Below are 70305 nucleotides of genomic sequence, written 5' to 3'. Positions count from 1 at the left end.
GTATAGATTGGGTTCCAGGTTCTCCAGTTCAGTTAATGGTGGTTACTAACAGGTTTGTCAAGATATATGATCTTTCCCAGGATAATATCAGTCCTATGCACTACTTCACATTGCCAGATGACTTGATTGTGGATGCAACACTTGTAGTGGCTTCTCGGGGAAGGATGTTTCTTATTCTTCTTTCAGACTGTGGAAGCGTATACAGGTTAGAATTGTCTGTAGAAGGTAATGTGGGGGCTACACCATTGAAGGAAATCATTCAAATTCCGGACCGAGAAATTCATGCAAAAGGCTTGTCTTTATACTTTTCTTCAACCTATAAATTACTTTTTCTTTCTTATCAAGATGGTACAACTTGGGTTGGTCGGCTAAATCCAAATGCAACATCTCTAACTGAGATCTCTGGTATATACGAGGAACAAGATGGCAAACAGAGATCAGCTGGACTGCATCATTGGAAAGAATCGCTGGCTGGCAGTGGCTTATTTTTTTGTTTATCAAGTTTGAAATCAAATGCTGCACTTGCTGTTTCCATGGGAAGTGATGAGTTATTTGCACAGAACTTGCGCCATGCAGTGAACTCAACCTCACCTTTAGTCGGGATAACTGCTTACAAGCCATTATCCAAAGACAAGGCCCACTGTCTTGTTTTACATGATGATGGTAGCCTTCAGATATACTCTCATGTTCCCATGGGCATTGATGCTGCTACTAGTGTGACTGCAGAGAAAGTTAAAAAATTGGGTGCTAATATCCTGAACAATAAAGTATATGCTAGTACAAAGCCAGAATTCCCCCTTGATTTCTTTGAGAAAACAGTCTGCATTACAGCTGATGTGAAACTAAGTGGTGATGCCATTAGGAATGGTGATTCTGAAGGAGCTAAGCAGAGCTTGGCATCCGAAGATGGGTCTCTAGAAAGCCCAAGCCCTGCTGGATTCAAGGTATTTGTTGTTTTAGGTTCTAATTTCTGTTTTAGCTTCTTATTTTTAATGAACATTTTTCTTTAGGTATATAGAATAGTTCTCACATTTGGACTTCTGGGTTTTTTATGGTCAATATGTATTGTTAACTGTTGGATACATGACATTGCCTTATTGGATAGCTAGAAGTGACTGATTATTTGCAAAATCGTTGATGATACATTGTTGTATTGGCAGAAGTGTAAACTAGCTCATCCTTATCCTATTATATTCAAGTATTGTAAATGTCTAATAGTGTTTGTTTATTGGTCTGCTGTTTAGGATTTTCTTATTTATTTAATTTTGTGATGCTTTCTGCTTGGTCTCCAATCTTCTGTCCTGCTTCATATCATTTTGGTGGTTACATAATGATTTTTGGTTATTGTTGTTAATCTGATCCATATGGTATTGCTATGTATTAAGCTTCTTAATGTGTAAGAAATTTTTTTTTTTTTGGGTCTTATTCTCAGATATCAGTTTCCAATTCAAACCCTGATATCGTCATGGTTGGCTTTCGTGTGCACGTGGGTAATACTTCAGCAAATCATATACCTTCTGAAATTACCATTTTCCAGAGGGTGATTAAGTTAGATGAGGGCATGCGGTCCTGGTATGATATACCATTTACAGTTGCTGAATCACTCCTTTCTGACGAAGAATTCTCAATCTCCATTGGGCCAACCTCTAATGGCTCTGCTCTACCTAGAATAGACTCACTTGAAGTGTATGGTCGAGCTAAGGATGAATTTGGCTGGAAGGAAAAAATGGATGCAGTTTTGGATATGGAAGCTCGTGCCCTTGGTTCCAATTCATTGCTTGCAGGGTCTGGGAGAAAGTGCCGGACAATGCAGTCGGCTCCAGTTCAGGACCAGGTGGTAGCGGATGGTCTTAAACTTCTCGCTAGGTTTTATCCACTTTCTAGGTTACAAGAGGAGGAGGTGAAAGGGGTTCTGAGCAAGCTCAAGTGCAAGCAGCTTCTAGAAATAATATTTGAAAGTGACAGGGAACCTTTGATGCAATCTGCTGCTTGTCGTGTCTTGCAGGCTGTGTTCCCCCAAAAAGATATATATTACCAAGTATGTGCTGAATGATGATTCCTCATAATACATAAGGCAAATTTGGATCTGTCTAGTGAAGATATAATTTTCTCACGCCCCCACCCCCCGGGTGCAAACAACCAAAAAAAGAAAAAAAAACGAAAAACAAAAATACAATTATTACTAATATCTTTTGATCACTTATTGGAATTTTCTCCTGTAGGTTAAGGACACTATGCGCCTTCTTGGGGTTGTGAAATCGACATCTGCGCTTTCATCAAGGCTTGGAGTAGGCGGTTCTACAGGAGGGTGGATTATTGAAGAGTTTACTGCTCAGATGCGTGCTGTATCAAAGATTGCATTGCACCGTCGATCTAATTTGGCATCTTTTCTTGAGACTAATGGTACTTTCAGAGTCCTAGATGCTGTATCTCTGTATTGTGTGTTTGCTGTGTGCCTGTGGTTAGGTTGATTTGCAGTTTATTAATTTGACTCTGCCTGTTTACCACCTGGAACAAAGCTAAAATGTGTTAAAACATGAAGTGACTATATGAAAGCACAATTATCCACTGTTGATTAAGCCAAAATGGTTCCTTTTTTGCTTTTTGTACCATTTATATGACATTTGCATTTTCTACCATTTATCACAAGCGAGCTTCTTTCCTGAACATATTACATCATTTAATTACTTGCTTTGAAGTGTGACATGTTCCTTATATTCTAGTATGTTGCTCAAGATTGTTGTGGGGTTGCCCACGTATCATGTGTTTCTTTTATAAAATTTTAATTTAAAAAACTGATCATACAAGAAAAGGATGCTTTTTAATAATTGGTTTATGATATATATTAACCTTCTGCTCTTGTGGAAGTAATCCCTTTGCTTGCTAATTAGTTTCTTTGGTTTTGATATATTATGTTTAAATTTTCCTCCTTTTGCTAACCTTTAACAGCATTATGTCTTTATACATTGTCCGATGTTCTAGGACTTTGCTTGTTCTTGTTGAAGTTGCTGTGCTGTTGATTTTTTCTTTTCCAAAATCTTCTTCTTCAGCCTTTTGGTGGTCTTGATTGTTGTTCTATACATCTAGTTGTTGCTTATATGAGAATAAGAGAAATGTTGAACTTAAGGCAATGATTAAAATGTAGAAGCATTTTAAATTTGTGTTCTGGTGAATTTGTAAGAGTCCTCGTTTGGTAAGGATAGATTCTTTAAACTGTTTTGATGCTTGAGATGGATCTATCAGCTTAGTCATTGTAGTTTTTGTTGCTAACACAATATATGCATGCTGCTTATGTGAGAAATCTTTTTTTTCTTTTTTCTTTTGGGCGTTGGCCTATTTCTTTATGTTGTAAATATCCAATTGAGTTTCCATACCTAGGTGGATGGAGTTCCAATATACTTTTTTATTGGAATGATTGACTGGACATTCATTTGCTTTTAGAGGGCGTTGTTGAAAAGAATAATTGTGTATACTTCTGTACTTTGGTTTGTGCTATTTATCTTTTTCTTTGATATAGGTTCTGAAGTGATGGATGGGCTTATGCAAGTTCTCTGGGGAATTTTGGACTTAGAGCAGCCTGACACACAAACCATGAACAACATTGTTATTTCCTCTGTGGAGCTCATTTATAATTATGCTGAATGTCTGTCGTTACATGGAAAGGATACAACAGTGAGCTCTGTAGCACCTGCTGTTGAACTATTTAAGAAACTTCTGTTCTTCCCTAATGAGGCAGTTCAAGCTTCCAGCAGGTATTCTATAGTACTGTCCTCTGCTTTGCCTAATCATTATTTGGGTGTTAACTTCTAGTTCCTTCTTTTTCAGCTTGGCAATATCATCAAGATTGCTGCAGGTTCCATTTCCAAAGCAAACTATGTTAGGGGCAGATGATGTGACAGATAATGCAGTATCTACCTCAGTTCCTGCTATGACACCAAGTAGAAATACACAGGTTGTGATTGAAGAAGATTCTATTACCTCATCCGTTCAATACTGTTGTGATGGCTGCACCACTGTTCCTATACTTAGACGGAGATGGCATTGCACTATTTGCCCAGATTTTGATTTATGTGAGGCTTGTTATGAAGTGCTAGATGCAGACCGGCTTCCTCCTCCTCATTCTCGAGATCATCCTATGACAGCAATCCCAATTGAAGTTGAATCATTAGGAGGAGATGGCAATGAAATCCACTTTTCATCAGATGACGTGACTGATTCAAATTTGATGTCTGTGACAACTGATGTCAGCGTGCAGAGTTCTGTGCCCTCAATTCATGTCTTGGAGCCCAATGACTCTGGAGAATTTTCTGCTCCCATGACCGACCCTGTTTCAATCTCTGCTTCAAAACGAGCAGTGAATTCCTTGCTTCTCTCTGAGCTTCTTAGACAGTTGAAAGGTTGGATGGAGATGACCTCTGGGATTCAAGCTATCCCTGTTATGCAACTCTTCTATAGATTGTCATCTGCTGTTGGTGGTCCTTTTATAGATAGCTCAAAGCCAGAAAGTTTGGATTTAGAGAAATTAATTAAATGGTTTCTGGATGAAATAAACCTCAGCAAACCTTTTGTAGCCAGAACACGTTCTTCTTTCGGAGAAGTTGCAATCCTTGTCTTTATGTTCTTTACCTTGATGCTCCGAAACTGGCATCAACCTGGCACTGATGTTGTTTCCAAACCAAGTGGGAACACAGACACTCATGATAAAAGCAGTATTCAGATGTCGGGATCAGTTGCATCTCAGTCGTCCTTGGATGATCAAATGAAAAATGACTTTGCATCCCAGCTGCTTCGAGCATGTAGTTCCCTTAGAAATCAAGCTTTTGTGGATTATCTAATGGATATTCTGCAGCAACTGGTGCAAGTTTTCAAGTCCCCTGCTGCTAATTTTGAAGGCCAAGATATGAATGCTGCTTCTGGATGTGGGGCTCTGCTTACTGTCCGAAGAGATTTACCTGCAGGGAACTTCTCTCCTTTCTTTTCAGATTCATATGCAAAAGCCCATCGCACAGATATTTTTGTGGACTACCACAGGCTATTGTTAGAGAATGCTTTCCGATTGGTATACACCTTAGTTAGACCTGAAAAGCAAGACAAGAGTGGGGACAAAGAAAAGGTTTACAAGCTGTCTTCTGGTAAGGATTTGAAGCTAGATGCATATCAGGATGTCCTTTGCAGTTACATCAATAATCCTCATACAACATTTGTGAGAAGATATGCGAGGAGACTTTTTCTGCATATTTGTGGAAGCAAAACTCATTATTACAACATTCGAGACTCTTGGCAGTTTTCTAGTGAAGTGAAGAGACTCTACAAACGTGTAAATAAATCTGGCGGCTTCCAGAATTCTATCCCATATGAGAGAAGTGTTAAGATTGTTAAGTGCCTTTCTACTATGGCTGAAGTTGCTGCTGCACGGCCTCGGAACTGGCAGAAGTACTGCTTGAGGAATGGAGATGTTTTGCCATTTCTGATGAATGGAGTGTTTTACTTCAGTGAAGAGTCTGTCATCCAGACTCTTAAACTATTAAATTTGGCATTCTATTCAGGAAAGGATTTGGGTCACTCCTTACAGAAGGCTGATGCAGGGGATTCAGGAACAAGTTCAAATAAGTCAGGATCGCATTCTCTGGATTCCAAGAAGAAAAAGAAGGGTGAGGATGGAAGTGAATCTGGTTTAGAGAAATCCTATTTGGATATGGAAGCAGTTGTATCCATCTTCACTGACAAAGATGGTGAGGTCTTGAGGCAATTTATTGATTGCTTTTTACTTGAATGGAATTCAAGCTCTGTGCGTGCTGAGGCCAAGTGTGTTCTTTACGGTGCATGGCACCATGGAAAGCATGTATTCAAGGAAACAATTTTGATGAATCTCCTGCTGAAAGTGAAATACCTACCTATGTATGGCCAGAATATTGTGGAGTATACTGAACTTGTTACTTTGTTGTTGGGGAAGGTACCTGATAACAGTTCAAAGCAACAGAATGCTGAGCTTGTGGATCACTGTTTGACTCCGGATGTAGTTAAGTGCATCTTTGAGACACTTCATTTGCAAAATGAGCTTATAGCTAATCATCCAAATTCGCGCATATACAATACTTTGAGTGGTTTGGTGGAATTTGATGGTTACTATCTTGAGAGTGAGCCTTGTGTTGCCTGTAGCTCCCCTGAGGTACCCTATAGCAGGATGAAGCTAGAAAGTCTGAAATCTGAAACGAAGTTTACTGACAACCGTATCATTGTGAAATGTACAGGGAGTTACACCATACAAACTGTGACCATGAATGTTCATGATGCCCGTAAGTCAAAATCTGTGAAAGTTTTGAACCTGTACTACAACAATCGGCCCGTGGCTGACTTGTCAGAGTTGAAAAATAATTGGTCCTTGTGGAAGCGTGCAAAAAGTTGTCATCTTGCTTTCAATCAGACTGAGCTGAAAGTAGATTTTCCCATTCCAATCACTGCTTGTAACTTTATGATTGAGCTGGATTCTTTCTATGAAAACCTTCAGGCTTTGTCCCTTGAACCATTACAATGCCCACGTTGCAGTCGACCTGTCACTGATAAGCATGGGATTTGTGGTAATTGCCATGAAAATGCATATCAGTGCAGGCAATGCCGCAACATTAATTATGAGAATCTGGATTCTTTTCTGTGCAATGAGTGTGGGTATAGCAAATATGGACGCTTTGAGTTCAATTTCATGGCAAAGCCAAGTTTTACATTTGATAACATGGAGAATGATGAAGATATGAAGAAGGGGTTGGCAGCTATAGAATCGGAATCAGAAAATGCTCATAGGAGGTACCAGCAGCTTTTGGGCTTCAAGAAGCCCCTTCTTAAGATTGTTTCAAGCATTGGTGAAAATGAGTTGGATTCACAACAGAAGGACTCTGTCCAACAAATGATGGTTTCGTTGCCTGGGCCTTCATGTAAGATAAACCGTAAAATTGCTCTTCTTGGTGTCCTATATGGTGAGAAGTGTAAAGCTGCTTTCGATTCTGTCAGCAAAAGTGTTCAGACGTTGCAGGGACTTCGTCGAGTTTTGATGAATTATTTGCACCAGAAACATTCAAATAATGCTGTGGCTTCATCCCGATTTGTAGTTTCCAGGTCTCCAAATAACTGCTATGGCTGTGCAACTACTTTTGTGACACAGTGTCTGGAGATCCTACAAGTGCTATCAAAGCATCAGATTTCTAAGAAACAACTTGTTGCGGCAGGGATCTTATCTGAATTGTTTGAAAATAATATTCATCAGGGTCCAAAGTCAGCTTGTGTCCAAGCCAGGGCAGTACTTTGTGCTTTCTCCGAGGGGGATATAAATGCAGTAACTGAATTGAATAATTTAATACAGAGGAAGGTCATGTACTGCCTTGAACATCACCGCTCCATGGACATTGCTGTTGCCACTCGTGAGGAGTTGTTATTGCTATCGGAAGTGTGTTCATTGGCTGATGAATTCTGGGAATCAAGATTGCGTGTTGTTTTCCAGCTGTTGTTCTCTTCTATTAAGTTGGGTGCCAAGCATCCTGCCATATCTGAGCATATTATACTTCCTTGTCTGAGGATTGTATCTCAGGCCTGTACTCCTCCAAAGCCTGATACAGCAGATAAAGAGCAAGCTGTGGCAAAATCTTCTCCTGCTGTGCAACTGAAGGATGAAAATAGCTCAAATTTATCTGGATCTTTGAGTGGTGCTCTTACTGGTAGTAAATCTGCACCAGAAGAAAGAAATTGGGATGTTTCGAACAAGACTCAGGATATTCAGTTACTCAGTTATTCAGAGTGGGACAAGGGAGCATCATATCTTGATTTTGTTAGAAGGCAATACAAAGTGTCTCAGGCTGTCAGAAGTGTTGGCCAAAGATCTCGGCCTCAGAGACATGACTACCTGGCTCTCAAATATTCACTTAGGTGGAAGCGGCATGCTTCTAAGACAAAGAAAGGTGACTTATCATCATTTGAGCTGGGGTCTTGGGTCACTGAACTTGTCCTGAGTGCTTGTTCTCAGTCTATCAGGTCAGAAATGAGCATGCTGATAAGCTTACTATGTGGCCAAAGTCCATCCAGACGGTTTCGGTTGTTGAACTTACTGATGGGTTTATTTCCGGCAACTCTTGCTGCTGGTGAAAGTGCTTCAGAATACTTTGAATTGCTCTTTAAGATGATTGATTCAGAAGATTCTCGTCTATTCTTAACAGTACGGGGAGGTCTAACTACAATTTGTAAATTAATTACTCAAGAAGTTGGTAATATTCAATCTCTAGAAAGGAGTCTGCACATTGACATTTCACAAGGATTCATCCTTCACAAGCTTATAGAGCTTCTTGGCAAATTTTTAGAGGTTCCAAATATTCGATCGAGGTATCACTGCCACTGCACTAATCTTGTTATAATGTTGAGCTGTTTCCTTCATTTTTCTTATCTTCTAGAATTCATTGTGATGGCAGATTTATGCGAGAGAACTTGCTGTCTGAAATCCTTGAGGCTCTTATTGTCATTCGCGGCTTGATAGTGCAGAAAACAAAGCTGATTAGTGATTGCAATCGCCTTTTAAAAGATCTTCTTGACAGTCTTCTGCTTGAAAGCAGTGAAAATAAGCGTCAATTTATCCGGGCCTGTATTTGTGGTCTTCAAATCCATGGAGAGGAGAAAAAAGGACGAACTTGTTTGGTATAGTACCTTTCTCTTATTTATATTTTTTTTCTTGGCTAAGGAATTTTGTTTTTGACGGCTCTTAATTTTGTTTTACTTGGGTTTCTTATTGTTCTATTTATCTCAAGAATTGTTAGGCGTACGAAAAACATGGCTTTTATTATACCTCCACAGGTAACCTTGTGGAATAACTTGGTCCTGTTGGTCACAAAATATAAAAAAGATAAGAAGTGGAAAACTTAGTGATTAAGAACAACTCCTCATTTCCAAACTTTTGTGTATACATATTACCTATTGAGTTGGTTTACCAAGCTATGTATGATTCTATGTTTTCATTCTCCACTTTTTGCCTTATTTGTTGTCTCTGATGCTGTACTGTGGCTCATTTACTAGATGTAATTTTTGTTTTAAATTTCTCAAACAAATCTATATTTATAAACTTGAACTCTCTAATTATGAGCTATGCATATGTGTGTTGTGTTTGTTTACATTGTTCTGCTGTTTGTAATTAAATTTCTTTTTTGTATTCAGTTCATCTTAGAGCAGCTCTGCAATTTGATCTGCCCATCAAAACCGGAGTCGGTATATTTGTTGGTTCTAAACAAGGCTCACACTCAAGAAGAGTTTATCAGGGGATCAATGACTAAGAATCCTTATTCCAGTGCTGAGATTGGTCCACTTATGCGTGATGTAAAAAATAAAATTTGCCATCAGTTGGATTTGTTAGGCCTTCTTGAAGATGACTATGGCATGGAGTTGCTGGTAGCTGGGAATATTATCTCTCTTGATTTGAGCATTGCTCAAGTTTATGAGCAAGTCTGGAAGAAGTCAAGCAGTCAATCTTCAAGTACCATGGCAAACTCTACCTTGTTATCCTCTAGCGTTATGACATCAGCCAGAGATAGCCCACCTATGACAGTGACTTATCGGCTTCAGGTTTGTTGCTATTTGTTGAAAACTTGAGGTTCAAAATGACTTAAGAAATTTGCTTTTTGACTATTCACTTTTATAATTTGCCCGAATTTGACTTTTACTCATGTCTTGAGATTTTTTTCAATGTACATCGGTGTGTTTAATACTTAAAGTTTGTGCTCTTGGTCGCCATAATCGTGTTTTTTGTTTGTTTAGTAATGCACTCTTTCTAAGTTTGCGGTAATTTGCGATCATTGATGAAACTTCACTTTGAATTGTTTAAATTTGTGTTGACCAGAAGAGATGCATTACTTTGTTTTTTTATTTTTCTTTCTGTACAATGGTAGGGTTTGGATGGTGAAGCTACTGAACCTATGATTAAAGAATTGGAGGAAGATAGAGAAGAATCACAAGATCCAGAGGTCGAGTTTGCCATAGCTGGTGCGGTTCGTGAGTATGGTGGGCTGGAAATTTTATTGGGCATGATCCAGGTGCATAAATTAAATAATTAAAGATGTTGAAGCTATTTTTGATGGTTTTTATTACACTTTTACATATAGGTTACTCATATATTTGCTCTGTTTACTCTAGGTCAGCTATTCTGCATTTCAGATAGTTATATCAACTCTTGGTCTTTTGCATATTAAATTTCAGGCTTTACTAGTTCTATTATTTTATAGCAATGGATCTGGAGTTCACTATAGTTCTTCATTTTTCAAATTTACTACAAGATGTTTCTAAAGCATCTGACTTTAAAATTTACATGTTCAGCGTTTGCGTGATGATCTGAAGTCCAACCAAGAGCAATTGGTTGCTGCTCTCGATCTTCTCATGCACTGCTGCAAGATAAGAGAAAACAGACAAGCCTTGTTAAGTCTTGGAGCATTAGGTCTACTTCTTGAAACTGCAAGGCGTGCCTTCTCTGTGGATGCCATGGAACCAGCTGAAGGCATTCTTTTGATTGTGGAGAGTCTGACACTGGAGGCAAATGAAAGTGACAATATTAACATCTCTCATAGTGTCCTAACTGTCACTAGTGAGGAAAGTGGTGCAAGCGAACAGGCCAAGAAAATAGTTCTTATGTTCCTGGAAAGATTGTGCCATCCTTCTGGCCTTAAATCAAATAAACAACAGAGGAACACTGAGATGGTTGCAAGAATCTTGCCTTATTTGACATATGGTGAGCCTGCTGCAATGGAAGCGCTCATCCAGCATTTTAACCCTTACCTACAAGACTGGGGTGAATTTGACCAGTTGCAGAAACAACATGAAGACAACCCTAAAGATGAGAACATTGCTCAGCAAGCAACCAAGCAGATGTTTACAGTCGAAAATTTTGTTAGAGTTTCAGAGTCACTTAAGACAAGTTCATGTGGGGAGAGATTGAAGGACATCATTTTAGAGAAGGGTATAACGGGTGTTGCTGTTAAACATCTAAAAGAGAGTTTTGCTGTTGCAGGGCAGGCTGGCTATAAATCCTCTACAGAATGGGCAGTGGGTTTAAAACTGCCATCTGTCCCCCATATATTGTCTATGCTGAGGGGCTTGTCAATGGGGCACTTGGCCACTCAGAAGTGTATTGATGAGGGAGGCATCTTACCCTTGCTTCATGCTTTGGAAGGAGTCTCTGGAGAAAATGAGATTGGGGCCAGGGCTGAAAACTTACTAGACACACTTTCTGATAAAGAGGGTAAAGGAGATGGATTCTTGGAAGAAAAGGTTCGTAGGTTACGGCATGCCACTAGAGATGAAATGAGACGCCGTGCTTTAAGGAAGAGGGAGGAATTGCTTCAGGTAATATTCTAATTAAGTTCCTTGCTTCAAACATCTAACTGCTTCCCTACATGTTCTTTTTTTTTTTTTTTTTTTTTCTCATTATTTTTTTTAGAGAAAGAATTTTCAAATTTCCTGTAGTTTTAAACGTCCTTTTTTCACTTTTCTCTGTTATTTTTCTTTCTGGAATTATACTTGTCAATTATAAAAGAGTTTTGACCATACTTTTTCATTCTTATATTATCTTATAACCTGTTTGGTCTGAAAGTTTTCCTCTGCATTGGCTTGCTCATTATCAACGAAAAGTCTAAAAGAGACAAGGTTTTTGTAGAAGTTGTGTAGTTTTTTAATGAGAATATAACTCTTACATACTTTTAGGTGGTGACTTTCTCTTACCTTTACCCTCCCTCTCCTTCCCACTTTAAGCATGTTCTGTCCTCAATTCTTCTGTTAGTCCAATTATTGTTCGTTGGCTTGAAGCCACAAATATGTTGCCTTCTACCTGGAAGAAGAAATGGTGCAATCTGCTTATTGATGTTATAGCCAAAAAAAAAAAAAGCAACAGACATGGTATATATGTTAATTACATGGGTACTAGCTTAGTTCAGTTGGTCAAATACTTTGGGATTCTACAGTAGGTCTTGGATTCAAATCCCGCTTACACAAGAGTGGAGAGGGATTTGGTTTAAATTAGTTTGGAAAAAAAATTTAAAGGAAAATTATGGGCCTGTTACTGATTCTCTCTCTCTCTCTCTCTCTCTCTCTCTCTCCAAATGTTATAGGGACTTGGAATGCGTCAAGAACTAGCTTCGGATGGTGGTGAGCGAATTGTTGTTGCTAGGCCAATTTTGGAAGGGTTAGAAGATGTGGAGGAGGAAGAAGATGGTTTGGCATGCATGGTTTGTCGGGAAGGCTACAGTTTGAGGCCTGCTGACTTGCTGGGAGTTTACTCTTACAGCAAGCGGGTGAACCTTGGTGTTGGTACTTCAGGAAGTGCTCGTGGGGAGTGTGTATATACCACTGTCAGTTATTTCAATATCATTCATTTCCAATGTCATCAGGAGGCCAAAAAAGCAGATGCTGCTCTGAAGAATCCAAAGAAAGAATGGGAGGGGGCTACACTCAGGAACAATGAATCTCTTTGTAATTCCTTATTTCCAGTGAGAGGTCCATCTGTGCCAATAGCTCAGTATGTCCGATATGTTGACCAGTACTGGGATAACCTCAATGCTCTTGGTCGTGCCGATGGGAGTCGGCTTCGGCTATTGACTTACGACATTGTTCTGGTATGAAACTTTCTTCTATGTTATACCTTTTTCATCTAGATTTAGTATTTTTCCTGCCCATCAAAATTGGCAAGTTTCATAGTGAGTCGTTTACATTTAGTATTTGGAAAATAATAGAGACACCAGGAGTAGTGCACCAAATGACGTAGCTCAATCCTGACCGTCGATTAATTATAACTTAATATTAATCGACGGTCAGGATTGCGTCACATCATTCGGTGCACTACTCCCGGTGACCGTAGCATTACTCTTAGTATTTTGTACTAGACTTTAAATTAGAATGTTGATTTAAAAATTGCATACAACTGTTATGTCAAAAGAAATCTCGTATATTTCTACCAAGATAGAAAGTATTGGATGATGATTGTTCTGAATTATTTTGAAATATGTTTGAAATGCTTGTTATGAATGAAATTACATTAATCTGAACTTAGATGGTTCTGTATCATTTGATCATGAAAGAGATGCTATAAAATCTTCTAAACTTGAAGTTTGAACTATATCTTGTTTACAAAACCTGTTCCTCCTAAAAGAGGGAAAAATAAGGATTTTGTCAAGACACAGATGCTTTTTGTCCTACTTTCTCATAGATGTTCTGTTAATTAAAAAGAATTTTCTGTAATTTGTTTCAGAAATTAATGTTTATGTCTGATTCCATCCTTTGTGATGTAGATGCTAGCTCGATTTGCAACTGGGGCATCATTCAGTGCAGAGAGCAGAGGTGGTGGAAGAGAAAGCAACTCCAAATTTCTGCCTTTCATGATCCAAATGGCTCGTCACCTTCTTGAACATGGAAGCCCCTCCCAGCGCCGTAGCTTGGCAAAGACTGTGTCAACATACATAAACACTTCCATGTTAGAAGCTAGACCTTCCACTCCGGGAACACCTTCAGTGGGAACTGAAGAAACTGTTCAGTTTATGATGGTGAACTCACTTTTATCAGAGTCTTATGAGTCCTGGTTGCAACACCGTCACACCTTCTTGAACCGTGGGATATACCATACTTACATGCAGCACACCCATAGCCGGTCAATGGCTAGGGCATCATCCACTTCAACAAATGTTGTCGGGTTAGAATCAGGAAGTAGTAGCAAAAGCTCTACTGCAGAATCAGGTGGTACTGATGAGCTACTTTCTATTGTTCGACCAATTCTCGTCTACACTGGCTTGATTGAGCAGCTGCAGCGGTTTTTCAAGGTCAAAAAATCAGCAAATGTGACACCTATCAAAGTAGAAGGAACGTCAAAGGGGCCAGAGGGGGACGAGGAGAGTGGAAGCTTGGAAGGTTGGGAGGTGGTAATGAAAGATCGGTTATTTAACATGAAGGAAATGGTGGCTCTCTCCAAAGAGTTGCTGTCGTGGCTGGACGACATGGATTCTGCCAGTGATTTGCAGGAGGCCTTCGACATTATTGGCGTTTTAGCTGATGTATTAACTGGTGGATTTTCCCGTTGTGAGGACTTTGTGCAGCATGCAATTAATGCTGGTAAAGTCTGAGGATCAGGCCAATATAGGAGCTACTTTGTTGGTAGAGTTTTAATCAAGCTGCATTTTCCATGGTTATATGTATAATGTAGTCTTTTGTTCTTTTCCCCTGAACAAGTGGGTTTTGAATATCCAATTTAATACATATTGCTCCTTTTTCTTCGAAATAAAATCATTCTTATTTTCTTCCTGGTAAACTTACAGTGCAATGTTTTAAAACTCAACTCAAGGTGAAACCTAGCAAAGTGGTTAGGTCTTAGGTTGACTGGTTTAACTGGTTTGACCTGGGTCGATTAATGTCCAAAAGTTTGAAATTTAACAAAAATACTCTTGAAAATTACATATAAGTCTCTATAGGTTTGAAATCTTATAAAAACACTTCAAACACCACCACCAACATCGGCAAATACGGTTTGTTTATGGTGATGACAAGACTCCCATAACTATAAAAACACTTCCCTCAACCTCCTAATTAAAACCCATCTCACCCTTCTCTGGTTTGCCTCCCCAATCTTGGTGACAGCAAGCCCTTTCGATGACATTGTTTTGCGATTTCCAATCAATTCACTTATCAGAAATTGACATTGTTGTCACCATTGCACTCATCGATCATTTCTCTTCAAAAGCCCTAATATTCCAACCTTCAATTGTTCATGGATTTATGTTCTAATTTCTAGGGTTTTTATTGAATAAAAAAATTTGTAACCCGACAGGTGAAGGATCTAAGTCCCAATTGAGTTGGTTCAATCGGCCAAACTGGGTTTTAAAACAATGTTTCAATATCTCAGCCCCAATTACATGATATTGATATAAATGCTTGAACTTTAGCATGAATTTTGGGAGTTAAAAATGCGATTTGGAAAAAATTTCCAGGCTGAACCGGCTGTTCAAAGAGAATCATGTGACGGCAGAATAATAATATCAAACCAAGTTCATACATCCAACAGCAAAATTATACCTGCAACCATCTTGCTATATTATATTTATGCAAAACTATTTGATACAAAGAAACTGAGAAAACAAAATCTCATTCGCTCCTTTAATTCATTGCATCATAATCATCCAACTTATCATTATACTCCAGGACCTTCCTCTTTATCTTAGATGAATCTACCCATGTAACAAAGTCTTCCATATTCCTCGTTACAAGGAATGCTGGGTCTGTAACCGTGTCTGGACCAACTCGAATATGCCCCTGTTCAATGTACGTGACAGCTTCTTTCAAATGCTCAGCGAACTTTAACTTCACTAAAAGGGTTGAAAGCCTCCGTCTGCAAACAAGGAAATGCAACAGTCAAAATGGGAGCAAAAGGAGGAGCATCAAACTTCCTAACAACTACAATTAAAAATAAATTTAAACAGGAATAAGAAAGGCTTTCACAGTGATTTCAGTTCTACTTCTGGAGGCATTTGCTTACCTACAGAAAGATGAAACTGATAAGCGATCACACAATGCCAAGCTTTTCCTGCTTGGTATTACACCCATGTTATACCTGTTATCAACCACAAAAAAAGGGGTCAAGTTACGAATTACTAATCCCATTATAAATGGAAACAGTCACACGAAAACAAAAAAGAACAAGAATATTAAAGAGGATAGATATTGTCACAATTCAAAGCCAAACATAGCATCATAATTTAGAAAACATTTCATTTTCTGTCATTCAAACTTGATAACAATCAAATCTCTGAAATACAGGAACATATGTCAAGCTCAGACTGAAGTTGCAAAACGGACACGTCAATCAGAACAACATTTTCTTTTCTTGAAAACTATTAATTCAAGGGCAATAACTTTTGCTCCAGAACTCAAACTTGGAAGTGTGAAATCATCCCTATGAGAACAGGCATCAAATCCATGCCTTTTTTTTTTTTTTTTTTTTTTTTTTCAAATGATAAGACACCCCAAGCTATTCTGAGCTAAGCATTTCACAACTTTCTGTTTGAATAACGCAGCGGCTCTTGATCACCACCTACATTATCCATCAGCTTAGATAATTGCCCAAAATTAAAGGGCTTGAGCGGGCACTTCCCTAATGTTTTGTTCAAAACAAGAACAACCAAATTGAAGCCAAAAGATAAGTTATCAGACAAGGAATTTGCTCAAGTATGGCTTTATAAGTTTATATAGTTGTTAGCCTCATGCTTTAAAAACGTGTATTTGAGTCTGGATCACAAGCTGCATTACATGTTTAATATCATCCCGGCTCACTGATTATTACAAAACAAAATTTAAACTAACTCTGAAGCTAAACTTTGGAAGATCATCCTCCAAAATTAAAACTTGAGCTATAAGCTCACCCGTGTTCAGACTTATTTAACCAATATGATAACATCACAGCATATTAAAAATCTGATCCATGCATAATATCATACAAAACAAATACAAAGGAAAGCATAAAAATGTAACAACAGCATCATATAAGTAGAAATTAGAACAAAACTAAAAAAAAAAAAAAAAGGTTTAAGTTAAAGAAAACACACAGTTTCTCTAAAAGCATATCCGTCATCTCAATACGGAAAGGGTCTCTTGGGTCCATCTGCTTCAATATATTTACTAGCTTTTGTACCATCCGGCATAAACTCGAATACCTGTATATTTTTTTTGTTAATAAAAAAGGCACAAAATTCCACAAGAAAAAAGACCCAGTTAAAGCAAAAAAAAAAAAAAACAAATGAAGATCATTACTTCTTGTAATCGTCTCGGCCGGTGACGTGGTACCGGTGCATGACCTGGGCTTCTCTGTGCCCACCTTCTCTTTTCCATTCCAAGAAGTTGACCTTCTTTAAGAGCTTCTTCTCATGAAACTTCAGCTGCCTCATTATGCTTCTTCTTTTTCTTCGTTACCTAGATTTCTGAAAACAATTCAACTTAAACCCTAGAAGATAACCAGTTCAGTCAAGACTCTGAAACCCTAACATACATAAGAAGATAATATGTCCCGGGCCTTATTACCATGATTCCAATTATTGGCCCAAATAAAATAATCCGGTCCACTAAGTAAATAGAATAGGTCCGATCCATTACAACGACCCAGTACACTCAGGCCCTTTTCATAATCTACTATGTCCAGTCCAACATGGTCTGGTTAGCCCTTTCTTATTGGTTCATTCTTATGGTGGGTTCATTTCAGACCAATCTACGCGGAATAGGTGGTCTGCCCATCGGCTTAATTTTATTATACCCTAATCTACTAAGTAACAACAGATGGACCGGGTTCATACAACCGTGGGCTTTAATGGGCTTGACTTTTTTAGATGATGCCCATGTCGGGCCTGGCCTCATGGGTTTTAACAAATATTATGCAGTTATTATTTATAAGGGTGTTCAAAAAAATGCAAAAACTGAACTGAACTGAAAAACCGATTAATCAAAAAAATAGTTCAGTTACGGTTCGAAAAATTCAAAAAATTAAATTTCCGGTTCGGGAAAAAATAAAAAGCGGTTAACCAAAACCGGTTTTACAAATATATATAAAGTAATGCTACATTTACACCACTCTTTTACACCATTTTCATTACATCATAATGTGTCATATGTCACAACCACACAAATTATATTATAATATTAAAAATTCAAAATAATTACAAATTTGTGTGGTTGTGGCATATACACATCATGATGTAGTGAATATAGTGTAAAAGAGTGGTGTAAACATAGTATTACTCATATATATATATATATATATTAAATAAAAATAAAAATATTATTATATATTATATATTAAATAAAATAATAATATTTTTAATGTATTGTTAGTAATGGTAAATGGTATGTATGAATGTTTAATTTTTATTTAGATATGTATTATTTATATTCACAATTTAATTTAGGAAAAAATAAAAAAATAAGTTTTATAAAAAAAAGGGAAAACCTGTTAACCGCTTTTTTTAAAGCAGTTTACCGAAAAATCGATTTTCCCTCCAAACTGGTTCGGGAATTTTTCCGAACTGAAAAACTGGTTCGGTTAACCATTTTTTAACACCCCTAATTATTTATTGCATTCAGAGACACCCAAATTTTAATTTTTTTTTCCTTTTTTTTTTTTTAATCCCATGATTAAAAAGGTATTTTTTCACAATTTTAAAATTACAAAAGGTCTACTGCATACACCCATAGTACTAGTCAATCACTCGACCACCCAAGTGATAGGTCGACCTAAAGGATCATGTAAGGTACAAAAGTAAGTCATACTAGTGACAGATCCAATGAATGACGCCACTCAATTTTTAAAAAATTTCTGAGTTTTATATTTATTTAAATTTTGTTCCTATAAAACTTTGAGATTTTGGGAACAGAACCCCCCCACAGTAAGTTTAGATTTTGTTTTTGTAAAACCCCGTTTTTAATCCTAATATATATTTTTCATATTTTTGGTGATTTTTATTTTTATACAAGGGATCTGTTAGTTTTTAAAAATTTTATTATGAGTGAAAATGAAAGGAATAAGAGCTGCTGGGTTTGCATGTAACTGAGGGGAGAAATCTGGGTATTTTACAACAAAAAACTTATATGGTAAGGTCATGGTGAGAATAAGAGAATTTTGGGACAGTTTCATAATTCAAAGAAGTGTTTTAATATAAACTAGACTGTTCGTCCAAAATAATGAAGAAAAAGAGAAAAAACCCATAAAGAAGAATCAAAGAAGCATATACCATATCATGATGTAGTGAATATAGTGTAAAGAGTGGTGTAAACGTAGTATTACATATATATATATATATATTATATATATAATATAATATATTATATATATATATATATTATATATATATATTATATATAATAATAAAAATAAATATATATATTAATAAATAAATAATATTATATATTAAATATAAATAAAATATTTTTAATGTGTTGTAGTATGGTAAATGGATGTATGAATGTTAATTTTTATTTAGATATGTATTATTATATTTACAATTTAATTTAGGAAAAAATAAAAAAATAAGTTTTAAAAAAAAAAAGGAAAACCTGTTAACCGCTTTTTTAAAGCAGTTTACCAAAAAACCGGTTTCCCTCAAACTGGTTCGAAATTTTTCCGAACTGAAAAATTAGTTCGGTTAACCACTTTTGAACACCCCTAATTATTTATTGCATTTAGAGACACCCAAATTTTAATTTTTTTTTTCCTTTTTTTTTCTAAATCCCATGATTAAAAAGGTATTTTTTCACAATTTTAAAATTACAAAAGGTCTACTGCATACACCCCATAGTACTAGTCAATCACTCGACCACCCAAGTGATAGGTCGACCTAAAGGATCATGTAAGGTACAAAAGTAAGTCATACTAGTGATAGATCCAATGAATGACGCCACTCAATTTTTAAAAAATTTCTGAGTTTTATATTTATTTAAATTTTGTTCCTATAAAACTTTGAGATTTTGGGAACAGAACCCCCCCACAGTAAGTTTAGATTTTGTTTTTGTAAAACCCCGTTTTTAATCCTAATATATATTTTTCATATTTTTGGTGATTTTTATTTTTATACAAGGGATCTGTTAGTTTTTAAAAATTTTATTATGAGCGAAAATGAAAGGAATAAGAGCTGCTGGGTTTGCATGTAACTGAGGGGAGAAATCTGGGCATTTTACAACAAAAAGCTTATATGGTAAGGTCATGGTGAGAATAAGAGAATTTTGGGGCAGTTTCATAATTCAAAGAAGTTGTTTTATATATAAACTAGACTGTTCGTCCAAAATGATGAAGAAGAAGAGAGAAAAACCCATAAAGAAGAAAGGAAGAAGAATCAAAGAAAATGGAAAAAGAGAAGAGAGGGGAGAATGGGTTTGACCAGTTTTATCTATCTGATTTTTCTACACTTGAGTTGATGGTACTTGAGAACCAAGCTGATACTTATGTTATTGACATGTGAAATTTGCTGAATTATAAGGAATTGATGATTTGGCTAAGAATTTAGTTTAGTTTAGAAAAAAAAAAACATTTTGTATTCGTTGGTGTATAAACTTGTGAAAGTTGCATTGGTTTTACCATTTGCGACTATGACCGTTAAAAGAGTTTTTTCTGCAATGAATCTTGTGAAAAGTCGGTTATGCGTTACGCAATTGAATGAGAGATCAATAGATAAATGATTGTTTGATCACCTATATTGAGAAAGATATATTTGATACAATTGACGGTGAGATGATTATACACGTTTTCAAAATACGAAAACTTGTCGAGAACAATTGTAGAAAAATTGTGTGTTTTTTGAAGATATTTATTTATATTATGTAACTTTTTGTTGAAGCTCATCATGATTAAAAAAAAAAAAAAAAAAAAAAAACATGGTCATGAATGGTTTTAATTTGTTTATTTTTTGTCCACATTGAGTGAAATTCTTGGATCTACCACTATATGATAGATTGTACTTGGTAAGATTCGACCACAAAATCAATCACACCTAAGTGGTTCACTTTACATACCTTTCTATTGTTTTTTCTATAATTGGTTTTGATTTGATTCTCACAAATGCAAAAAAGAAGAAGAAGAAGAAGAAGAAGAAGAAGAATGAAAACCTAAATCGTGAAAAATGAGGTATCAGTGTTTTCATTCCCCCCATTGAGGATGAATTTGTTTGGATGGTTTTTTGGGATGAAGAATTCCACCTGGGTAGTTGAGAAATTAAAAGGGGTCATTGATTCAAAAATTAAAGATGACAGCTATCAATGGCATGAGGTTTCCCTATCCTGCTGCTGCAGCTGCAGTGCCACCTGATACGCCTAATCCTCATACCACCCCATCTGGGTCCAACTCTGGACCTCATACCCACATCGTTTTGTCCGTCTACAACTCTAGATCTGAATGATGTAAATATTGTCCATTTTAAGTCTAAACTCATCCGGATCTTTTTTGGGTTTTATGTAAATATCTTTAGCTGAAAATGCGTCTACTTAGGCATTAGAATCCAATGCATATAAATGAATTTAATGTGATTGTAACAATACAATTCAAGTGGGTCCAATAAAGGATTTTTAGTACTCTTTAGCATAGGATTATCCATCTTAACCTCAAAGAATTTTACAACCCATAAAGGAATTTGGGATACTTTGCGGTATAGTAAAGGCTAGTTATGTTTTCATGATTGGATTGGATATTATTATTATTGTGCCCAATCTACTAGTGTCACTTATTATTATTACCATCATTAGTACGATGGGGCTATATCTAATTTAACGACCTTTCTTCTTCAACCACCGACGGTCTAAATTTTGTTTTGGCACCCGAAAAAAGCTGTTCACATGAGGCCTTTTAAATGTGATTTGGCCTAAAGCATAATATTAGAATAGTACTATACAACCGACAAGCTTTTCACAGGTTGCAGAAACTTTGCTTGTTTTTTAGATTAATACGCAAAATAATTTAATCACGGGACGGGCATTTTGTCTCAATTATATCCTTTTCGGATCACAGACATCTAATCCGGATTAATTAAGTGACCTCATGCCTTTAGTATTTTCTCTAATTAAAATTATTATTTATTATTTTTGCTTCCACTAATTGACATTTTCTACATTCCAATTATTTGATATTTCACCTCTTATTGCTTTTGACACATCTCCTTGCTAATTTGATTAATTTTTTTTTTTTTAAAGAATTTTCTATTATCAGAGAATATCAATTTTATGTGACATTATAATCATAAATTATCGTATTACCTAACGATTTGATTTGGTATTATCGTTTAAAACGATAAATAACTTGAGATTGCTAATTTTATATTGTATTTAGGAAGTATCGTGTAATTAAAAAAAAAAAGATTTGTTTATGAATCAAATAATCTATTTTATATATATATATATATTTTTAAACAATTTTGTACAAAGGGCAGAGATAATGGGATCAAATCACAAGCAATTTTCTCGCTAGAAAAAGATATGCAATAATTGTTGTTGTGAAAGAAGATTTCATTTTGGGAAAAGTGTATAACATAATTCCAAAGGGTTGTCCCCGACATTTAAGAATGTTCGATCTCTTTATTGATTTTTTAGGTTCGAATCTTGGGATACCTATTATATTTGTAATTTATCTCAAAATATTGATTCGAATCTTGAGGCCATCTATTATATTTGTAACTTATCTCGAAACATTGGTTCGAATCTTAGGGTCACTTATCACATTTGTGACTTACCTTAGAATATTATATTTGTAAGGTATTCAATATTCCTTAGGGATTTTAATAGAAGTGTGCGTAAATTGGTCCGAACACCCTAAAAAAAGAGAAAAAAGTATATAACATTCTCTACATGTAACCCAATAATATTAATCCATCACAATCAAAAGTCATTAGTAGACATGACTAAACAATAATTAACAGTAGATTACCAACCATAATTTAATTTAACCCATATTAATCCCCCTTAATTATATAATCCTTATCTTATCTTTATGTTAGTGGTGATAGTGAAAACTTTAATCTCAATTTCCTCTTAGTCTATACTTAATTTCATGGACACATCATATACTTCCTAGAAAATATAATTAGATTTGTGTAGAAAATTCATTAATTAATGTTCTAATTGTGACATTCATTATTTTATTATTAGGGTTTTTTTTTTTTTTTTTTGGCATTAATCCGTATACCAAATTCAGTTGGGAAGTATATAGTTATTGGAGGGTACCTTGTCAATATTAGTAGCTCTTAATCTTATGGTATTAATTAAATGTTGTTTATAATATAAACAAGGACATTGTAACCATACACATTTAAATAACTATTTTTGACATAAAAACAAATTAAAATTATTAAATATCATATCTTTAATAATTAAGATAATATCTTAAAATAATACATATTTTAAAAGTAGTCTCTACTAACCATCCAAAAACAATAAAAACATACATCATTTAATGACCCATAAATATATATATATAGAGAGAGAGAGAGATGTTTCTCTATAAATAGAGGGTTCATAATTAATCTTAACTACCCAATTATCGTTATTATTAAGAGTAGCCAAAATTTTCTCATCTAAATAATGATTTAATGACACTTTTTCCCCCAAAAAATTTTAAAATACAATTTTACTATCCACAACACAAATCCGTTAGTAAATAACGTTGTGAAGAAGGATAAGATAGTTAAAAGTTTATTATAAGTAAGGACATGATGGTCAATTAACATTTAGACTAGACTAGATGGAGGTGGTATTAGTGACGGATGGAGGAGTAAGAGGAGGTGGAGTTGGTGGTGGGTCACGATAGAGGCTAAGAAGAGAAAAAAAGAAAAAAGTTATTTTCGTCTACATAATAAATATCACTGTATTTAACAAAAATTATTAACAGAATATAAGGTATAAATAGTAAAATTGTTTTTTTGGAAAATCGTTTACCCTATTATTAATTATAATATTAGAAATACCAATCTATATTCGTTCCATATTCTATTATTATTTTTGTCTAATACAATAATAATAATAGAATTAAGATCATAAAGAAGTAACATCATATCATTACGTCAAATCATAATGTAAAAGTTTATGGTATACAATTCATTTTTTGTAGCTAAATGATTTGACCCTTTTATAATACGACTACTTGACATTGTATCTTAAAAACCTCATATTACCGTTAATTAATAATTATAATAAAGTTAATTAATTAATATTACATATCTTTTGAACTAAAATCAAGCTAATTACATATTAATTATACAAAATTATTGGCGGATTTTGCTCTATTCATCTTTCTGGTAGGACCCCCCCTTTTTTTTTACTAATTATTTGTTGATTTAAAGACATTTGTCATTACCAATTAAAACATATAGTCTAAGTTTATACATTATATATATATATTTAAAAGAAAATTTAATTACCTATTAATTATATAAAATTATTGGGGGATTTTTCTCTCTTCATCTTTCTTGTAGGACCTTTTTTTTTTTTTTTTACTAATTATTTATTAATTTAAAGACATATTTGTCATTACTAGTTAAAACATATAGTAAGCCAAGCCTATGGAATTTTTTTTAAAGAATATATATATATAAAAGGGAATCTTTGTACTAAAAAGGAAAAAAATAATAAAAATAATTGGGTTGAGACCCCAAGAATAGGTTGGCGAATTGTTTTGTTTGATCTTAACAAATCACATAATACAATAATATAAAACTTCCTATAAATCACTCATTTTTAATATGTTATATATCAACAAATCCTCAACAATTTTAATTTTAATTATATAAATAATTAATCACGGATTAAAAAAGGGTAATTAATATTTTTTAATGGTAATTAATTAATATGTAATATTACACTTACAACTCAATCTCACAAATTTTCTTTCACAACCCCAACATGACAGCTCGCAATTGATCAGCTCGTAAATGGGTCATGCCTGTTAGTTATGGATCTCGTTTACCAAATTACGACCTGTCATATTGAAGTTATGAGTTAATCTTTGTCCTTAATTAATTTATTAATAATGGGTAATTAAAATAACTACCATTTACAGAGAGAAACAAAGCTTTCAAGATCCTCACCTACTCTAATGAGTCATGTCTTCAACTTTTTTTTTTTTTTGGGAGGTCAATACTCGATCAAGTATAAAACTAAAAATTAGAGAGAAAACAACAAAAACGTCGCCGTTTACTTTCTGTTTTTTTTTTTTTACTTTTTACGTACCGAAACTCTGTAGTAAAATGGCAACACTTACGCCTTAATTAGTGGCTTTCTCAACTTCACTCCACTACTTCACTTCCCACACATTCAATAGTTTGTAATAACGTTAAGTCTCTTCTTCATCTCTCTCTTCTTCTTCCTCTTGTCCTTCTCCTCTCAGTTTTCCGACGACATTCGATCCAGTTCTCAACTGGATCTGGTCGGAAAGTATAAAGATAATGGCGGACGATTGTTGATGACAAAGATTGGTTCTTGGTCTAGTTTTGGAGATTTTAGTGAAGTTTTAATGGTTAATGTACGTGGTGTGGAGGTGAGTAAGGTGACAGGGTTAGTTGTTAAGAGAATATGAAGCCGGGTTTATGATTATTTAATGCGACGTTTATGAGAAAATCGATGGAGGTTTAGAGTTTCAAGGAGTGCCTAGTCATTTTGTTAAGTTTTCCTGGAGAGTCGCCTTGTCTTTTGTGTGGAGATCAGATAACATTTATTTCTTTCTGGTGTTTATTAGAATAATCAAGACTCTCTGAATCTTGCCTTTTCATAATCTCAAGTACTTGTACTTCAGATTTAAAGATCAACAAGAAGATTCACTAAATTCAAGGCTTGTTATTAACTAAGCGAATTGGAGAGAATGTGTAAAGTGGAGAAGAGTAATGAAAAGTGTGAGTACAGGAAAAAGCAGTGGCAAATAATGGGGTTTAAGTACTTTCTGGGTGAAAATAATAAGGGTGAGAAGATGAAGAGTTCTGCAAATGCAATGGGGGCTTCAAAGTCTCGGATTAAGTTGTGGATGATTAGAGCAATCACAACAGTTTTGCTATGGACTTGCGTTGTTCAGTTGGTGACACTGGGGGAGTTGTGGAGGCCAAGATTATTGAAGGGTTGGCCTTCTTGTTTCACTCATTCTGATTTGTCTTTTTCTGTTGAATTGTCTTCTCTTCCCACCAAAATTGTTCTTCCACCAAAGAGTAAGTTCAAGATTGTCTTTCTTTTCTTTATCATTTGAATGGAAATTATTCTTTAGAAACTCTTTCATCAAATTCAATCTTTTTCTTAAGATTCTCCTTCACAAAGCTTAGTGTTTGTTCATTTGCTTTTTTGATCTAGTTGTCACTCTTCTTTTAGGTTCATGGCCCATTTTAACTTTACTTTTATTAATGAAAAGTCGGGAATCCTAAAACTAATCTTATTCTAAATCTGTCAACTGTTGTTTTACAGGGGTTTATAAGAATAATGGCTATTTGATGGTTTCTTGCAATGGAGGACTCAATCAAATGCGAGCAGCAGTGAGTTGATATTGAATTTGATTGAAATTTCTGTCCTTTCCCACAGGAGCTCTCTTGTTTTATGCTACTGTGTTGTAACCATTTGTTTAATGCCTGTACTACAGATTTGCGACATGGTCGCTATTGCCAGATACTTAAATGTCACCCTTATTGTCCCAGAGCTCGATAAAACTTCATTCTGGAATGATCCAAGGTTTGTTGATTACTTTCTACTTTCTCAATTTGACATATTCAAAACAAGAATTCTTAATTTCTCTGATTGATTCTTCCTGAACAGTGAGTTCCAAGACATTTTTGATGTTGATCATTTCATAACTTCCTTGAGAGATGAGGTTCGTATATTGAAAGAATTACCACCGAGGCTTAAAAGAAGAGTTGAACTGGGAATGTTTTACTCATTGCCTCCCATTAGTTGGTCTGACATTTCTTACTACCATAATCAGGTTAGGTTCTCATAAATATAAAGCTGGAATTAGCCTTCTTCTTCTTATATTTGTGTTTAATGGCAGTTAACTTAATCGTTGAGGTACTGTGACATTGCAAACAGATTCTTCCCCTGCTGCAAAAATACAAGGTTGTACATCTAAACAAAACTGATGCAAGGCTTGCTAACAATGGACTGCCTATTGAGATTCAGAAGTTGCGGTGCCGAGTAAATTTCAGTGCTCTGAGATTTACTTCTCAGTTGGAGGAATTGGGAAGAAGGGTTGTGAGGATTTTGAGGGAAAAAGGTCCATTTCTGGTCCTTCATCTCAGATATGAAATGGACATGTTAGCTTTTTCTGGATGCACTCATGGTTGCAATAGTGAGGAGGTTGAAGAACTCACTAGAATGAGGTAATCATTTATGAATACTTTGATGATATATACTTTCAACCCACTTAACTTTTTAATAATGGTATGCAAATAACATGTGTTTAGATATGCTTATCCATGGTGGAAGGAAAAAGTCATAAACTCTGACATGAAAAGGAAAGAAGGTTTGTGCCCTTTGACACCAGAAGAAACAGGTCTAGTTTTAAGTGCACTAGGCATTGATCGTAATGTTCAAATTTATATTGCTGCTGGGGAAATATATGGTGGAGAAAGAAGGATGGCAACTTTGGCAGAGGCTTTTCCTAATTTGGTCAGTTGAATAAAGTAAAAGCAACTTTCTTATAAAGTTTTTCATGTAAATAATAAGCTTATGATATATGTGAATTTTCTTTGGTATTATCAAACAGGTTAGAAAAGAAACTCTGCTTGAACCATCAGATTTGAAGTTTTTCCAAAACCATTCTTCACAAATGGCAGCACTAGATTATCTTGTATCCCTAGAGAGTGATATATTTGTTCCGACGTATGATGGAAACATGGCGAAAGTTGTTGAAGGCCATCGCAGGTAATGAGAAGGGTCTAATTCAACTGTATTTTTTTTTCCTTATTTTACATTGTCAATTAGCATTGTCTAAAACATGAGGCTTTGTTTCATTCAACACTTATTTCAGATTCTTGGGGTTCAAGAAGACAATTTTATTGGACAGACGGCTTCTGGTTGATTTAATTGACAGATACAAGAATGGTTCATTGAGCTGGGATGAGTTCTCCTCAACTGTGAAGGAAGTTCATGCTGATTTGATGGGCAACCCGAAGCAACGAGTTGTCATGCTGGATAAACCAAAGGAAGAGGACTATTTCTATTCAAATCCGCATGAGTGTTTGCAGTTGTTAGATGAACCATTAACAAACACATGAATTTGGTCATGCCAGTGAGATGATTGCCTCATTTTATACATAATTTATCAAACACAGTGGCCTAATTCTCTTCTTGAAATTAAGTTCTAGAACTTAGGCTCAAGCCGGACATTCTTCAGAAAAGGGCCACTGCAAAAATATTTATAATAATTCATACATTGAACCAGCAGATTCATGTATAGAGTGAAGGGCCAATAAGACTACAAGTGATCATCTGCTTTGTAAATAAGGGAAGAAAACACAGTTTTTTTTTTTCTTATACTTTCTTCAGCATGAAATATATATAAAAAAAAAAAAAGAAATAAAAAAGAAGTTTGACATGTGATCTCTCCTAAGAAGTTTGAATGTGAGGTGTGAATGTGTGATTATCATACAAGTTACATGATACTAATCGTGAAAAGAAAGTGATCTTTCTGAACCAAGTGGCAAGAATTGAAGATAAGCAGCTGTAATAGTAATAGAGCCAGAAGGGCTTATATTTGCTGCAAGATCATAAGATTATATCAGATATTTTATTTGTGTCTAAGCATGTGCTAAACATAAAGAATAAGAGATTTGGTCAACTTACTTCTTTCACTTCCTTTAGACAGCATCTATTTGTATATGGAAACATAAATATTTGAATCAGCAGAAAAATCTCTTCTTGATCTTTTGTCTTCAATGCCTCTGGGGCCAGCTGGTCAGTTCTAGCTGGCAATATATAATTCTTGTCTAAGCTACTTTAAGGCATAATATATTTCATCCCTGAGGTTTGGTTTAAGTAACACTTTAGTCCAAGGGTGTCAGTCGAGCCGAGCGACTCGAGTTTTGTCAAACTCGAGTTCGAGCTCGGCTTGGCTACAGTTTGAGTTGAGTTAGAACAGGCCTGATTTTAACTCGACTCGAGCTCTAGTTCGAAAAGCTCAATTAAAAAAGCGAAAAAATAAAGAATTAGAGAGTTTTTTTTTTTTTTTTTTTTTTTTTGTGAGCTCAATTAGGCTTGAGCTCGAACTAGAATTTTCAAACTTGTCAAGCTTGAGCTCAAACTCGGCACTATAACAAACGAACCGAGCTCAATTAGCCCAAAACTTGATTCGGCCCAGCTCGTTTACACCCAAACCAACCCAGTTTAGTCTTGAGATTGTTGTAAACCCCCTGCGTATTCCCATTAGTAAGCAGCCAACACCAAGTTTTTTTATTCACTATTTGGTTGTTCTTATTTTATTTCTCTGAATAAATCGTGGGTATGGCAATGTATGATTGCCCACAATGCACGCATGGCAAACCAACATTTATTTTCCATAAACCATTCAAGATCCAAGAATGGTCCTGGCTTTATCCTTCTTGGTTGAATCTGAGTGATAGAGAGAGAGAGAGAGAGAGAGAGGTCAAATCAAATCAAATAAACAAGCAATTGGGTTTGTTAAAAATGCAGTGTAACTGTAGAAATAGAAGCAGTGAGTGATCCAATAAGGGGATTTTATTGATCCAAGAAAATTTTGTTTGTGGATGATCCAAGAAGTCAAGGGTTCCATTAAAGACATTAAGTTGAATTGGTTAAAAAAAAAGGATGGCTACCCAATTTTCCAAATTGCATTAGTGCTAATGTGTGACGATTGAGGCACTCAAACATACCTTTCGCAGCACACAATCATTCCCAGAAGAAGTGGCTTACTTTTTTTATTTTTATTTTATTTTCAAAAGCCCAATGAAAACTAATAAAAAGCAAAGTTGAAGTGCTGAGGCCGGTGAGTACTCTAGAGAAGTATTTTATTTTTTTCTGTGGGTAGGAAATTAAAGACTTGAAGCAAAAAAAAGTGTTCTTGTTTCCTTTGTTTCACCTACTTTCTACACGGTTAGAAGAAGACTAAAGTTGCAGGTATAGCAGCATTTGGGACTCGAGAGTTGGAACATTTGCATAGTTAATAGTCCAAAAAAGTGTCTCTTTCGCTTTGATAATATTGCCACATCTATTGACTTAAATTCCTAGAAAGGAATTAAGGTTTTATTTTGAGTTCATCCCCTTGCGCCAGCTACTTGGTTGGATAATTGAATTGGGTTGAAACATGAAACACGTTGTAGGAAGAGATAACAAAATATACCAAAGATAGGTTAAGGCCCATTTCATTTTCATGTTAAACCCTCTGTTTTAAAAACCGGACAGGTCCAACTAGGACCCAACAGCTTCTCCAGTCCGATTCAGGTCTTAAAGAGTTTTTGTAATATTTCAAAATTATAAGGGTTAATTTATAATTTTATAAGGGTGTTTTGGAGATATGTCAAAAGTTTAGGGATTAATTGGTTATTTTTTGGGGCATTTTTGAAATAAATAAAAATTTTAGGGACTAATCGAACTTCTTTAGGGGAATTTTTGTAATATATTAAAATTTGAGGGATTCATAATAATTTTTAAAAAATAAAATTATCGCTGATGTCATCGATCCAACCGGTCCAACCGATTGACCTGTAGCCCAGGCAGTAAAACAGGTTGCCCTTCGGTCCAGGTTTTAAAACAATGATTAAACCTAAGAAAATGCTCTCAACCAAGGTTATAAAACCCAACCTAGGGTGTCACTTGGCCAAGAGGCCAAGTCCCGGTTTGCCTGTTCAACCAATTAAACTGGCAGTCTAACCAACTGTCCAAAAAGTTTGAAATCTTGCAAACACACCCTTAAAAAATATGAAACAATCTCTACAGGTTTGAAATCTATCAAATACACCCCTACAATCTGAACCGAAATTGATTTTTTGGGCCAAATTCTGACAACCATAATTCAATCTGTCACCACCGCCTGAACCACCGTCCTCCACTCTATAAAACCCCTCTAAATCTGAAACTTGGTAACCCCCCATTCGCTAGATGTGACTCGCGAACAACACTGCGATTGGGTTGATTTTTCTGACCAAATTTCGACTGATTCCAACATAAAAAATTCAACTTGACACCACCACCTGAACTACCGGCCTCAACTCTACAAGACCCATCTAACCTCAACACTTGATAGCCCCCCGTTTGTCGGCTGTGACTCGTGTATTGGGTTGATTTTCTGACCAAATTCCGACTAATTCTGGCGTCCAAAATTCAATCCGACACCACCCCTTGAACCATCAACCTCCACTCTACAAAAACCTTCTAACCCTGGCACTTAATAACCTCTCATTCGCCAGCGATCAGATTAGAGATTTGGTGAACAATTAAAAATGGTAAACCAAACCAGAGAGGGCGTCGATCACCGGTTGGACAGGTCCGATCCGGCTTTCAGAACACTGCTCTCAACTCACATTCCGTAACATAGACTACACCACACAGAATCAAAGAAATACAAAAAAAACTCGAACAACAATAGAGAAACAAACATCATGCAAAAATTCGCAACAAAAGTTGAAACAATGGCAAAAAGTTTCACATTGGAAATGGATACCTCTTAAATGATGGGAGCAGCTTTCTCATTATACATATGGAAGCCTCTATCTGACAGAACAAGTATAATAAATGAATTACATATAATATGATTTTATCCAGGAGAATCAATGAAATCCAGCAAACCAAAGAGAAAGCATGTACAATTGGTCTGCGCTGAGTTATCGAACCATGGCCATGGAAAAAATTAACCAAACTCCTGAAGATAGAACAAGATGATGATGCAAGCAACACAGTTTGACCAGATCAACAGACTTCTTTTATTCTGTTCTAAGCCTCTTGTGGACCTGATCAGAATCCTCGTCAAAGCTCTGCATTCCAGTTTGTGCCATCACTAGATTGTCTCGATATTGCTTCTCATGATCCTGGATGAACAATGATAAAAAAATTCAAAGGAAAGTTATTGCTAGCAAAAGTTGTAGCCCAACAAATGTTAGTCATCTGAAAACATATGCATTAAAGGAACAAACGTCTCAGTAGTACCACTAAGAGAAGGCTTAAAAAACTTAAAAGCACAAGAAGTTTTATGAGGGTTCGGTTGAAGATTAGAAAATGAACCTTTGAACAGGACGCCATGGCAGTTTGTCCACTGATTATCCGTTTTCCAACATCAATTTGCACTGAGATGTTGGCTTGTGACGGGTCCACACCCGATGATTGCAGTGCTTGGCTCAGAGTATTCAATAACCTGTTTTATGCAAAAGTCTCAGATAAGGCCATTCTATGTCAAGATTATTTACTGATCACCCAAGCCTTCTAATAAAGATGGCCATCTAAACGAAACTTTACCAAGAGAACAACATAATAAACAACCAGATTTGGCATTCTTAACACAAATATATCACGTTCTCACCCTTGAGAGTAAGCACTTGAAATGCTAGATGACCCACTTTCAATCGAAAGGTCCTGCTCATTCAGTGAACCATTTAGAATAGCACAGTCAGTTGCACATGCTCTGCCTGGCCAGAATTCTGATTGGTGCTGGTAACTCATGTTCTCAGCATCAGAAATTGATTCCTGTAATGATTGGGTAGGCATGCTGCCCCTCCCCACAGGAGCATACATGTTCGGCTGGGCATGTACATTAAGGGGAACCATTGGAGACGCTGACCCAGGAGCAAGATCACTAGTTTTGTATACTGCAGCTGTGCCCATATCAGATTCAATTGAGTTCTGTGCATTTGTGAGCATGGCAGGAGTAACATCATTGTTCTCATGACTAGAACCATTCTTTAAAACTTGAGAATGTTCCATATAACTTTCTGCAGGGCCATTCTGGTTTCTCTGTTTAAACAGATAAATTCCATGAGAAATTGTCATCTAGAATAAAAAGCAAGAAAATCAACATGTTTCCCCATCATACAAACAAGTATACACTTGAAAATCATGGCCAGAAAGCCTTCCAACAACAGAAAATGAAAATTTAAGGATGCACACAAGCACTGACACAGCATCAGTGACCATGCTTAAAATTTTGATTAGGAAAAGCAATAAGATGGTCCACATCATCACATGTAGCCACACACACAGACACACTCTTCCAGCACTAAAAGTCTACCCATGGCATCAGTTTGGTTGGCTCTTGACTCCACCCTTGATATGATCCCTCATACATATTTAACTTGTCTCGTAAAAACTGAATGTACTCTATAACCTGCATATAAACATAAAACTTCTTCAATTCACCACAAAGAAAGAAACTTTCAGAACTTAAATGACAATAACCATAACATCCTTCAACTGTTTAGTGAGTAAACAAAATTATTATCGGGTGTACCTCTAAAAGAAATGAAGCCTTATCTCTTTTCTGATCATTTTGAGGTATAAGATCTCTCAATATCTGAAATCTGCCACACAACAATATAAGTTTTTGCTCAGGTGAAGAAGAATAATAGTCAAGCTATTCACTTCATAGAGAAATTAGAGTGCTTTATGAAAGCAGTATAGAAGTTTATAATAATCACAAAAACCAAAATTCTTGCACAAGCCAGTAAAAGACAAATGATTGACTTCAGAGACTAAAAAATGCGAATGCATGCAATTATAATGCACTGAAATGACACCTAAATAACATCCTACACTCTATCAAAGTCATTGGCAGAAACTCTAGTCTGTTTGTTATCAGTCTCAGTCTTGCATTTGGTAGCCATCCATGTAAAAAAATGCAAATTTCAGATAGAAAAGTATCTGTTAATTTTGGAAATATTTGTGCTTAATATTAAAACAACGATTTAGTCAGTCAATCAGTGGCAACAATTAAATTCCGGCTGCTCTAAGAAAGTACTGTAATTGTTTCTTTCATAACCTAAATAATACTAGACATTAGTCAGAAACATAACTATGTTGGTTTGTTCTGTAAAATTAAACAAAAAAAAAAAAGTAGGAATTTTCTTAAGTCCAACAATATCTTGTATTCGCCAGTCTTCAATACTTAACAAACTTACAGCCAAAACCAAAATCAAAAACCTTAATTTTATCAATAAAACGACAAACATTCCTTAACATGATTCACATTTCAAATTTCATTCTTTCCAACGCCAAACTGACAGTAAACTAAAATCAAAAATCATGAAAACAAAGCTTACCTCTCATTAATTTTGCTTCTCCTTCGCTGCTCGGTCTCCGAATGCTTCGACCGATACGCGTTGGTCTTCTGTTCACTGCCCTTCCCCTCCACCTTCATTTCTTCACCTACAGAAACACACCAAAAAAAAAAAAAAATTCCACGTCATAACACGCATAACACGAATACGTATATCTCCACACGTATGCAAGCGTACATACACAAACCTTTGTAGGCAGAGGAGGAAGTGTTTCTGTGAAGGAGCTCGTCGTAGTCGTCGGTCTCTTCGTCTTCTTCCAGGTGAGTCTTGGAAGATTTCACCATTCTGCAGTTGTTATGTTGAATATAACAACTCCGATTGTTCGGAACTGAAACGGCGACGTAACTGAAGGAGTAGGAGGAGGTGGTGGTGGTGGTGAGAATTGGGCACGAGGGAGAAAATGAGAAATTTTATATTGTTTAAGAGAGTCCAGGGTACTGAGACTGATTGATGAAGCCCTAGGCGAGTGTTACAGTCTTACAGACAATAATATTTAATTATTCATTATTTTATTGTAACCGAATTATTTTAGTTTCGAAGTGGCGGCTTCTAACTTGCGCACCGTGGGTTAACGTTTAGGATTGAGTTGGTGTACTGTTGATGATATATTTAGCAATACAATTAAACATCTTTATGGTGATACTCTATATAGAAATAAACTCTACATAATTATAAAAAATTTTATTCCTAATTTAGAATAGTTATAAATAAGAATAAATTCTATATTGTAATAAGATATAATTTTTCTAATTTCCGTCTTAAAAAAAGTTGCTCCACATAGTAATAATTATATGTATATTATAAAAAAAATATGTTATATTACATTCAAGGTTTAAAATAAAATAAAATATGTACCTAAAGTTGTTTGGAATAATAAGTTATGCTTTAGAGTTGTTACCACATCTTTCAACTTGCGGGTACATTACTCGCTAGCGTAGATATTTTCTTGTTGAAGCCAAAATATTTTTAGCTTCTCAAGCATGTTTAGAGCTTCTTAGTACGAAACTTTTTGTATTTCCGTACTATCATCTTCATAATTATTTCATTTCTTTTCTTGTTTAATTGTAGCAATGATTTATTCTTCTGTTAAAGCATACATGACTTGCTGCTTATTTCGATGATTAAGGAAGACATTAATATCCATTTGATTAATATAGTGAAACTGTCGAATCTGATCACTCAATTTTACAAGGACTCTTTTATTCTCCTCATCCACTTCAATTGTAACTTGCAATTCATCAACATCGGGAGTCTTAATTTTGTAATGCTTAAAACACTTGACAATTATCTATGGCTTCACATCAATTGACTATGCAACAACTACATTTACAATTCCATCAAAGACAATTATCTTTATTGGTTCTAAGACACGATCTTCTATCCGTTTCAAAAATAGATAATTGAAGCGCTGAATTAAAACCCTAATACTATTAAAACATGAATTGAAATCTTAATATTGTATTATTAAAACATGAATTATGAAATAAGAAATTTTTGTAACTACACCTCTATTAAGTTATAACCTCCTCATAATAATAAAATTAATTAGTTCCACCATTATGACTATAAAGAGGTTTTACTGTACTTTTATTTATTTATTTATTAAAAAAATTAATATTAAAAAGGATGAGGGGAATGGTAATTTAAAAATAATTTTAAAAATTATAATTTAGAGTTTCATCTCATTTTTATCAATTAATTAACTAACCAACTTGTTAAATAAAGGAATTAAATAGACGTATCACATGAAAAACAACGTCTCAGTAGTACCACTAAGAGAAGGCTTAAAAACTTAAAAGCACAAGAAGTTTTATGAGAGTTCGGTTGAAGATTAGAAAATGAACCTTTGAACAGGACCATGGCAGTTTGTCCACTGATTATCCGTTTTCCAACATCAATTTGCACTGAGATGTTGGCTTGTGACGGGTCCACACCCGATGATTGCAGTGCTTGGCTCAGAGTATTCAATAACCTGTTTTATGCAAAAGTCTCAGATGGCCATTCTATGTCAAGATTATTTACTGATACCCCCAAGCCTTCTAATAAAGATGGCCATCTAAACGAAACTTTACCAAGAGACAACATAATAAACAACCAGATTTGGCATTCTTAACACAAATATATCACTGTTCTCCCCCTTGAGAGTAAGCACTTGAAATGCTAGATGACCCACTTTCAATCGAAGGTCCTGCTCATTCAGTGAACCATTTAGAATAGCACAGTCAGTTGCACATGCTCTGCCTGGCCAAATTCTGATTGGTGCGGTACTCATGTTCTCAGCATCAGAAATTGATTCCTGTAATGATTGGGTAGGCATGCTGCCCCTCCCCACAGGAGCATCATGTTCGGCTGGGCATGTACATTAAGGGGAACCATTGGAGACGCTGCCCCAGGAGCAAGATCAGTAGTTTTGTATACTGCAGCTGTGCCCATATCAGATTCAATTGGTTCTGTGCATTTGTGAGCATGGCAGGGTAACACATTGTTTCATGACTAGAACCATTCTTTAAAACTTGAGAATGTTCCATATATTTTCTGCAGGGCCATTCTGGTTTCTCTGTTTAAACAGATAAATTCCATGAGAAATTGTCATCTAGAATAAAACCAAAAAATCAACATGTTTCCCCATCATACAAACAAGTATACACTTGAAATCATGGCCAGAAAGCCTTCCAACAACAGAAATGAAAATTAAGGATGCACACAAGCACTGACACAGCATCAGTGACCATGCTTAATTTTGATTAGGAAAAGCAATAAGATGGTCCACATCATCACATGTAGCCACACACACAGACACACTCTTCCAGCACTAAAAGTCTACCCATGGCATCAGTTTGGTTGGCTCTTGACTCCACCCTTGATATGATCCCTCATACATATTTAACTTGTCTCGTAAAAACTGAATGTACTCTATAACCTGCATATAAACTAAAACTTCTTCAATTCCACCAAGAAAGAAACTTTCAGAACTTAAATGACAATAACCATAACATCCTTCAACTGTTTAGTGAGTAACAAATTATTATCGGGTGTACCTCTAAAAGAATGAAGCCTTATCTCTTTTCTGATCATTTTGAGGTATAAGATCTCTCATCTGAAATCTGCCACACAACAATATAAGTTTTTGCTCAGGTGAAAGTTGTTAAAAATGCAGTGTGACTGTAGAAATAGAAGCAGTGAGTGATCCAATAAGGGGATTTTATTGATCCAAGAAAATTTTGTTTGTGGATGATCCAAGAAGTCAAGGGTTCCATTAAAGACATTAAGTTGAATTGGTTAAAAAAAAAGGATGGCTACCCAATTTTCCAAATTGCATTAGTGCTAATGTGTGACGATTGAGGCACTCAAACATACCTTTCGCAGCACACAATCATTCCCAGAAGAAGTGGCTTACTTTTTTTATTTTTATTTTATTTTCAAAAGCCCAATGAAAACTAATAAAAAGCAAAGTTGAAGTGCTGAGGCCGGTGAGTACTCTAGAGAAGTATTTTATTTTTTTCTGTGGGTAGGAAATTAAAGACTTGAAGCAAAAAAAAGTGTTCTTGTTTCCTTTGTTTCACCTACTTTCTACACGGTTAGAAGAAGACTAAAGTTGCAGGTATATCAGCATTTGGGACTCGAGAGTTGGAACATTTGCATAGTTAATAGTCCAAAAAAGTGTCTCTTTCGCTTTGATAATATTGCCACATCTATTGACTTAAATTCCTAGAAAGAAATTATGGTTTTATTTTGAGTTCATCTCCTTGCGCCAGCTACTTGGTTGGATAATTGAATTGGGTTGAAACATGAAACACGTTGTAGGAAGAGATAACAAAATATAACAAAGATAGGTTAAGGCCCATTTCATTTTCATGTTAGACCCTCTGTTTTAAAAACCGGACCGGACCGACCAGTCGGATCGAGAACCGACAGCTTCTCCAGACCGATTCAGTTCTTAGAGGGGTTTTTCATTTTTGTAATATTTCATTTAATTTGTAATTTTATAGAGGTGTTTTGGAGATATGTCCAAAGTTTAGGGATTAATTGGTAATTTTTTTTGAGGCATTTTTGAAATAAATAAAAATTTTAGGGACTAATTGAACTTCTTTAGGGGAATTTTTGTAATATATTAAAATTTGAGGGATTAATAATAATTTTTTAAAAATAAAATTATCACTGACGTCATCCGTCCAAGCGACCGGTTGACCTATGACCCGGGCAACAAAACAGGTTGCCCTTCGGTCCGGGTTTTAAAACAATGGTTAAACCTAAGAAAATGCTCTCAATCAAGGTTATGAAACTCGACCCAGGGTGTCACCTGGCCAAGACGCCAAGTCCCGGTTTGCCTATTCGACTGGTTAAACTAGCGGCCCGACCAACTGTCCAAAAAGTTTGAAATCTTGCAAACACACCCTTAAAAAATATGAATCAATCTCTACAAGTTTAAAATCTATCAAATACACCCCTACAATCTGAACCGAAATTGATTTTTCCGACCAAATTCTGACAACCATAATTCAATCTACTACCACCGCCTGAACCACCGTCCTCTACTCTACAAAACCTCTCTAAATTCGAAACTTGGTAGCCCCCCGTTTGCTAGCTATGACTCGCGAACCACGCCGCGATTAGGTTGATTTTTCTGACCAAATTTCGACTGATTCCAACGTAAAAAATTCAATCTGACACCACCACCTGAACTACCGGCCTCAACTCTACAAGACCCATCTAACCTCGACATTTGATAACCCCCCGTTTGTCGACTGTGACTCGTGTATTGGGTTGATTTTCTGACCAAATTTCGACTGATTTTGGCATCCAAAATTTAATCGACACCACCCCTTGAACCATCAACCTCCACTCTACAAAAACCCTCTAACCCCGGCACTTGGTAACCCCTTGTTCGCCAATGATCATATTAGAGATTTGGTAAACAATTAAAAATGGTAAACCAGACCAGAGAGGGCGTCGATCACCGGTTGGACTAGTCCGATCCGGCTTTCAGAACACTGCTCTCAACTAACATTCCGTAACATAGACTACACCACACAGAATCAAAGAAATACAAAAAAACTCGAACAACAATAGAGAAATAAACATCATGCAAAAATTCGCAACAAAAGTTGAAACAATGGCAAAAAGTTTCACATTGGAAATGGATACCTCTTAAATGATGGGAGCAGCTTTCTCATTATACATATGGAAGCCTGTATCTGACAGAACAAGTATAATAAATGAATTACATATAATATGATTTTATCCAGGAGAATCAATGAAATCCAGCAAACCAAAGAGAAAGCATGTACAATTGGTCTGCGCTGAGTTATCGAACCATGGCCATGGAAAAAATTAACCAAACTCCTGAAGATAGAACAAGATGATGATGCAAGCAACACAGTTTGACCAGATCAACAGACTTCTTTTATTCTGTTCTAAGCCTCTTGTGGACCTGATCAGAATCCTCGTCAAAGCTCTGCATTCCAGTTTGTGCCATCACTAGATTGTCTCGATATTGCTTCTCATGATCCTGGATGAACAATGATAAAAAAATTCAAAGGAAAGTTATTGCTAGCAAAAGTTGTAGCCCAACAAATGTTAGTCATCTGAAAACATATGCATTAAAGGAACAAACGTCTCAGTAGTACCACTAAGAGAAGGCTTAAAAAACTTAAAAGCACAAGAAGTTTTATGAGGGTTCGGTTGAAGATTAGAAAATGAACCTTTGAACAGGACGCCATGGCAGTTTGTCCACTGATTATCCGTTTTCCAACATCAATTTGCACTGAGATGTTGGCTTGTGACGGGTCCACACCCGATGATTGCAGTGCTTGGCTCAGAGTATTCAATAACCTGTTTTATGCAAAAGTCTCAGATAAGGCCATTCTATGTCAAGATTATTTACTGATCACCCAAGCCTTCTAATAAAGATGGCCATCTAAACGAAACTTTACCAAGAGAACAACATAATAAACAACCAGATTTGGCATTCTTAACACAAATATATCACGTTCTCACCCTTGAGAGTAAGCACTTGAAATGCTAGATGACCCACTTTCAATCGAAAGGTCCTGCTCATTCAGTGAACCATTTAGAATAGCACAGTCAGTTGCACATGCTCTGCCTGGCCAGAATTCTGATTGGTGCTGGTAACTCATGTTCTCAGCATCAGAAATTGATTCCTGTAATGATTGGGTAGGCATGCTGCCCCTCCCCACAGGAGCATACATGTTCGGCTGGGCATGTACATTAAGGGGAACCATTGGAGACGCTGACCCAGGAGCAAGATCACTAGTTTTGTATACTGCAGCTGTGCCCATATCAGATTCAATTGAGTTCTGTGCATTTGTGAGCATGGCAGGAGTAACATCATTGTTCTCATGACTAGAACCATTCTTTAAAACTTGAGAATGTTCCATATAACTTTCTGCAGGGCCATTCTGGTTTCTCTGTTTAAACAGATAAATTCCATGAGAAATTGTCATCTAGAATAAAAAGCAAGAAAATCAACATGTTTCCCCATCATACAAACAAGTATACACTTGAAAATCATGGCCAGAAAGCCTTCCAACAACAGAAAATGAAAATTTAAGGATGCACACAAGCACTGACACAGCATCAGTGACCATGCTTAAAATTTTGATTAGGAAAAGCAATAAGATGGTCCACATCATCACATGTAGCCACACACACAGACACACTCTTCCAGCACTAAAAGTCTACCCATGGCATCAGTTTGGTTGGCTCTTGACTCCACCCTTGATATGATCCCTCATACATATTTAACTTGTCTCGTAAAAACTGAATGTACTCTATAACCTGCATATAAACATAAAACTTCTTCAATTCACCACAAAGAAAGAAACTTTCAGAACTTAAATGACAATAACCATAACATCCTTCAACTGTTTAGTGAGTAAACAAAATTATTATCGGGTGTACCTCTAAAAGAAATGAAGCCTTATCTCTTTTCTGATCATTTTGAGGTATAAGATCTCTCAATATCTGAAATCTGCCACACAACAATATAAGTTTTTGCTCAGGTGAAGAAGAATAATAGTCAAGCTATTCACTTCATAGAGAAATTAGAGTGCTTTATGAAAGCAGTATAGAAGTTTATAATAATCACAAAAACCAAAATTCTTGCACAAGCCAGTAAAAGACAAATGATTGACTTCAGAGACTAAAAAATGCGAATGCATGCAATTATAATGCACTGAAATGACACCTAAATAACATCCTACACTCTATCAAAGTCATTGGCAGAAACTCTAGTCTGTTTGTTATCAGTCTCAGTCTTGCATTTGGTAGCCATCCATGTAAAAAAATGCAAATTTCAGATAGAAAAGTATCTGTTAATTTTGGAAATATTTGTGCTTAATATTAAAACAACGATTTAGTCAGTCAATCAGTGGCAACAATTAAATTCCGGCTGCTCTAAGAAAGTACTGTAATTGTTTCTTTCATAACCTAAATAATACTAGACATTAGTCAGAAACTAACTATGTTGGTTGTTCTGTAAAATTAAACAAAAAAAAAAAAGTAGGAATTTTCTTAAGTCCAACATATCTTGTATTCGCCAGTCTTCAATACTTCAAATTTACAGCCAAAACCAAAATCAAAACCTTAATTTTATCAATAAACACAAACATCCTTAACATGATTCACATTTCAAATTTCATTCTTTCCAACGCCAAACTGACAGTAAACTAAAAAAAATCATGAAAACAAGCTTACCTCTCATTAATTTTGCTTCTCCTTCGCTGCTCGGTCTCCGAATGCTTCGACCGATACCGTTGGTCTTCTGTTCACTGCCCTTCCCCTCACCTTCATTTCTCACCTACAGAAACACACCAAAAAAAAAAAAATTCCACGTCATAAACGCAACACGAATACGTATATCTCCACATATGCAAGCGTACATACACAAACCTTTGTAGGCAGAGGAGGAAGTGTTTCTGTGAAGGAGCTCGTCGTAGTCGTCGGTCTCTTCGTCTCTCCAGGTGAGTCTTGGAAGATTTCACCATTCTGCAGTTGTTATGTTGAAATAACAACTCCGATTTCGGAACTGAAACGGCACGTAACTGAGGAGAGGAGGAGTGGTGGTGGTGGGAGAATTGGGCGAGGGAGAAAATGAGAAATTTTTATTGTTTAGAGAGTCCGGGACTGAGACGATTGATGAACCCTAGGCAGTGTTACAGTCTTACAGACAATAATATTTAATTATTCATTATTTTATTGTAAGCGAATTATTTTAGTTTCGAAGTGGCGGCTTCTAACTTGCGCACCATGGGTTAACGTTTAGGATTGAGTTGGTATACTGTTGATGATATATTTGACAATACAACCAAACATCTTTACGGTTATACTTTATATAAGAATAAACTCTACATAATTATAAAAAAATTTATTTCTAATTTGAGGTAGTTATTAAATAAAAATAAACTCCATATTGTAATAAGATATAATTTTTCTAAATCATGTTGTCTCCACATAATAATAATTATATGTATATTATAAAAAAAATATATGTTATATTACATTCAAGGTTTAAGATAAAATAAAATATGTACCTAAAGTTGTTTGAGACAATAAGTTATGCTTTAGAGTTGTTACCACATCTTTTAACTTGCGGGTACATTACTTGCTAGCGTGGATATTTTTTTGTTGAAGCCAAAACATTTTTAACTTCTCAAGCATGTTTAGAGTTTTTTGGTATGAAACTTTTTGTATTTCCGTACTATCATCCTCACCTTTCTCTTCTTGTCTAATTGTAGCAATGATTTATTCTTCTATTAAAACATGCATGACTTGTTGCTCATTTGGATGATTAAGGAAGACATTAATATCCATTTGATTAATATAATGAAGTTGTTGAATCTAATTACTCAATTTTACAATGACTATTTGATTCTCTTCATCCACTTCAATTGTAACTTGCAATTCATTAACATCAGGGGTCTTAATTTTGTAATGCTTAAAATAATTGACAATTGTCTATGGCTTCACATCAATTGACTATGCAATAACTGCATTTACAATTCTATCAAAGACAATTATCTTTATTGGTTCTAAGACACGATCTTCTATCCGTTTCAAAAATAGGCAATTGAAGCGCTGAATTAAAACCGTAATACTATTAAAACATGAATTGAAATCCTAATATTGTATTACTAAAACATGAATTATAAAATAAGAAATTTTTGTAACTACACCTCTATTAAGTNTAATTATTCATTATTTTATTGTAACCGAATTATTTTAGTTTCGAAGTGGCGGCTTCTAACTTGCGCACCATGGGTTAACGTTTAGGATTGAGTTGGTGTACTGTTGATGATATATTTAGCAATACAATTAAACATCTTTATGGTGATACTCTATATAGAAATAAACTCTACATAATTATAAAAAATTTTATTCCTAATTTAGAATAGTTATAAATAAGAATAAATTCTATATTGTAATAAGATATAATTTTTCTAATTTCCGTCTTAAAAAAAGTTGCTCCACATAGTAATAATTATATGTATATTATAAAAAAAATATGTTATATTACATTCAAGGTTTAAAATAAAATAAAATATGTACCTAAAGTTGTTTGGAATAATAAGTTATGCTTTAGAGTTGTTACCACATCTTTCAACTTGCGGGTACATTACTCGCTAGCGTAGATATTTTCTTGTTGAAGCCAAAATATTTTTAGCTTCTCAAGCATGTTTAGAGCTTCTTAGTACGAAACTTTTTGTATTTCCGTACTATCATCTTCATAATTATTTCATTTCTTTTCTTGTTTAATTGTAGCAATGATTTATTCTTCTGTTAAAGCATACATGACTTGCTGCTTATTTCGATGATTAAGGAAGACATTAATATCCATTTGATTAATATAGTGAAACTGTCGAATCTGATCACTCAATTTTACAAGGACTCTTTTATTCTCCTCATCCACTTCAATTGTAACTTGCAATTCATCAACATCGGGAGTCTTAATTTTGTAATGCTTAAAACACTTGACAATTATCTATGGCTTCACATCAATTGACTATGCAACAACTACATTTACAATTCCATCAAAGACAATTATCTTTATTGGTTCTAAGACACGATCTTCTATCCGTTTCAAAATTAGTTAATTGAAGCGCTGAATTAAAACCCTAATACTATTAAAACATGAATTGAAATCTTAATATTGTATTATTAAAACATGAATTATGAAATAAGAAATTTTTGTAACTACACCTCTATTAAGTTATAACCTCCTCATGGTAATAAAATTAGTTAGTTCCACCATTATGACTATAAAGAGGTTTTACTGTACTTTTATTTATTTATTTATTAAAAAAATTAATATTAAAAAGGATGAGGGGAATGGTAATTTAAAAATAATTTTAAAAATTATAATTTAGAGTTTCATCTCATTTTTATCAATTAATTAACTAACCAACTTGTTAAATAAAGGAATTAAATTGACGTATCACATGAAAAATAGTGTAACTTTCACAAGCCCGTGAGTCCGTGACACTTAGAATCCTCCGTTTAAAATCATGATAATAATTAATTACAACAAATCCTTCCAAAAAATATAATAATCAATATACAATCTCAGAAATTTTACATATAATAGTAAATGTAACTATTAGTGCGCAAAAGAATTAGTCAAAACCAGAACCGGGGGATATCCGAGGTTTTGGCTTTAGTTTCGACCCAGAACCTTAAACCTTAAACCTGCAGGAACCAAAAAGCAGAATCAGAACTGAGATCCGAGTACCGAGGTAGGAACCAGGACTGAATTGTAATTTTTGTAAATTATTGAGGGTGTATAAGTTTTTAGAACCTATGTTTCAAGATTCAGTTCCAATTCCAAATCCAAGGAAGCAGCCAGTTTTCGGTTCTTTTGAATTTGGACCGTGCCTAGACTCAACCACCCCTATGTGGTTAATAGAACACTTGAACACAAAGGTAAGTATACATGTTTCTTTTATGGTGATTCAGTACACAAAATCGAAAGTTTACATCAATTTGTCGTTGACAAATCAGTCCACTACAAAGATGATAAGGTTACAAACCTTAGCCTCAGATTCCATTACAAAAACCTCTTTATAATCAGTTAACTAGCTGGTATGGTTAGAGTTTTACTTGATGAGTAGCTGAGAAATGCTTTGCTGCAGCTGCCATGGATGCCTCTGGCGTGGTCGTTACCATATTGTTCGACAATTCAGTATCTGAGTCGGAGTCTGCGTTGAAGTACCAAGAAATTACCTTTATAAACAAGGTGCACCAAGCCATTTCCATACCTCTGCTCATCTTGGAATGATAAAAACTCTCAAGATTTTGGTGTTGTTTTTCTGGTAAAGCTGGTTATGGAGGCATGCCATTTGTATAGAAGAGGCTTTTCTTGGAAGTCAAGTGTATAATGGAAGTACAAACATGTGAAGTTTGACGGTTGAAAATTAAAACGGCTTTAGCTAACTCCATCCAGTCCTCAGAAGTTGCTTGGAAACAATGTATCTTCCATAGACTTTTCTTTAACCCCATCATTTTCACCCACAAAAATGGAAGAGCTTTGCATTGAAGCACAGAGAGAATTTTATTCTTGGCGCTTGTGGTGGAAGATTCAGGACTGTGCTTTCATCTTATCAAGAGTTCAAGACTACGGAAATTATCGAAACAATTACAGATATACAAATCTTCTTTGAATGCATATACAGTAAAGATAAAGCCAGCAAGAACGGCATGAATTAATGTATTAACTAGATTAACAAATCATCTGTAGTTCTACTGTCGACCATGTTACATCGATTCCAAGCATAAAAATGCCTCGGAAAATTAGTAAATACTTATCTAAAAAGGATAAAGAAAAGTTGGTCTTCCACANAGTTTTCGGTTCTTTTGAATTTGGACCGTGCCTAGACTCAACCACCCCTATGTGGTTAATAGAACACTTGAACACAAAGGTAAGTATACATGTTTCTTTTATGGTGATTCAGTACACAAAATCGGAAGTTTACATCAATTTGTCGTTGACAAATCAGTCCACTACAAAGATGATAAGGTTACAAACCTTAACCGCAGATTCCATTACAAAAAACCTCTTTATAATCAGTTAACTAGCTGGTATGGTTAGAGTTTTACTTGATGAGTAGCTGAGAAATGCTTTGCTGCAGCTGCCATGGATGCCTCTGGCGTGGTCGTTACCATAGTGTTCGACAATTCAGTATCTGAGTCGAAGTCTGCGTTGAAGTACCAAGAAATTACCTTTATAAACAAGGTGCACCAAGCCATTTCCATACCTCTGCTCATCTTGGAATGATAAAAACTCTCAAGATTTTGGTGTTGTTTTTCTGGTAAAGCTGGTTATGGAGGCATGCCATTTTTATAGAAGAGGCTTTTCTTGGAAGTCAAGTGTATAATGGAAGTACAAACATGTGAAGTTTGACGGTTGAAAATTAAAACGGCTTTAGCTAACTCCATCCAGTCCTCAGAAGTTGCTTGGAAACAATGTATCTTCCATAGACTTTTCTTTAACCCCATCATTTTCACCCACAAAAATGGAAGAGCTTTGCATTGAAGCACAGAGAGAATTTTATTATTGGCGCTTGTGGTGGAAGATTCAGGACTGTGCTTTCATCTTATCAAGAGTTCAAGACTACGGAAATTATCGAAACAATTACAGATATACAAATCTTCTTTGAATGCATATACAGTAAAGATAAAGCCAGCAAGAACGGCATGAATTAATGTATTAACTAGATTAACAAATCATCTATAGTTCTACTGTCGACCATGTTACATCGATTCCAAGCATAAAAATGCCTCGGAAAATTAGTAAATACTTATCTAAAAAGGATAAAGAAAAGTTGGTCTTCCACATTGAGAATGATCCTAAACTACATCAAAACTGGTTATGGGTTAAATACGGGGCATATTGTCTTCCTAAAGCGCACTTGAATACAATTACATAGTTCAATACAGTTGTAGAAGTGCTTCATACCAGACTGGAGCCGATGGATCTGAACTTCACAAGCTAAGAATAATTTGCTCAAGTCACTGAGTTCTTGAACTAAAACTTGAGATCTTGCTTCCTTTTTTCAAAATGGAAGACAAGAATTTTCTTCAGCACCTCTAAATGAGCAAACGACAGTTTGAAACTAGTATACATGACTGCGTCCACAGTGAAAGTGCACAAACTGGTATTTGAAGAGACCAACTTTCATATTAATCTCCACCCTCTTCTTCCTGGTCGTCCATTGGAGCTTCTTCTTTGTTTATTTCTCCCCCTCCACTTTCATGATTTTCACCACTATGCCCGAAAAATAATCCAGATGACAAGGAATCATCTTCATCTAGATCCTCTTCGTTTTCCTTATCTTTCGACCTTGAGATTATTTCACTGTCCATCCAAGCAGGGCAATGATTTACAGCTCCAAGAGCAGCATGAAGTTGTGAGTTAGCTGCGGGACTGGAAGCATTATGATATGTTTCAGACGGATCATATCTTAGGCAAGAACATTCAGGGACCGGATGAGAGAGAAAAGATAACGGCTTTGATTTTGTAGATGCCTCTGCTAGTCCATCAAGCAAAGATGATCTTAGATGTCTGCGTAGTGATGTTAGCCAGGTATGGTTTGCTTGATATAAGTGGTCACGGGTTTCTTCTAAAAGCTTGGCAACTTCTCTCCTAAATTGACAGAAGCAGAAAATAAGTAAACCAATAAAAATATAGTCCAACACTTTGAAACAGCTTCCTCAGATATTGCAAGAACAGATGAATTTGTTAAGCATTACATCATTATTATGGTTCAAACAGGTGGTATGTCTAATATGCTGCAGCAAATGATCTCATATTTGTCCCAGCTAAACCAGCAGAGAGCAAATTACATTGACAACACGATAAATTTCCTTTTCCATATAGAAATGCAGGAACTAGATCCACATATAGCAGGATACTGTGTACAAGACAGCATCAGGTCCACACACATCCAGATTTAAGTTTTTAAAGTTAAAAAGCTTCAATTGCATTGCGTAGTGCAAACTTGGTTATGCTATCAGCTATCAAATCATTGATATTAATCACACAAGTGTGGGATTAGTGAAAAGCAGATGAAATAAGGGAAGCAAGGGAGGATAAGAAATTGCTTGATGATGATACATATGATCAGCGCATTTCTCCTTCATGTGAGTTGCACGGAGGGGGTTGGTCACAGTTTTATTTCTGACTTGTTTCAAATAAAGTAAACTTCTATGCCATAATTAAGTATATGCATGCACACTTATGAATCATATTATTACCTGTCTGGCCTGTATGTTTTTGAAGAAGCAAACTGATAAAGCCTGTGCCCCATTACCAAACTGGCAAAATTTGGATGCCCCTTACCATCTCGATCAAAACCAGGGATGAAAACATCAGCTTCAACACAAACCATATAGTCAATTGCTTCCCATAATAATTTGTGGGCGTTAGTTCTCAACTCAATAACGGTACTTTCAGGCTCATCATCACTCTCAGCCACCCAACCCCACCAGCCTTCAATGTTATATGATTTAGGGCGGGCTGGAGGGGGTGGAAGAGGACGAGGACGTGGACCAGCAGTCTTCCAAGCATCATGCTTCACTTCTTCCTCAACAGGAGGTGGAGGGGTCTTTGGGTCTATAAGATTAGCCTCACGGCCATAAATTCTACTGAACTCCCAACCTGTGCTGAGGGAAGTCCTATCAACAACATTTTCAAACATTGCATGAAGAGGTATTAATGTCCTTTGGCCACCAAAAACTTCTCCACCAGAGACATATATTATAGTGTCCCATGAGTATCCATATGCACGAAGAAGAATACCAACCTGTATAAAAACCAGAGAACTTATCAGTAACCTGGTTACTCAAACTGGAATAATATTTCTAGGCTTTCAAAAATTTAAACTGACTATTTTAGATAATAGCAAATAGAAACAACATTTGTAAGGAATTCTAAACAATTTCTCTGTATAAGAGCTGTCCAATTCGAATATTAGATTGGATAAGTAATAGAAGCAATCTCTAACCCCCCGAACTTTGAAGCAATAAAGTCATAAGTTTTAACAGATGGAAGAGTGCAAACATAGAAATCAAGCATCATGACGTATAATGTCGACAGATATCATAAGCATTCATTCTTTTATGCGTGCATTGCCAACAGATAACTAAAATCCACAATTACAAATATTTCCTTACCTCTTCCGGCAATAATGGACATGAACCATTCACGCGTAATTCCATAGAATTTACCGATAGTTTCCCCCTGACAATCTTACGTTTTATCATCCGATATCGTTTGTGCTGAATGAGTTCAGTGTGGACATCCTTAGGAAGAGCTCCAAAACACAAGAAACGTATCAGATGCCGGGTAAGCTTAATGATGAAAGGTTTAACATATTAAATTACAAGCTATTCCATCCAGGTTTTGAAGCAAGTACCTGGAATAGTTCTGCACAACCATAATATGCTAAAGCATCTCTGGTCATCCCAGGATCAAAGGCTATAAAAGGCCGTCCAGGAGCTCGTAACCTGAAACTAATACCAGTTAGAAATAAGGTAATAATAATTTTCCCAAACTTACACTTGCAATGATGGATAATAATCGACCTTTGCAGAATTTTAGTAGCAAGCTCCTGAACCTCTTCTCGAAATCGAAGTGCATGGAATGCAACCCTACATCTGAGCCTTTGAAAATCTTCAAGATGTGGAGGGAGAATGGCCTGAAATTAGTTATAAACCACAGACTATTCATCACATTTTGATGTACCAAATTTTAAATAGGAACTATAACTAGCATAAAAATGAAACTTCAAACTCAAGTCAACCAAAGAAAAAGGTCTACAGTCACTACCTGCAAGCATCCACCATCAGAAACCACTAGTTCAACTACTGAATGTTTGTTTAATACTGGGAGAACATGATGCAAATAATAATATGGTGAAGCTGAGTATGGCACTCTAAACACCGGGATCTCCTTCTTTCTCCTAGCCCCTTTAAGATTTTTTGGAAGGGTTTTTACAATGTTAATGTCTTTAGCTAATGCCGCCATAAATTGTTCCTCATTATAGAGATATGCAAAACTCTTGAACTGTGAACTGTATTAAACAAATGACTAAATTAATTAACACAAAATATTCCACAATTAAAAAACTTTTAATTGAAAAGAGAAATTGCACTATTCGTCTTAAAGTAAGGCAACCTGATTCCCTTGCTACTTGTGGTTGACTGGATCTCAGGAATGACTAAAGTTGCATTCAGAAGCCGAGAAACCACTACAACATCAGGTATCTGAATTTAGGGGAAAAAAGTTATGATTTTGATTAAATAAGATATACAACTGCAACATCAAATAATCAATTCGAACATAGTATGCTTACAGAGTTCCTGATCTCATGGAAACCACCTTGTATCCTGACAAAGATAAATCCATTTGTTTGTGAACTGGGATCTGTTATAGGCATGCTTTAGTTAAAAACAGACTAATGCTTGAACTAGGAAATAGAAATACAGAGTTTAAAAAAGCATCCGAAAATAGGAAAATTTTCCTCTTCCATCTTTCATTCGAGTAAATTGACTGATATATATTACCCACAACCCAAGGTTTTAAAAAAGAAGCTCATCAAAAACATCCATTCTATTTTTCTTTCTTTCTTTGTATCTATCTATTTATTTATTATTGAATACAGAAATCCACGATTATTGATGCCAAAATTAACGCAAACCTAGAGACAGCAAATAAGCCCCGAAAGATAAAGAAGCACACACAGACTGCACTACTGTCAAAAGGTGACGGGTTAAACACAAATGGGATGCATTACAGAGCAGTTTGGTAAACCTATACATAGAGCTAGCCATAAATGAAACTTGCAATACTTTACTTTTGGCACCTTGAATCCTTTATCCCTGCGAGGCTTTTCCATAACATTCCCCAAGCATAGTAAACAATAAGCAATATCTAGAAAAAAGCCAAAAAGGACAAAGAATTTAGTCCATTTCCAGCTTTGACAAATCCTATAACTAACACAGTGTTCTTACGGCCATCTTCCAATGTCAGTTACCACTTCACTACAGGTCTTGTCAACCAGACTGCAAGAAAATCCTCTAGAGAGGAGTAAAAGAAAAGAAACTATAGCAGACCTCTAGAGAGGTAAAAATTGCAAGCCCCTTTCATAAACTACTCGAGCAAGATGAATTTCGATGAACAGAGAATGCCTAATACCCAATAAAAATCAAACAATCAAGTCACTACTCTTTTAATCCTCATATCTCTCAGCCAAAGAACTAGAGGGCAAGGAGAATATGCCATGTGTGCTCACAAGGACCCATAAAAACTGATCTAAGATTGTTTTCGAATCTTTTTCAAGCAATATGCGTTTCGTAGGGCTCTGATATTACCTCTCACTTATCAATGAAAAGGAAAATGTTGCCTTTAAAGGTGAATTACTGTAATTTGCAATGAGTCATATGTAAGATCATTCAGTATAACAACAGAAGTTTATAATACCAAGATATGAGTAAGAACTAACCACCATAGTATCCTCTCGGGCTCGCATCTGGATGTAAAGATTCTAGCCGCCGCACTGGACCCCATAGTCTTCTATACAATGGACTCTGCACCACCCATTAGAACAGTAATAAGAAGCCGTAAACAGGCAACAAAACACACAGCTCAGATAGGAAACACTTCGAGAAAATTACAAAAATTGAATAAACCACAGTTGATATATTCTTACACTACTGAAATTTTCAAGATCGTGAAACAACCAAAAGGTGGATCCAAAATAATTCACAAAAAACATAATTTGAAAATCCGAGTTCTGTCTCCCGGTAACTGAAATGGATCCAAACAAAGCACCGGAACACTCAAAATATGGCAAGAAACACAGTTAGCACCCCATTAAGGCATTAACACAACCCTAAAAACTAAGAAAAATCAACACTTTCCAAAGTAGTTCTAAGCAAAATCCAAACTTTAACCATTACAATCAACATGGAACAGTGATACGTATGGTAAAGCAAAAAAAAAAAAAAAAATTGATATTACATACAGTTTTGGGGAAGTCAGCATTTTCAAAGATGGGTCTCCAAGAGAAGATTGTGATTGATGATTGGTACTCAGAAATGCCCTCTTCAGTGAATCTGGCAAGCAAAATATGTACCAAAAGAGAAAAGATTGATAAAATCAACCCAACTGAAACAACCCATTTCATCTTAGACTTAAACTTCATCTTCCCTTCACCTTTCATCTCTTTTTCACTCAGTCTCTCAAATCTTAACCAAGTTTGAAGAAGCAGCAGAAAAATAAAGAATTAGAAGTCGAGACTGAAGAGTCACAGAGAGAAACTGATGAAGAAATGAGCCACGTGTAAGAACATCTGAACATGTCTTGAAAATGCAATAAGTCTAGACCAGTCTTGAGTTGTAGGGTCCAGAGTTCAGACATGCTATATATAGAGTAATAGTATTTTGATATCTAATTAAAGTTACCCAGATCTAACCACTCTCCCTTTTGGAGCGTGGGGTTACATTCTAAAGATAACAAAAGTTTGTTTTTTTGGTTTTGCTGCTTCTTTATATGGCAACTAACAAAAGGGCTTTGAGGATGATCAAATCATAACTGATAAGATACTGCAGAGCTCCCCTAATTGGCTAAATGTTGACTACTCAGTCTCAACATCAGCAAAAATACTTGGAATTTCCCTGTCTAGATTAGCAAAAGCAAAATGCAAAGCTTTAATCTGTCCTCTACCCTTTATTTCCTGTTTCTTAAATATTGTAGGATTCATAATAATTCCCGTTTAGAACCCGAGTTTGCTGAATAGTTTCGAAATTTTAGGATTATGCAAAAAAAAGTGCAAAAACATTGTTACAAGTTTGACTGTGTGTAGCTGGATTGTGCAGGGTCTGAGGAGGATTGTGTCCCTTTCGTGGTCCAAGTGGTGGGGTTTTCTGAGATGGCAATATCTAGAAGATAATGAGAGATTTAATGACATATTTGGAGTATATGAATCATGAAATGAATGAGAAAAAAGGAATTCTGATAAAAAGGCAGTGAATGCACCTTAAAAAACTGGTTGAAAAGTAGACCTCACCAACCAACCAATATCAGCCACATCAAAATGTAAATGGGGTTTAGCTCATAAAGTCATTTGTAATTTGGTTGGTAAAATTTAGGTAATGGTAAATTAGTCAAAGGAGGAGGAGGAGTAGGGACAAGTTTCAATCCAATAATAAAGTAGCATCTTCCCTTTGAAAAGTTTGTAACTTATAAAATGATTAAAAGGCTGTAAATTTCCCATTAAAAGTCTCAACTTCTAAAGATAAACGCACTTATATTAAAGAGTTCACCGACAATTTTCCATCCAAATAATGATTTAATGACACTTTTTCATCCATATATTTTTAAAATATTATTTTATTATCTAAATTTATATTTCGACGTCAAATAAAAAGCAAACTCGGTCTAAACTATTAGAGTTTTTGAAGAGGAGAGCTAGATGAGTCTTTTGGTGGTGGAAGGTTAGATTTTATTGGTTGGGATTGATCGAAATTTGACTTAGAAGATATGGTTATGTAAACTGTAATTGCTCGATTGCCGGGATTGACGGGATCGACTGGAATAGGGTTTAAGAGGTTTTGGTGAGTGATGATCAGGGAAGAAAATGGTGATAGTGTGAGGTCGCAATGATGCTGAAATTGGAAACAGAATATATCTTGGGGTAGTAAAGTGAAATTTTAAAGTCTGTGAGAGGGAAAATGTCATTAAATCAGAACAATATTTTGAAAAAAGTTAAATTTGACGAGTATTACGATGTATAATCTGAAAATTAACAAAAATACCCCTTATGTTTGTTTATTTACTAAACACCCATATACTCAACCCATCCATTAAATACAGACAGCCGGCCACCACCGCCGGAGGGTTGCTGGGGTGTTTTTGCAATTTCTAAAAAAATAGTTAGGGGCGTTAGTTAAATTAACAAATTTAGGGGGTTTAAAAGAAATTGAATAATACAGAATAATATTTTGAGAATAAGTTAATTTTAACTTTACTGAGAATACTAATAATAATATTCCCAAGAGTGTAACAAACGAAGCTTAAGTTATTTCGGTTGCTAATAGGGATGATCATTGGAGGGTATACCCGATCATTAATTTCAGGATCGAGGTACACGTAAGCTAGTCTAGACACCCTGGCCACCAAAAGAAAAAAAGAAAAAAAAAAAACCATATAAGAAATTGGGAGGACTTGGAACAAATTGATTGCCCTTGGGTTTAAGTTAATTTACATCCATAAGAAAGGTTTCCCACTTGTTTTGGTTCATAAGCTGTCCATTTTTAACTGATGCTTGAGGTAGAATGACCATTTTGTTCTTAAATATAAAAAATGACCTAATTACCCTTAGCTAGCTTTAGGTGTCTTCAATATTGTGGTAACACATCATTGAATATTCTTAGGTGTTTTATTACCTTTATTTCATTTTCAATTTCACTATAAGTAAGCAATAAAGAAAGATTCTAAGATCGTTGTTTTTTATCTTTAAATCTGGAATCACCTCTATTAAGACAACAACGAGAATGTTATTCTACGCAAGGAATGTTTTTGGAGGGCAAATAATATCCCTACATTAAAAATAGTACTCTCCACTTTAATGTCGTCTCATTCTCCATCATAATATTAATTTAGCTATTTACGTATTGATACAGCACGACTTACAACTCAATCTCACAAAGTCTTATTCATAACCTCGACGTGACAGTTCGCAATTGGTTAGATGGAAAAATTCATCAGAAACCAATGTTAAACTGCCACGTTGGAGTTGTAAGAGAAAATTTATGAAATTTGATTACAAATATAGTCTTATTGCCTATTGGTGTAATAAAGTACGGCTTTTTTTTTTTTTTTTTTAAGACTATTAATATTATATAGTAATGATTTGTTTAATTATAATGGTTATTTATTTTTAATATGAGTTATATAGTTTTATTATGTATTCATCCTCACCGTGTTAGATAAATTGGGGAATGGAGTCGGAATGAGAAGGATTTTGTCTAAATAATTGAGGGAATGAGGAGGTGGGATCGGAATACAAACCAAAATTCAAAGTGAAGTGGGGGAATGTGGGAGACCTCCCTGCCCCATTGCCATCCCTAATTACGACAAAAAAAATCCTTCCCTCTTAAGTGACATATACTTATCCACGTGAATAAATATAATAGGACAACCATCCATTTAGTGACTCACAATGTCCCAACTGTGTGCCAGAGAAATAAATTTTTGAATGTAGGGTTATTTGGATCCTGAATATTACATAGAGTAGACGACTTTTTTCCACTCAAATAATAACTTAATGATACTATTTTACCCACAAACTTTTAAAATACCATTTTATTACCTAAATTTATATTCCGTTTTCGATTTCGGAATCGTTGCGACCCCACACCCCAAATTTATATTCTCTTCCCCGATCATCACTCACCAAAACCTCTTAAACCTTGTTCCTGCCAACCTCACCAATCACTGGAAATCGAGCGATTGGGATTTGCATAGCTATCCTTCTTAAGTCAAATTCCAATCAATTACAACCACCAAAATTCAACTTTCTACCACCAAAAGATTCATCGATCTCCCTTCTTAAAAAACCCCAACAGCGTGGACCGAGTTTACTCTCTGTTTGCTGCCACAATATAAATTTGAGTAGTAAAACTGTATTTTAAGAGTCTGTATGTAGGAAAGTGCCATTAAACTATTATTTTGGTGAGAAAAAGTTATTAACTCTATTACATATTCCAAAGTTTGACAAAAAACAGTGATGTTTATAGTTTTGGAGCGCTGATGTTGGAACTATTAACTGCAAGAGGGCTGATACATCAAGACAAACATATTGCTGAACAGATGAAGGTAGCAATGGATAAGGAAAAAGATCTATAAAACCTCTATCACTTTCTCGATTCAGTCATAGGGTTGGATGCAACACTCACAGGCTTTGAAAAATTTGTGGATTTAGCAATGATTGAAGCATCAGGAGCTAACAGGCCTAAAATGAATCATGTGGTGAAGAAGATTGAGAAAATTTTGCAGCATGTTGATCCAAATTCCAGTGCAGAATCAGCATAAACATCTAGTACTGTTGTATGAGGAGTCAAGCATCTTAATTTATGTGTATTTCATGTTGAATTTGGCACACTTGAGTTGTTCTATGCAGTCTTTTCGAAGAGACCAAGAAATTCCAGACAAGAGTTACTTTGGGACACTTTTAATAGTATAAGCATTTATTAAAAAATTATTTTTCTTGATTTTTGAGATGCAAAATCATTAATTAAATTTTTATATTCAAGTTTAGAAACCAAATTTTTTTTAATTGATAATATAGCCAAATTACCTAATCTTTCTTGTGAGGGCGAGAGGTGGACGGCGGGCTATCGGGATCAGGTAAATGAGGGGTTTTGGGGAGGGGGCTAAGGGGACGAAGATGTTGGTGTCGGGGAAGGTCAACGACAACGGATACGTGCCGAAACTATCGCATGCGGTGAAGAATGAAAATGGGTTGCGAAAATTAGCAAAAATCGACCAAATTGGGGGTTGTCAAGGCTGTGAAAACGTTTTGGAAATGATTAAGTGATGAATCCGATCAATTTTGGTGAGAAAATTGACCGGAATCATCACTTCAATGCCGACAACAGCACTATGGCGGTGTAGAGGGGTGGAGATGCAATGTTTTCATCATTTTAGGGATTGAATGGATGTTTTGAAATTATAGACATTTAAATAACTAGTTTAGTTAATTTATGGGTGTAAATGGAAAATATGAAACATGATTTTTTTTTTTTTGTAAATTTATGTAAAAAAAGTATAATGAATTTGGGCTTTTCTAGCTTTTTTGGGGCCCTTTGGACCAGTTTTGAAAAAAAAAATTATAAACCCTTTTAAGCCTAATAGTATTTCTATAAAACTATTTAAAAAAATTTAAAATAATTTTGAGCCCCTTTTTAGGGCTTTTTTTTTTTTGGGCCCTAGGCAGGTGCCTTACGCCCTTACCTGCCTACCCCTTGGGCCGGCCCTGGAAGAGAGACTGCATAATAACTACTGTAAAAATCTCGTGCCTGAATTTTTTTCATAAATTATACATCATTGTTGTACTATATCTCTTATTCTTTACTTAGATTCTCATTTCATTTCCATCCCACTTTTGTTTTTTCTTACCTCCATCTGGGAGGGATTAAAAGGAAATTACTCATTTATGAATACATATGCATCAGATTAGAATGATTTGATAAATGAGTTTAGTAGAACTCAAGCCCAAAAGCTAACTCTAGGAGGAGAAAACTTAATCACATATATACATTATAAGAGCCCACGAATTTGACGATGTGTGACAAATTCAACTTCTAACAGTATGTAATACAAAAACCATTAATATGTGTATAAACTTAATTAAATGATTACTAATCAATATCTATTTGCTGATTAAATCAAATTAATAATGTCTCTTAATGGTGGAGTAATTGCAATACTTTGTTTTGAAGATTAGATAATATTTTTATTTTTTTTTCTGAAAGAACAGAAGAAACATATAAAAAGACTTTTAGATTTGTTTTTGGATTTCACTTGACTAAGTCTGAGCCCTACAGCCGGCTTAAGTAGCTTGTTGGGACACCAGGACACAAAATATTGGAAGAAGAGAGATAAAATGTTCTCCAGTCTAATATATAATATGACATAAAATAATATTGTATTCTTCCATGTAATTACTTCATTTGATTTCTTCTCTTTGATAAGTTTTATTATTATTCCAATACTTATTGTTCTTTAATGGAAACTTGAACGAATGATCAGAAACCACCAGTATTAATTAATGGAAGTAGTACAAAAATTCTACCCAGATATTGGTAGTTTTGACTTGAAAACATAAAACCAACTTATAAAATGACCATGGGAAATAGTTTAATATTTCAAAGTTGAAGTAGGAAAGTCAAAGTTACATCTTGTAATTCCATCGTCCTGGCACTGATATCAAATGAGTTCTGGTTCTAAGCAAAAGTGACCAATTTTAAACTTCTTTTTAACTTGATTTGTGCCATATTTTTCTTTGTTTGGAGATGGGTCCGAGAATTCAAGTCTTTTTGTTATTAGTTTACATGCAATGTATAGCTGCGAAGACTGATGATGAAGATTGTAAGTTTACATTAATTGTTTGGTTAATATTTTCATGGTTCTTGATATGCAAATGAATCGCATATTTATAGCTATCTGTAATTATATCATTAGCTGGCTGTTCTTCAGGATACCCCATTTTTCTTTATTCACTTAAATTGTGAAGTGGTTTCTGAATTGTATAATTCGGTTTATGGTGGATGACTCATGGAAATTTTTCTTTTTCATTTTGATGCAGTGGCTGTTTTAAATTCTCTCAAGGATACATGGGATAACATACCCCCGAGATGGGTGGGTTCAGATCCTTGTGGTGACAACTGGGAAGGAATTGGATGCAACAATTCACGTGTGATCTCTATGTAAGTTTCCGGAGGATGACTCCAGAATTTCTTTTTATGTGTTGATGCTAATTGAAGCCTTCTTATTCTGCCTTGTCCCTCTTTTCAGAATTTTAACAAGCATGGGAGTGGCAGGTACTCTGTCTACAGATTTAACTATCTTATCAGAGTTGCAGATTTTGTACGTCTTTCTATCATCCATTCCTCATTCCGTAAAATATTGATCCATCATTCATTATTATTGATTGATTTCCCTTGATCTCTGCTGGTTGAGATTAAGGAGTGATTAATTCATGTGATTGATTGAACAAATTACAGGGATTTCGTATATGCAAAAATTCTTCTCTTGGGCATACTTTGGCAGTGTCATTATCTTGAACTGTTTCCCTGTGTCCCAATCTCTCTGTCTCTATCTCGATTCCTTACAGTTACATAAAAGACTGCAAAATTTAGTCAAGGTGTTACTAGTGTTTCTTAATCATTATATTCGATTGAACTGTTCTTCATATAGGGATTTATCCTACAACGAGGACCTGAGAGGATCACTTCCATCATCAATTGGTGATTTGAAGAATCTAACAAGTTTGTAAGGAGATATATTCTTGTAAACGCATTAGCTGACAGCAGAAAACTTTTGTGGTTAGAACCTCACGAAGCATGATTTGTTTATTTTGCATACCAGAATCCTGGTGGGTTGCAGTTTTTCTGGCCAAATTCCTGACTCTATTGGATCTCTACAGCAACTGGTCTTTCTGTAAGAATTTTGACTGTATAAGAATTGTTAATAATATGCTATCTTCAGGATCTTGCAAATTCCTCTTCATAAACTTGTCATTGCCATTGCATGCAGGAGTTTAAACTCCAATAACTTCAGTGGAGAGATTCCACCTTCCATTGGTAGACTATCTAAACTTTATTGGCTGGATCTTGCTGATAACCAACTTACAGGGCCAATTCCAGTCTCTGATGGAATTTCATCTGGTCTCGATATGCTAGTTCAAACAAAGCATTTGTATGTCCAAGTGTCTTAAGAGTTTCTAGTTCTTTTACCTAATTTGAGCTTGTTTTCTGTATTTTAAATGTATTGTAAAGTTCTGTCTTTCATCTGCAGTCATCTAGAGCATAATCTACTTTCAGGCACAATCCCAAATAAACTTTTCAGTTCAAACATGGAACTGATACATGTGTAAGTTACATTATAGTTTTTTATTGACTTACACATCTTGCAGATCTTCTTGTTTTTGACAGCATTCCTCACGTCAAAAGTCCCTGTCCTGATTTAAAAGGATCAGGATATCTGCACTTGAGGATTTTCATATATATGTTAGCTTTAAGATATTTGTGGGGCTCTTCTGCAGCTGAAATGCCTTCTTTGCTTCTTTCAAATAGCTGCAGCAGGCTTCTGTAAAATTCTTTACTTCTCATCCAAATTTTCCTCTCTTTGGCCAGGTTTTTCGAAGACAACAAACTAACAGGCATTATTCCTTCTACCCTTGGACTTGTGTTAACTCTGAGAGTTGTGTGAGTATCTACATTTCACGTACATTACTAGTGGTAGCTTCCTGACAGGGATTTTCAATGGAAATTTTTCATGAAAAAACTTCTGATGAGTTTCCGATGTTAATTACAGACGCTTTGATAGGAATATCTTAAGTGGGTCTGTTCCTTCAAACCTTGATGATCTTGCAAGAGTTAAAACACTGTAAGCTGACACAAGAGAGATGGCAAATGAGCTTGAATACTTGTTTTAGAGAAGTCATAATGTGTGTTCATGGGTTGGTTTCTCAGGTTTTTGTCCAATAATAATTTGACTGGTCTAATGCCTGATCTCACTGGCATGAACCTCCTCAGCTACTTGTAAGTAGATCAGTAGTTTTACCAAGTGTATTTATATCTGCAATATAGACATAAAATTTCATTTTGTAACCAAAATATGATATGCAGGGACTTGAGTAATAACACTTTCAATGCTTCCGATGTTCCTTCATGGTTTTCAACCTTACAGTCCTTAACAACATTGTATGTCTCCCTTTCCTTCACTTTTTTTTTTTTTTACTCTTCATATGAATCATCGTGTGTCTGCACCTGGTTAATTGATTTCCAAACTGGTTTCCTTGAATTCGCTTCTGTCTTCACGTTCTCCTCGTCATGGGTATACACTAGATTTACTTGCTATGCTTAAGTCTTGCATGTGCATGTTTTTTATTTTAAACTAGAAGGAGATTGACCAACCATTTGTGTGATAGAATGATGGTAAATACTCAGCTTCAAGGTGTAGTTCCTTCTGACTTGTTCAGCCTTTCCCGTCTACAGACACTGTGAGTATCATAGTCAATTCCAGGATAACTGACATTCCAAAAATGAAGCACACCAAATAGTTCTTTTGGCTCCTAATTCAGTAAGAAATCCCCATGTGATAATTTTGACACATTGGTGACAGGGTTTTGAAAAGTAATCAGCTTAATGGCACCTTGGATATTGGTACTAGCTATAGCAGCCAGTTGGAACTCGTTGATTTGCAGAACAATTTTATTATTGATTTTACAGAAAGAGGAGCACCGGATAATGTTGACTTCATGTAAAGCTTAACTCTGAAACTGTGTCACTAATTAGTTCTTGGACATTTCGATTCAAAATTCTAAATAATTTTCTGACAGACTTGCAGGTAACCCAATGTGTCGAAGTGAATTAAACAGTTCCTGCATGGCACGCGGAAAAACTTTCAATTATTCAACTGCACTGAAGAACTGTCAACCCATTTCCTGCAATTCGGATCAGATTTCTAGCCCCAGATGCAAATGTGCATACCCATATACAGGAACTCTATCCTTTAGAGCTCCTACTTTTTCATACTTGGGAAACTCAAGTTACTATGTATATCTCGAGGCATCTTTGATGCAATCTTTTGACTTGAATCAGCTCCCTGTGGATTCAGTTTCTCTTCATAATCCACGCAAGAATTCGTTAGAGTACCTGGAAGTGAGCCTACAAGTATTTCCAGCTAGTGAAGAGCGATTCAATAGAACAGGAATTTCTAGGATTGGATTTGCTCTCAGCAACCAGACTTACAAGCCTTCAGAAATTTTTGGACCTTACGTCTTCATTGCTCATCCATATCAGAACTTTTCTGGTAATCCTGCTGTCCAAATACAAAATAAATGAGTCGTTTTAGTGTTGCTTTCAGCTGATATTACTAAACCTGTGTGTGCATGTCGTCTTTCCGTACAACCTACAGAATCAAATAATTCAGAATCAAGCAAGCCAACAAGCATTGGCATTATCATTGGAGCAGCAGTCGGTGGTTTTGTCATTTTGATACTTTTACTCATCGCCGGGGCTTATGTTTATCATAGGAAGAGGAGTGCAGAGATAGCAAATCAACAGAACCCTTTTGGTATACTAAGGATTTACACTAGGAATTTTACAGTTTGGAAGTGGCTAATTGATTTTATATTGCATAAATGCAGTACACTTGGAGATGAACAGAAGCAATGGTGGCATTCCTGACCTGAAAGAAGCAAGGCGCTTCTCTTTTCAGGAGCTTAGTGAATACACAAACAATTTTTCAGAAGCCAACATTATCGGATCTGGGGGTTATGGAAAGGTTTGATTCTGTCTCTCCCTGACAATTCAATATTGCCCCATAAGTTGAATGTACCATGTATACTCAAATTCACATCCGGATAAGCTCAGTAATTTCAAATTTTAGAACCACCATCAATACATTCAGAGTTCATATTCTGTCACACATCTTTGCAGGTTTATAAAGGAACTCTTCCCACAGGACAACTGATTCCCATAAAACGAGCTGAACAAGAATCTGCACAAGGTTCACTAGAATTCAAAACTGAGATTGAGCTTCTGTCAAGAGTCCATCATAAGAATATTGTCAGCCTTCTGGGATTTTGCTTCGAAGAAGGCAAACAAATTCTGATATACAAGTATATTCCAAAAGGTTCTTTAAAGGATAGTTTATCAGGTATTTCTCTCCAATTTGATTCTCCAATAGCCTACTTTGTGAACACTGCTCCATGATATCCTGCATTCTTTCATTACAGACTGGTAATTCGAAATTATTTTCATCCTATATAAAAATATGCAGGAAAGTCTGGAATCACATTGGATTGGATAACAAGACTAAAAATAGCCCTTGGTGCAGCTAGAGGCCTAGCATATCTACATGAATTTGCCAATCCTCCTATTATACATAGAGATGTCAAGTCAGCCAACATATTGCTGGATGAACGCTTAAACGCAAAAGTTGCTGATTTTGGTATCTCAAAACCTGTTGATAATACCAGAAAGAGTCATATCACCACTCAAGTTAAAGGAACACCGGTGAGTACTGCTCTATTCATATATGCATATGATAATATAGTGGATACACAATACAACTGTATGCCTGAGAAATGATTGTTTTCGGTGTAGGGTTATGTAGATCCTGAGTATTACAGGACCGATCTGTTGACAAAAAAAAGTGATGTTTATAGTTTTGGAGTGCTGATGTTGGAACTATTAACTGGAAGAGCACCGATAAAGCGAGAAATAAAGGTAGCAAAGGATAAGGATAAAGATCTATACAACCTTTATGAATTTCTTGACCCAACCATTGGTTTGGATACAACTATTGAAGGTTTTGAAAAGTTTGTGGATGTAGCAATGAGGTGTGTGGAGGAATCAGGAGATGACAGGCCTACAATGAATGAAGTGGTGAAGAAAATTGAGAAAATTTTGCTGCTTGCTGATCAAAATTCCAATGCTGGATCGCATCACCTTCTAGTTAAATCAAGAGAAATATTAAACCATCTATGTTGTACCAAAGAGGCACCAATAAACTTTAACCAAACCATCGAATTTCCAAGTATTTTAGGCTATGTTCAGGTTTTGATGTTTTCATTTTTCAACCCATGAAATTCGTGAAATATGTGTTTGTTTATGGTTTCTTGGATTTGTTTTTAAAGAACAAAGAGTTGAGCTCACTCCAAAATGAAAAGGTAGCTGACCTTTTGAATAAATTAAAAATACAATAAATCCAAGGATGATTAGAAAATGTTTTTTCGGTTATGGGTTTGTTTTCTCATTCATCCTTTGTGCTTTCAGAAACAAACAAACAAATATATCGAATACCTTTTCATTTCCGCACACAAAACTTCGCTTCGCTGTATAACTTCTAACGTGATGAAGAGAAGACATGTAGCGAACGTCGAGGGTGATGGCGGCGCAAGCGTGGCGGAGGTGGCTGAGTTCGTAGGTGATGACGCCACAGACATATATGCCTACCATTTCCAGGGATTTTCGACGTGATGATCTCCTCCTGTTGCGTCATGAAACCGGTGATGATCTCTCTGTTTGTGCAATGGGGTTGGAGAAGCACCGTCGGCCGAGATAAGCAAACGGTGGACTGTGGCGGTGAGTGTATTGTTAGGGCAAAAAAAAGTCTTCGGCCCAAATAGTCCCAAAGACAAAGACACTTTCAATAAAGCTGAACCTGAGGCCCAATTCCAATTAGGCCCACAACAGAGTTCCACAGATGAGGTCCATTCGGTATGCTTACCCAATTACTCACCATTTGAACCCAATTAGCAGAGGCCCAATTCATTTAGGCCTCATTGCCAGCTTATCTGGGCCCAGACACTCTGATCCTAAAACATCTTTTAGACTTAAGATCTACTTGGAGCCCAAGGTCGTCTACGCACTCTGGTACTATCAAAACTCTACTAAAAAGGTCAATCACTACCCTAATTTATCTAAGATCTGTATCCTAGACACGTTGGGACTCCCTTTCCTACTGAGTTAAGGGAGCCAAATGCTCCACTCTTTCACAAAACTACAACTGTAAGGACTTCCAATCCCATCAGGATTCAAAAACCCTACAGTCGCTATTTAAACAAAGGTTAGCCCTCTCACAAAGCACAGAGACATTACACCTTTAGACATTGGAGTTCCCACTCTTGAGAACTTCGCATTAAAGTCGTAGTTACAATCTCCGACTAGACTTCTAGTAACCTTTTCTTTCCCTAACCTTCACTAAATTAGCCTCACTTAGCCTTGCTGACTTGATCATCGGAGTGTCTATGGAAAACACCACCCTGATGTTTTCTGTCCACTTCACGCTTGTTTTCTTACGTATACAGGTGTAACAGATCGCTAATAGCCTCAACCTTACAGGATCAGTCCCTATTTTCGTAAAGGTAGATTTTTGCATCTACATGTATGGTATTGTATTTGTATGAACTAAGTTTCTTTCTATAAAAAAAAATTCATATAAATCTAATATCATGGACAATAAGCTTTCTTTAGGACTGTCATCATCTACTTTTATATAACAATGAGTGTATTATTTAAAAGATTCTGAGTTTCAGTCACTTCGATTGTTAATAGTGATGCCATTGGAGGGTATATTCAATCGTTAACTTAAAGGCTAAAGTATATGCAAATTGACCTGAATACCCTCAATTATCAAAAAAAAAAAAAAAAAATCATATAAGAACTTGGGAGGACTTGGAACGAATTGACTACCCTTGGATTTAAGTTAATTTACATGCATAAGAAAGGTTTGCCACCTTTTTGGGTTCACGAGCGATCCATTTTTAAATGGTGCTTGAGGTAGAATGACTATTTTGTCCTTAACTATTCAAATGACCCAATTACCCTCCGCTTGCTTGAGCTCTACTCAATATTGTGGCACACATCACTGAATATTCTTAGGTGTTTTATCACCTTTGTTTCATTTTCAATTTCACGATAAGCAAGCAATAAAGAAAGATTCTGAGATCGATGTTTCTTATCTTTAAATGTGGAACCACTTCTATCACGACAAGTAGACAACAACGAGAATGTTATTCTACGTACTGTACTACTGCGTTTAGAGAACAAATGATATCTTTACATTAAAAATAATACTCTTCACTTTAATGTCGTCTCATTCTCCACTATAATATTATTCTAATTATATTTTTACGTTCGTACAATATAGTATGACTTTTTTATTATTTAGAATATTAATATTATATAATAATGGTTTGTTTAATTAAAATGTTATTTATTTTTAATATGAGTTATATAGTATTTGTTAGTTTTATTATGTACTTGTTTTCATCTTGTTTAGATAAACACTCCTCATGAGAGGATTTTGCCTAAATAATTTGAGGGAATGAGGTGGGAAATAAAAACCAAAATTCAAAGTGAAGTGGGGAATGTGGGAGACCTTCCTACTCCGTTGCCATCCCTAATTATGACAAAAAACTCTTCTCTCTAAGTGACATATACTGATCCACGTGAATAAATATATTAGGGCAATAATTTAAAGGAGTTGGTCTAATGGTCAAAGAGGTTTTATTTATTCCTTGAGTTTCTAAGTTTAAACATTAAGACTCCTTACCATAATAACATTATATCATCCATTTAGTGACTCACAATGTCAATGAACGTGCTTGTTGACCATGGACGACCGGCTATAAAAATGGTAAATAATTTCTGACAAGTGAGGGTATTTTTTTAACAAAAATTGCTAAATCTTGTCTCTATCGTAATTAACGAAAGATGAGAGGTACCAGGTAAAATTATTTCAATCTATAAAATATAGAATTCGATTCCAAACGGGTGGGCCCTTGTCCCTTACGTGGCTCAATCTCCATGCAGATAGTGTCACCGCTACCACAATATATTTAAATTTAATTTAATTTAATTTTTCCGTTAAAACCCCCCGTTTCCCCTGAGAAGAAGTTAGAATATCGCCCAAAAGCGGGAGAGAGAGAGGAGAGGGAATCAGTGAACTACAGCCGTTCATCTAGTTTTTCACTCTGAATCTCGACCGTACATCTCATCAGCAACAGTTGCACACCGTCTGTCTCGGCTGTCCTCGTCCTGACGTTGCCAATCTCCTGTAAGTTTTTCCGAATTTCGAGCTTCCGATTGTAATTACTTTCACGTTTGTTTCCTGAGAAATTCCGTTGAAATACCAGTCGTACGGTGAAATCATAAACATTTTACGCGGGAACTTCTGTTATTGATCTTGTATTTCGTAAATCCTGTTTCAGTAACTGTGATGATTCTTTTTACAATATTACTGGAGAAATTGTTAATAAGGTTTTTACTTTTGTGTGCTTTAAATTATTCACTCACGATGAAATTGAGTCGGATTAGTTCTTTTAGGTCCTATCAGATTTTAATTATTAGTTTCTGTTTTGGTTAAGATTCTTGTTTTATTTGATTTACATATTAAATAGTAGAAAGATTGTTTTATTATGTATATATGTTTGTTGTTTTCATAATTATCAATAATATTTCAGAAAACTTCTTTGAGAATTATCTTCTCGTATATTCAGAAACGGTGAGTGGATCAGGTATTTATTTGCTCTTACCAGAGCTATTTACTATTAACTTCAAGCTGTTGGCTAAAATCTTATTTCGCTGTGTCAATTTAAGATATGGAGCTAAATAACGTTTTAGCTTATGACTTGAAGTTAATAGTAAATAAATGTAGGAACCGACGACAGGTTTTGCTAATTTACAAGAATGATTGACCAACAAAATAATTTACAGGAAACTCTAAATCAAATAAAACACAGAGTCCTGATATTAATAGATTTTCACTACTATATAAAAAAAAAAAATAAAAAAAAATAGAAGAAAACTAATCTGTCTCAGATTCATCCTGCTTTACTTGTAAAAGAAGAGTAATTTCATGTATTGACTGTCGTTTTGATCTAAATTTTAACTGGTACCATGGTTATTATTTTATCTGATGAAATATTATGCGAATTTTCATCTGTAAATTATTTGACTGGATAATTATTTATTTTTTAAGATCTTTTTAGAGGTTAGGGTATTTTTTTTTCCCTTTAAGGTTTGCCTTTGTTAGAAACTGTTGCTTTCTGGAAGGGTCTTGATTCTCTCTTTTTTGGAGAATAAATTGACCTAACGTGTCTAATTAAATAGACGAGGATAATTTTTTGTATCTTTTAGAGAATAATGTTTCATTTCAACTCATGAAAGAATTCATAATTTGAACATAATAGAATTAACAGATGTAGCTGAGTGTTTTTTTTTTTTTGGGTAAAATTGGTTTCTTGGTTAAGTGTAACTTATTTAAAGTTACAGCAAATGTTATTATAACTCTTTTATCTGGGTTCTAGATAGCTTGCTTACGCAATTTTTTTTCTGTCTATTGGATCACGTGGGGTTTTCCAAAAATGTTATGTAATGATAGTTTGTGTATGGATCAGAAAATTTGATTGATTATCTTTTTCATTTTTGTTTTTTCGATTCAATGGCTGGGCTACACTCTCAATCCCTGATGGAGACGAGAAATACTTCCGAGCCCATAGTTCGATTTCCAAGTGACTTTACTAGCTGACACCTCCGGGTGCCTGCACTAAACGAAAGGCAAGTTTGAATAGAAACACTTAGGCAAGTATTTTTCCCATTTCTCCCCTAGGGATTTGGCTTGTTTATGTTTATGATGGTTGAGCAAATATATATTTATATATCTTTTTATTGGCACCTAAATTTTTGAACTTTTAACTAGAAGAAATTATTTTGTTTGGAAAGAATGTGGATTACTACAATTTGGGGCTCTTTTCATTTTCTTTTTCTACCCACATTTGGAATTGGATGATATATCAAGTGGATTAGAAAATTTATTGAAATATTCTTGGTTTGGTGGCAATCAATTTCTCATTTAACGGTGCAGAAGAGAAAACTTACTCCAGTTAAATCTTAAAATCCAAGATTGCGATTGCCGAACAAGTCACTCATCTTATATATTTTTAGATTGTATATCTTGACTAAATCATGTTAATTAATTGTTATAATCTTGCAAAGTGGCAATAAATTCTCAATAAGTTATTATCTTGGATGTTTAAAATCAAGTATTTATTGAACTTCCCACCTTAGTGACTTGTCATGTTACCTTCCCTTATCAGAAGACCAGCAGATTTTTGGAGGTTGTGTGTAGTTTGGTTAAACAGAGCCTCTCCTTTTCATTTAAAATCAAGTATTTATTCTGTTTTTTTTTTTTTTTTTGTTTTGTGTGTATGTTTGTGTGATTATGTTTGCTTCTCAGTTTTATTTCTGACTATTCTTTTACTTTCCATAGCCAGCATCATCAGGTGGTTCTTCCAAGGTAGCAGTGTCACAAATTGGTATACTTACAGATCTGATCCAATGTGAGATTCATTGAAGTAGATTGTATTGTACTGGGTTGATTATGGATGTTTACAACAGAAACATTTCCCTCCGGTCATGGCCAGTGTTTGAGTTTGGCGTCTGCCTGAAAGAGAAGCTGTCTGCTGCCGCCTTCTCTGCTGTTGGGGCTGTAGTTTACTGCTTCTCCTTTTCCTTTCATGTCTCCTGAACTGGAATGCCCTGTTAATACTCAGATGGCTATTGCAGCTTTTAGAGGGCACCTTAGTGGTGACCATTGTGGAAATAAGAGAATGGATAGAAAATATTCTGGAAGGAGGCGTGTATTTGTCCAGACTGAGACAGGTTGCGTTTTGTGTATGGAGTTAGAAAGGAGTGACAATGCCCACACAGTGAAAAGAAAATTACGGCTTGCCCTCAATGTCCCAACAGAGGAGATTTCATTGATTTATGGGGATATGGTTTTAAAGAATGATCTTAGTGCTGTTAGAAATGATTCTCCACTTCTTCTCACCAGGAATTTTATGCACAGAAGTTCATCTACCCCATGTCTCTCACCGACTGGTAAAGATCTTCATCTAAGAGATCAAAGCAGTCCGATTGAGATATTAGCACACACGAATCACTTTTCCAAAACAAAACAGCTAGTGAAGAAAATTATTAAGTCAATTAAAATAGGGATTGATCCAATTCCTGTTCGTAGTGGGCTAGGAGGTGCTTACTATTTTAGAAATTGCAAAGGTGAAAATGTTGCTATTGTGAAGCCAACGGATGAGGAACCATATGCTCCAAACAATCCTAAAGGTTTTGTCGGTAAAGCTCTTGGGCAGCCTGGTCTGAAACGTTCATTGCGGGTTGGGGAGACAGGATTCAGAGAAGTAGCTGCTTACCTTCTTGACTATGATAATTTTGCCAATGTGCCCTGCACTGCTCTTGTAAAGGTCACACACTCAATATTCAATATCAATGATGGAGTTAATTGAAACAAGAATCAAGAGAAGGAACGAATCAGCAAGATTGCTTCATTGCAGCAGTACATCCCTCACGATTTTGATGCCAGTGATTATGGGACTTCAAGTTTTCCAGTTTCTGCTGTTCATAGGATTGGGATTTTAGATATTCGGATTCTGAACACAGATAGACATGGTGGAAACCTTTTGGTCAGGAAGTGTGATGGAACCGGGAGTTTTAGTCAAGTTGAACTCGTACCCATTGATCATGGCCTTTGCCTGCCGGAGAACTTGGAGGACCCCTACTTTGAATGGATTCATTGGCCACAAGCATCAATTCCTTTCTCAGATGACGAGCTTGATTATATAGATCATCTTGACCCATTTCATGATTCTGAAATGCTTAGAATGGAACTTCCCATGATTCGAGAGGCATGTCTCAGGGTCTTGGTTCTTTGCACAATTTTCCTCAAGGAAGCAGCAGCTTTTGGTCTATGTCTTTCTGAGATTGGTGAGATGATGAGTAGGCAATTTCTAGGTCATGAGGAGGAGCCAAGTGAGCTTGAGTTTATATGCATTGAGGCAAGGAGACTGTTAAAAAGGAGGAAAACACTTTGTAATGATGTGAAAGCAGGAGTCGGTGAAGAATATCAGTTCGAAATTGACTGTGAGGAACTGGAGTTTGATTTTACTTTAAATATGGATAAGAAACTGGCTGCCAAAAGTTTATCTTCTGAGTCCAAAAGTATAAATGGTTGTAATTCTCTTTTCAGTCTAGAGGAGAGTGTGGAGGAGGAGACAGAGAGTGAGGAGAATGTGACACCTTTCAGGTCAGATGAAAATGTTAGCCCTATGCGGTGCAGGGCTCCATCTTTTTCAACGTTGTCCATGTCTATGAAAAACATCAGCATTGGGGAAAAAAGTTGGCGACATGAAGTTAAAATGCAGAAAATTGGTTGTTTGGCTGG

General features: G+C 35.6%; 7 protein-coding genes and 2 pseudogenes across 7 annotated transcripts in view; 4 read left to right on the top strand and 5 right to left on the bottom strand.

Annotated features, from left to right (window-relative positions):
- Window positions 1-14308, top strand: part of LOC116144302 (auxin transport protein BIG) — a 24980-nt gene extending 10672 nt beyond the window's left edge. Inside the window, exons 4-14 of the mRNA XM_031429769.1 lie at window positions 1-944; window positions 1433-2038; window positions 2223-2403; window positions 3518-3752; window positions 3826-8364; window positions 8451-8673; window positions 9187-9591; window positions 9915-10058; window positions 10339-11361; window positions 12123-12626; window positions 13299-14308. The exon at window positions 1-944 is cut by the window's left edge and continues 5145 nt beyond it. Coding sequence (XP_031285629.1) covers window positions 1-944; window positions 1433-2038; window positions 2223-2403; window positions 3518-3752; window positions 3826-8364; window positions 8451-8673; window positions 9187-9591; window positions 9915-10058; window positions 10339-11361; window positions 12123-12626; window positions 13299-14123 — 9629 coding nt within the window. The 3' untranslated portion in view covers window positions 14124-14308. The remainder of the gene's footprint in view (window positions 945-1432; window positions 2039-2222; window positions 2404-3517; window positions 3753-3825; window positions 8365-8450; window positions 8674-9186; window positions 9592-9914; window positions 10059-10338; window positions 11362-12122; window positions 12627-13298) is intronic.
- Window positions 14309-14997: 689 nt separating this feature from the next.
- On the bottom strand, window positions 14998-17011 carry LOC116144326 (U3 small nucleolar ribonucleoprotein protein IMP3). Its single transcript, XM_031429789.1, has 4 exons — window positions 16801-17011; window positions 16596-16703; window positions 15530-15604; window positions 14998-15382 (listed from the first exon to the last, which is right to left on the bottom strand). Exons 1-4 carry the CDS (start codon window positions 16932-16934, stop codon window positions 15151-15153), a joined length of 549 nt encoding a protein of 182 aa, XP_031285649.1. The 5' UTR covers window positions 16935-17011; the 3' UTR covers window positions 14998-15150.
- A 7794-nt stretch (window positions 17012-24805) lies between these two features.
- Window positions 24806-28004, top strand: LOC116144309 (rhamnogalacturonan I rhamnosyltransferase 1-like). Its single transcript, XM_031429774.1, has 8 exons — window positions 24806-25703; window positions 25954-26021; window positions 26126-26214; window positions 26299-26464; window positions 26569-26858; window positions 26943-27147; window positions 27245-27402; window positions 27509-28004. The coding sequence occupies exons 1-8, from the start codon at window positions 25367-25369 to the stop codon at window positions 27753-27755; spliced, it is 1560 nt and encodes a 519-aa protein (XP_031285634.1). The 5' UTR covers window positions 24806-25366; the 3' UTR covers window positions 27756-28004.
- A 3187-nt stretch (window positions 28005-31191) lies between these two features.
- Window positions 31192-34227, bottom strand: LOC116144318 (transcription factor BIM2-like). Its single transcript, XM_031429783.1, has 7 exons — window positions 33946-34227; window positions 33741-33846; window positions 32933-33002; window positions 32714-32809; window positions 32009-32439; window positions 31714-31843; window positions 31192-31520 (listed from the first exon to the last, which is right to left on the bottom strand). Exons 1-7 carry the CDS (start codon window positions 34040-34042, stop codon window positions 31416-31418), a joined length of 1035 nt encoding a protein of 344 aa, XP_031285643.1. The 5' UTR covers window positions 34043-34227; the 3' UTR covers window positions 31192-31415.
- A 1259-nt stretch (window positions 34228-35486) lies between these two features.
- Window positions 35487-37135, bottom strand: LOC116144354 (annotated as a pseudogene).
- A 1747-nt stretch (window positions 37136-38882) lies between these two features.
- On the bottom strand, window positions 38883-45023 carry LOC116144353 (annotated as a pseudogene).
- A 1259-nt stretch (window positions 45024-46282) lies between these two features.
- On the bottom strand, window positions 46283-52154 carry LOC116144328 (O-fucosyltransferase 27). Its single transcript, XM_031429791.1, has 10 exons — window positions 51797-52154; window positions 51275-51359; window positions 50126-50196; window positions 49948-50036; window positions 49600-49843; window positions 49356-49468; window positions 49187-49277; window positions 48945-49073; window positions 48027-48574; window positions 46283-47415 (listed from the first exon to the last, which is right to left on the bottom strand). Exons 1-10 carry the CDS (start codon window positions 51992-51994, stop codon window positions 46953-46955), a joined length of 2031 nt encoding a protein of 676 aa, XP_031285651.1. The 5' UTR covers window positions 51995-52154; the 3' UTR covers window positions 46283-46952.
- Window positions 52155-57764: 5610 nt separating this feature from the next.
- On the top strand, window positions 57765-63276 carry LOC116144319 (probable leucine-rich repeat receptor-like protein kinase At5g49770). Its single transcript, XM_031429784.1, has 20 exons — window positions 57765-57924; window positions 58142-58262; window positions 58351-58422; window positions 58753-58827; window positions 58924-58995; window positions 59092-59253; window positions 59353-59427; window positions 59691-59762; window positions 59872-59943; window positions 60030-60098; window positions 60186-60260; window positions 60488-60559; window positions 60682-60819; window positions 60899-61371; window positions 61477-61635; window positions 61709-61845; window positions 62001-62220; window positions 62344-62579; window positions 62670-62925; window positions 63034-63276. The coding sequence occupies exons 1-20, from the start codon at window positions 57849-57851 to the stop codon at window positions 63150-63152; spliced, it is 2751 nt and encodes a 916-aa protein (XP_031285644.1). The 5' UTR covers window positions 57765-57848; the 3' UTR covers window positions 63153-63276.
- A 5068-nt stretch (window positions 63277-68344) lies between these two features.
- The window catches only part of LOC116144363 (phosphatidylinositol 4-kinase gamma 7-like), a 2554-nt gene continuing 593 nt past the window's right edge, over window positions 68345-70305 (top strand). The window contains 1 exon segment of the mRNA XM_031429815.1: window positions 68345-70305. This exon segment is cut by the window's right edge and continues 593 nt beyond it. Coding sequence (XP_031285675.1) covers window positions 68588-70305 — 1718 coding nt within the window. The 5' untranslated portion in view covers window positions 68345-68587.

Source organism: Pistacia vera, unplaced genomic scaffold (genome assembly GCF_008641045.1).
Source record: "Pistacia vera cultivar Batoury unplaced genomic scaffold, PisVer_v2 Contig441, whole genome shotgun sequence".
NCBI lineage: Eukaryota > Viridiplantae > Streptophyta > Magnoliopsida > Sapindales > Anacardiaceae > Pistacia > Pistacia vera.
Note: the sequence above shows the minus strand (reverse complement) of the source record. Positions and strands in the feature narration are given on the sequence as shown.

What these genes read in the sequence shown, in the direction of transcription:
- LOC116144326 (XM_031429789.1), bottom strand. Translation starts at nt 16,934, where the DNA reads ATGAGGCAGCTGAAGTTTCATGAGAAGAAGCTCTTAAAGAAGGTCAAC. An exon ending in GGCCGAGACGATTACAAGAA is followed by an intron (nt 16,704 to 16,800) that starts GTAATGATCTTC and finishes AAAAATATACAG; the next exon opens with GTATTCGAGTTTATGCCGGA. An exon ending in TCAGTTTCATCTTTCTGTAG is followed by an intron (nt 15,383 to 15,529) that starts GTAAGCAAATGC and finishes CCTTGTTTGCAG; the next exon opens with ACGGAGGCTTTCAACCCTTT.
- LOC116144309 (XM_031429774.1), top strand. Translation starts at nt 25,367, where the DNA reads ATGTGTAAAGTGGAGAAGAGTAATGAAAAGTGTGAGTACAGGAAAAAG. An exon ending in AATTGTTCTTCCACCAAAGA is followed by an intron (nt 25,704 to 25,953) that starts GTAAGTTCAAGA and finishes GTTGTTTTACAG; the next exon opens with GGGTTTATAAGAATAATGGC. An exon ending in TCATTCTGGAATGATCCAAG is followed by an intron (nt 26,215 to 26,298) that starts GTTTGTTGATTA and finishes CTTCCTGAACAG; the next exon opens with TGAGTTCCAAGACATTTTTG.
- LOC116144318 (XM_031429783.1), bottom strand. Translation starts at nt 34,042, where the DNA reads ATGGTGAAATCTTCCAAGACTCACCTGGAAGAAGACGAAGAGACCGAC. An exon ending in TTCCTCCTCTGCCTACAAAG is followed by an intron (nt 33,847 to 33,945) that starts GTTTGTGTATGT and finishes GTGTTTCTGTAG; the next exon opens with GTGAAGAAATGAAGGTGGAG. An exon ending in AGGCTTCATTTCTTTTAGAG is followed by an intron (nt 32,810 to 32,932) that starts GTACACCCGATA and finishes GTTTATATGCAG; the next exon opens with GTTATAGAGTACATTCAGTT.
- LOC116144328 (XM_031429791.1), bottom strand. Translation starts at nt 51,994, where the DNA reads ATGAAAGGTGAAGGGAAGATGAAGTTTAAGTCTAAGATGAAATGGGTT. An exon ending in TCCATGAGATCAGGAACTCT is followed by an intron (nt 50,037 to 50,125) that starts GTAAGCATACTA and finishes CCCTAAATTCAG; the next exon opens with ATACCTGATGTTGTAGTGGT. An exon ending in GTTGTGCAGAACTATTCCAG is followed by an intron (nt 49,074 to 49,186) that starts GTACTTGCTTCA and finishes GCTCTTCCTAAG; the next exon opens with GATGTCCACACTGAACTCAT.
- LOC116144319 (XM_031429784.1), top strand. Translation starts at nt 57,849, where the DNA reads ATGGGTCCGAGAATTCAAGTCTTTTTGTTATTAGTTTACATGCAATGT. An exon ending in TTACAGTCCTTAACAACATT is followed by an intron (nt 60,261 to 60,487) that starts GTATGTCTCCCT and finishes TTTGTGTGATAG; the next exon opens with AATGATGGTAAATACTCAGC. An exon ending in TTTAAAGGATAGTTTATCAG is followed by an intron (nt 62,221 to 62,343) that starts GTATTTCTCTCC and finishes AAAAATATGCAG; the next exon opens with GAAAGTCTGGAATCACATTG.